Source organism: Lissotriton helveticus, chromosome 5_1 (genome assembly GCF_964261635.1).
Source record: "Lissotriton helveticus chromosome 5_1, aLisHel1.1, whole genome shotgun sequence".
NCBI classification, from domain to species: domain Eukaryota; kingdom Metazoa; phylum Chordata; class Amphibia; order Caudata; family Salamandridae; genus Lissotriton; species Lissotriton helveticus.
The window spans coordinates 944272047-944344135 of record NC_136065.1 but is presented as its reverse complement, the minus strand read 5'-3'; positions in this window follow the sequence as shown (position 1 = coordinate 944344135).

Sequence of the window (72089 nt, the reverse complement as noted above, 5' to 3'; positions counted from 1 at the left end):
TACCACTGGATCCTGCCTACTCACAAAGTGGGGGGTAGTAACCCCTGGCACATAATAGCCATGCTCCACTCTTCCTGTCTGCAAGACAGGGCTAGACTTCCACTGGTTCTCCAGCCTAGGGTCTACAACCTTAGGTGGACCAGGAGTCTCAGGGAAGGCTCTCCTCCCCTTACCTCTTCTCCTAGGGTTCCTCCTCCTCCTGCGAGGGGTCCCCTCTAAACAACATTCTCCCAACCTAGGGTTTAACCCCTCAGGTGGTACCGGGGTCAGAGGTGGGCTCTCCCAACCTCTGCACCCCCTTCCAGAGTCCTGCTCCCTCCCAACCGGGGCGGTACATCTGGAAAAAGAACTGGTCAGGACACTGATTACAGTAGTCCCACCCTTCAGGTCAGGCGGATCCTGAACCTGGCCTTCCCACCTCCGGTCTAGAACCTTTGGTGGAACCAATGCCTGGCACTCCAGGACTTCTGGGGACTCACATACTATCCCCCAATCACTCCCTTCACTGGACTCCTGTACTCTCCTTCCTGGAGCGGTACTGCCAGCCTCTAGAACCATGGAAGCTCCGCTTACAGATGCTCCAGGTCCTCTACCCACTAGGAGATCTCCCTCAAGTGAACTAACAGGCAAGTCTAGGTTCCCTTCCTGGTGTTCCCTAAAGAAACCATCCAGGCTCTGTGACAGGGCTTCGGGCGTCTGGGGACTCTCGGTCACACACTCACTCCCGCTCCACTGAGACAGGCAGTCAGCCCCTACACCCTTCTCACTAACCAAGGACCTAGCTGGGCTACTTTCACCCTCCTCCACCACACTGGGCTGGAGGACACCTGACCCACTATTGTTGGAATCACTCACTAGTGACTCAAAAGAACCTCTCGCACTGTCCCAACGCTCGGCTTCCTCTGCGAGGGTGTCTGGATCAGTCAACCCATATTCCAACAGGTGTTGGCGCAACCCTGGCAAACAACTATTGAGCACCTGCTCTCTTAGAACCAGATCAAATAGCTTGGCAAACTCAGTTCCCATGTGAACCTCTAGCCAATCACACAGTGCATCTTGACATTCATCCACAAACTCTTCCCAAGACTGGTGAGGCAGTTTTCTAAGGTTCCTGAACCTCAACCTATTCTCCTCCTCTGGGGAAACAGGTACCATACTCGGGGAACTGAGAATGGGACTGTCTACACTTATTTTTAAAAAGCTGCCACCACTGGACTCCACCCTCCCTGGGGAATCCAGACAATTACAACTGTGCGCAGGAAAGAGTCTATCCTCTAGGGCTGCTCTCTCACGGATGATGGCCCTTCTCTCCACCTCTATCCTCTCCTGCGCTAAGAGTCTCTCAATCTCTAGCTGCGCCATAGCCTGGGCATGCTCTAACATGAGCTGTTCCATTGCTACCTGATGCTCCCTTTCTTTCTCCCTATCTTCCCATTCTTCTGGGGACAGGACAAGGGATGTGGCGCTGGTACTGACACTGGGCTCAGCAAGGGACTCCCTACCTATGGGGTCCTCACTATCTGCTGACATCCATCCACTGTCATCATCATACAACTCACATTCTTCAGGGCTCTCAACAGACTCACCATCCTCATGACGTGCGGCCCGGGCCCTCTCTCTCTCACTGTACTCAAGATCCCACTGACCCTTTTGCCATTGGATCAGGCTGTCCCTAAGCTGGGACTGCGTATCCGACACACTCACCTCCATGCCTCCCTCTTCACAGAATCTGACCAGCTCTGACCTACTGTACCTAAAAAGACAACAGAGATCAAAAACAGGCTCCATTTTGGCGGACGTTCTCAAGAAGAGTTTGACACAGGGAACCTGGGGGTCTGAGCTTACACAGGAGTACACAATTAACACAATTCAGCAAGATTCCTATCTCAGAGAACTTGCACTCCACTGTCCAGTGTAACACACCACTCATTCACACACAACCCTCCCCTCGGACTGGTAAGGCAGTTTCTACCACCCCTGATTATCTCAACCTGACCACTAGCGACACAGGTACCAGACTCTGGGAGCAGGGCGGGGAACAAGGTACTGGACAAAATACAAATGACACCTTTCAGGAGAAGCAAAACTGACCTTCCCTAAAAAACAATAATCCCCAAAATGTGGTTATCTAAAATTGCAGAGTTTTGAAGTGTGGCCTGTCGCCACTGTGGTACAACGCAAACGCAAGTCCAATCCGCACCGCTAGCCACCAATGTTAGAAACGGGACCTCTGGCCGGCCAAGGCTTGCGCCAAGGTCAGTCAGGGATCACCATTTCTAAGTCAGGGCTAGGGAGTCACACACCAAGATAACCCCCGCTCACCCTCTAGGTAACGTGGCGCGAGCAGCAAGGCTAATCTCAGAGGCGATGTGTAAAGCGTTTGCGCGCGCACCCCAGCGACAACAACCAAAGGCCCACCACAAAGGAAACTCCACACAAGGTTATATCAAAAATAGCCTTTGTATTATAATAATAAAAACACATTAGATAACACACACACTTTACAATGTGCCAACAGGCACGGGCAAGATTTACAAGGGATTATGTACAGGACAGGGCCACCTGGACCACTGTCAGGGGTATGCACTTGTTAGAAATAATACTTGTAGGTATAACACTTTAGCACATCAACATATAATGACTGTAACACAGAAATAGAAAATGTAGCATACAACCAGTAACTACTGGTAAAGGGAAAATACCTCCTACGCCACCCTAGTCTCTGTAGGGAAATCACGCAGGGAGCTAGGACCTATGGAAGGAAAACCTATCACCTACTACGCCACCCTAATCTCTGTAGGGAAATCACGCAGGGAGCTAGGGCCTTATCCGCAGGACCTATGGAAGGAAAACCTATCACCTCCTACGCCACCCTAATCTCTGTAGGGAAATCACGCAGGGAGCTAGGGCCTTATCCGCAGGAAAACCTATCACCTAAGCAGGTCACTTTTAGCAAAGGGAAGGAAACCTAAAATAATCACCTAGGCAAGTAACATTTAGCACAGGCAATAAAACATCAACATTCCTCTAAGCAGGTCACTTTTAGCAAAGGGAAATAAAAGAACAAGGCATTACCTAAGCAGGTCACTTTTAGCAAAGGTAATGACACAAACAATCCTCTAAGCAGGTCACTTTTAGCAAAGGGGATAAAAACATAAAGAGTTACCTAAGCAGGTCACTTTTAGCAAAGGTAACACGAACATTCCTCTAAGCAGGTCACTTTTAGCAAAGGGGAATAAAAGAACAAAGAATTACCTAAGCAGGTCACTTTTAGCAAAGGTAATAACAAACAAGAATTGCACATGAAACATTAAAACACATTCAGAGGTGCAGGTAGAACATTTGCGCAGAAATCAAATAAGCAGGAATCATAAATTGCGCAGGGTGCACATGGCACAACATTAGAAATGTCCCTCAGGCCAACTGGCCTCGAAAGGGGCTGAAATGCCCTGAGTCTCAATGTCAGGGAAGGCTGCGCAGGCAGCACAGAACAAAGCCTAAACGTAGCAACTGTCCACTAAGTGCTGGACAGTTGTAAATCAACAAGTAGGCAAACGTTGGAGCCTCGGGGGCTCAAGAACAATGGTGGGGAGACACAGCGTGGGAGCCTCGGGGCTACAACCAACTAGCTACCTGTGTCCCCCTAGAGCCTCTGTGGCTCGCAAAGTAAAATAGGCAATGTAGAGCTTCAGCGCTCTAAATTAATCACATGCCCCCAGAACCTCCTGTGGGCTCTAACTAAATAGGGGCGAGAGCCTCGTGGGCTCGAAGACCAACTGTGCCCCCCACGAGCTCCTCTGGCTCGTAAATCCTCTATGGCTGGGGCGGGAGCCTTCCTGTGGCTCAATAAATCAATAACATGCCCCTCAGAGCCTCGGGGCTCACTCGACAGCTAGGGCCTCACTCGGCCCGCACACAGAAGGGGAGGGGCGGGCACCGACAACGTGCCCCGACGCCCTCCTCCCTTCCTCTACTCTCCCGCCTCACTCACCGGCTGGGTCGCTGGGCGGCTCGGGGCTCCTCTGCCACTCCGGGGCTCTCCTCTCGATCGGGAGCCTCGGGACGACGCGCCGGCCGCTTCCTGCTTCTTCGTCGCGCTGCAATCCGCCTGACTTCCTCTGGGGCCGCCAATGGCAGCGCGGCCCTGGGGGTCAGGAGGCGGGACTTCCGGGTCGCACTAGGCAGCGGCCCGGCAACGGCTTCAATGTCCCTGGGCTGCGGCGGTGATTCCACGGGCCAATGCGGCATGGGCAGCCGCTCTTCAAAATAAATATAACGGGGCAATGCCGGGTGGCACCGGCTCTCCACTTAAAAGATAAAGCGAGGTGGCACTCGCTACGCCGAAAATCGGCGAAATCAGGCCAAATCAAAAGCTCCAGCAGGGACTGGAGGCAGGCAGAGGGGCAGGGCAGGGCCAGGGCCAGAGCCAGCACACTGGGTCTCCAGGCAGGGAGACAAGCCAAGTGGCGGTCCTCTAGGCCCCAGCAGCAGCAACAGCCCCCTCTGGCAAGGATCCAAAAGTAGAACCATTTCTGTGGGGACACAGCCCCATTTTTATACAGAGAAATCCTTTGTTAGGAGGTGCAGGGTGGGGGAAACCAGTTGCAGCTGGCTTGGGAGTACCCTTGATGGCCCAACCACCCCTTTCATTCAGTGGGGAGGCTTGGGTCGTTACACAAACCACAGGGGGGCGGAGCCAGCATTGTGTGGGGAAAACCCTAGCCCATCAAGGACCCAGGTGCACTCCTCCCACACATCACTCATGCTGATCTCACACTCACCACCGGGCAGACCCATCCAGACTTTCTGGAGCCTGGCATGCCAGCCAGCTCCAGCCAATCACGCTCCACTATCCTTACTGCACACATACATCAATGTCCAGAAGTAGCACTTCCCTTCTAGACACATACAAGCCGCACATACCATTGCACAGCATTCACTCTCACGAGTTCATACATACTAAACTCGAGCCTGCACTCCCCACACATCAGGAACTACCAGGGCACACACATTCCCCATGCATTCCTATGGGAGGGCAGGCCAGCCATACTACACGCACGCACTTTCACTCTGGGACACAGGGAAAAAAGTGCGCCAAGACCCAAAAATCACTACACAGGGTCACAAATAAAGGCAAAAAGATTAGGGGTGAACCTGCCCTAAGGCCCAAGTCTAACAAACACCATGCCCAGGTCCACGCGGAAGAGAGCGCCCAGGAAGTACAGGGACTGGGAGGGCACCAGGGAGGACATCCGGCGGTTGATGAGAAACCCAAAAAGACCCAGGAGAAGACACACCTGGCCCACATCCGACAGAGCCGGAGAAAAAGAAGGAGAGACAATCAACTAGTCAACCAGACAGGGAAACACCTGCAGCCCCCTGGAACGAAGAATACCCATCAGAGGGGCCAAGAGCACGGCGAAAACCCTGGGCGCCGAGGAAAGGCCGAACAGGAGCACCCGGAACTGGTAGGGAAGGTCCCCCACAGCAAACCGGAGAAAACCGCCGGACTGCCGGAAGGACAGGAACGTGCAGACACGCATCCAACAGAACCAGGGATGCCAGGAAGCCTCTCAGAAGCACCAGAGGCAGGATGGACAGCAAAGCCACCAACATGAACGCACGTCCTGGAAAGAAAGAACGACCCCCTAGAGACCCAAAACAGGGCACAGAACTGGAAGCATCCATCACGGAGACCAGGAAGAGGAATGAACAACAACCCTCGCCCCATACCAGAAAAGGAACCACCACGACAGCCATCTATCACAACAGAAGGCACACACCCCCAAGCAATGCCACCCCCGTAGAGGATGACGGGGCTGGGGGGGGGTCATCCAGAAGAGCGGGGGGGGGACCCGAACCGAGAACCCATGGGCAAAGGCCGCAAGGACCAGGCATCCGGAACCGGCAACCACTGGGGCAGGCAAAAAACACAGGCGCACCCCCAGCCGGGGTCCGACCACCCAGGAACCCAGAAAAAGGCCACCGAAACAGGACCGACGTCCGAGAGGGCGCAGCCAACCAAGAACGCATCCATACACGACAACAGTAAAAGAAGAGCCGGGGCACAGAACCAGTACCACTGACTGGACCACGTAGACGGAAAAGGACGCAGCCCGACCTCAAAGAGGAAGTGCAGGAATGCTCAACCACCCCCTCCACTCGCTGACAGTGGCAGAGGGAGGGCAACATGGAGAAAAATACACAAAAGGAAAGCGTACCACCTGGAGACACAGTTACAGCATGGGAAGGCATTGAATCCCGGCCCGGAAGGGCAGACAATACCAAAGGTACAAGACTTACCTTAGAGCAATAGCTCCTCAGACCAAGAGTGGAAAAAAATCCACAGCAACCGGCACACCCAGGTAGACCCCCAACCAGGGATCAACCAGGCAACCAGAAACACCAGGAGTGAAACTCACGACAACATGCGTTGTAAGAAAGTGCACGTTCACCCATAGGTCACTCGGAGCATAAAAAACAGATGTAGCATCGCCACCAAACCCAAAGGCAGCACCATATCGACCTCAGAGGGATGAAAGGCTGAGTGGACCCGCCGGGACCCGAACCCAAGACTATGAGGTTGAGATGCAAAGTGGATGCATTAGGCCACTGAGCCACCAGACCTAGCATCTCCACAAAGCAAGAGGCACGAACCACCAGGCCACCGTGATGAAATCAAACGAAAACAGGCCACATCATGGAGGCACGGCCGCAGCCCAGCGACCATGACGAATACAGGTCGATGCAGGGGATGCAGCAGACCATGCGCACAGCGCTCCGCAAGTGCCACACAAACATCCCTTACGGACCCCACCACAGCAGCAGAAGGGGCAGGCCAAATAAGAGGGCCACCAGGCACCATGGCCGGAGAGCACTCGCCCCACCAATGAGGAGGAGCAGGGCAGCCAAAGAAGGAGCCATCGAGGCACCCGACCACATAAGCCAGGCGATAAGGGGGCGGACGCATAAAAAAGCGACCGGCCTCCCAGCAAAAACCAAGGGGAGGCAACAATCCCAAAGGACGCTTCGCGCCGCAGGGAAAGAACAGAGGGCCCCCGCCCGCTAAAGCAGGGCGAGATGGGACCCCTGTTAGAGGAGCGGCTGCCAAAGCAAGCCGTGTACCAGAGGGCGAGGGGCATGGAAAAAAATAGGCACAAACGGCCGCTAATGCAGGCCGTGAGAAGGCACAAAATACAAATGCACATTTCCCAGCACCAACCCCAAACACAGGAAATAAAGCGGCCGCTACAGCAGGCTGCCAAAAGAAACAAATGAAAAAACAGAAGGGACACTTACCCGACCCGCAGCTCCACTAGGCATGAAGGCAACTGACGAAGTCAGAAAAAAATGAACAGGATGTTCTATGACGCACTTCCCCCTTTATCCTCACCGGATTGGTGGCGCCATATTGGGGGAAGTACTGAAAAGCTCTGCTAGGTTTTAGGTTTCTGGGGAGCAGACTAGCTGCTCACTTGTAAGGAATGGGACGGGGAGACAGGACGAGGAGGTAATGAGCAGTGGGTGTGTCAGTTGCTCCCTGCCTCACGCTACCGGCATTTTCGGGTTCTGGTCTTCATAAACCCATGCCGTGGCAGGTGCGCAGCAGACGCATGCAGCGAGCACGCGCTAAGGCGCCCTCGTCTGCGCCCATCTGCGGCCTGGACGCTGCCAGATGATAAGGCATGCTGCCGTTTTTGCGAGATGTATAGTGCGGTACTCTGTGAATGACCTTTTTGAGATCAGGAAGGGGCTTAGCCCGTGTAGCTGCCTGCCCTGCCACTGCTATGAGGGCCCTTTCTGCTGTATATACTGTGGTTACAATTGCAGGCCACTGGTCGCACCCTCTCCTCCCCAGCCTAGCTACATGTCCACCGTAAAACATTTTAGCTGAAATTGCCACTCTTTAGTTAAACACTACCTGGATGTTTATGACCTGATTCAGAATGAATGCCCTTATGTCCTCTTTTTATCTGAGACTTGGTTAACTGAGGACACAGTGACAGAACCTGGTTTGGCTCTTCCCCAGGGATACAGTATTTTGATGCTTAAACAGAGGCTCTAGAGGGTGGCATAGCGGTCATCTTTAAGTCCAGCTACATGTGTACTCTGGTAAAGGAGCCTTTGGTCGGGTGTGAATGCGGACGCTTTAGGATTTCATTCCACGCCAGTGACACAATGTTTGGGTTATTAATCCACTGCCCATCAGGACCTTCTAAGGAGTTTAGAGCTGCTCTCATTGAAATCCTAAGCCTCCTAGCTATGAGAGCTGCCAACTTCAATGTAATTGGTGACTTGAATCTGCACCTTGATAGTTCTCAGGACATGTAAGTCACAAACTTTCTAGCTGATCTCGCGGCATGCCAGTAGAGCCAACGGGTCCAGAGCTTACGCACTCTGCAGGCCATTTACTAGACCCGGTCTTTTCCAACCTATCTGCCCTTACTGTCCATGCCCCATCACCGGTATGCTGGTCTGATCACTTCCTAATATCTATGACACTGGCAGAGGTCAAGTCGGTCAAGAGGGTTCCTGAAAAGTTTTCTCTCAGGCACCCATGGCACAAACTTGATATTGCTAAATTACATGAGCTCCTTTCTAACACCACGATTAAGATGCCACTCGATCCAGAGTTGGCTGACAGAGTATATTCGGGCTGGCTCTCCCACGCTTTGCATTCCCTGGTCCCTGCAAGGTGTTCTAAATGTCGAAGCACCAAATCAAGCGCATGGTACAATGATAGGTTAGCCTCCCTGCGTAAATGTTGTAAAAAGTTGGAACGTGCATGGAGAAGAGATTATGACTCTATTTTAAAGGGATGTTACCTGCTGGCCATTAGGAAATATCATAGAGCGATCCAGTCTGAGCGGGCAGCATACTATTCAAATGTGATCAAAAACAGCAGCAACCCTTCTAAAAGTATCTTTTCTATAGTGAAAGATCTTAAAACCTCGGCAGATGCTACAACACCCTCAGTATCATCTGATGCACAATGTGAGGCTCTTGCCTCCTTCTTTGTGAAGAAGGTGGAAACAATATATAGATAGTTCCCTCAACACGCAGTCTATCAGGGGCCTGTGTCTAGACCCTCATGTAGACATACTCTGGCTGCCTTTCCACACCTCTCAAGAGGAGCTTGTTGTGCTCTGTTATATGATTAAATCAGGCTCTCCTGCTGACCCTCTTAAGCTGGACCAATTTTTGAAATCTCTGTCCATGTTTCTACCGTCTAGCCATTTGATCTGTCCCTCTCTACATCTGCTGTCCCTAGATCTTGGAATCTAGCCAGAGTGGTTCCTTTGCTGAAAAAGCCTAAGCTTGATACTGCAAAATTGGAGAACTTTCGACCCATCTCTCTCCTGCCCTGGGTCTCCAAGATTTTGGAGGCCTATATTAATTTCATTCTTACAGGCTATCTGGAGAAGAACAACTTACTGGACCCCTATCAGAATGGGGATGTATGACGTTATAACGCATACTATTACTCCGCATACCATTACAACGCGACTTTTACTCCGCATACCGTTACAACGCATAGCGCCTTGGGGCGCTGGATAGTGGTAAGTATAATTTTCTATTCCAACACCAGTCCCCGTGGACACTAGGGAAGGTGTTGGATAGAAAATTAAACTTATTCCCTATCCTACAGCGCCCCCCAGCGCAATGCGTTGTAATGGTATGCGGAGTAAAAGTCGCGTTGTAATGGTAGTGCGGAGTAAAAAATGCGTTGTAACAGGTGTATACCATCAGAATGGTTTTCAGCTGGGTCACAGTATGGGGTCAGCCCTCCTAGCTGTGACTGAGCCTCTGAGGAGGGCTCTAGATGAGGGTCACACATCGGCACTGATTTTGTTAGATCTCAGTGCCGCATTTGACACCGTCTCCCACCAGATCCTGTTGCAGAGGTTGGAGGAGCTGGACATTGTGGAGTATGCCCTGGAGTGGTTTGTCTCCTTTTTAGCGGACAGGACCTTCCAGGTGTTTACCATCTGTTTGGGGACAGGTGCACAGCCCCCCTTTTGCTTCCAAGTTCCCCCTTTTGCTTCCAAGATCCATACCATCACATTTGGGGTACCACAGGGCTCAGCCAGACATTGTTCAATCTATATGTTCAACCGTTGGCAGTAGTGGCAAAAAGCAGAGGGCTCACAGCAGTGTCTTATGCAGACGACACACAGTTGGTAGTGGCACTCTCGGATGACTCTTGGCAGGACGCATGCACATTTCAGAGGGATCTTGTAGATCATCTCCGAGTGGATGACTGCCAACTGTTTACAACTCGATGCCAACAAGTCCGAGGTACTGCTGGATAGGAGAGACATCGAGCTGTGGAGTGAGCGTTAGTGGCCTGCCAAGCTGGGCTGTGCACCTGTCCCCAAACAGGTGGTAAAAAATCTGGGTGTGTGGGTAGACTCCACCCTCAGCTTTCAGACACAAACAAAGAAAGTAGCAGGAACATGCTTTGGCATTTAACGGCGGCTCAAACCGGTGCTAGGGTTTTTCAACCCATCTAGGAGGCAGGTGATTTTCCAGGCTTCCATTCTGTCTAGACTGGATTATGCCAATTCACTCTACTTGGGAGCCAACAAGGCAGAAATTACAAGACTGCAAAGGGTCCAGAACGCATCGTCTAGAACCCTGTTAGGTCTGCCCAGGACATGCCCTACTTCCAGTGCTATTCGTTGGCTACATTGGTTGCCTGTGGCTAAACGCAAAGAGTTCAAGATCCTTTGTATGTCTTTCAAAATTTTAAATCTCTCATCTCCAAACATCTTGGCCAATCTGCTTACACTCTACACCCCTCCCACCAACTCCGGTCTATACGCCAGCTTCTGGCGATTGTTCCGCGGGCGAGGAAGGCTCATGCTGGTGGACGCTGCTTTTGTGTATTGGCCGCCAAACTTGATGTGCTCCCCATTGCCCTTCGAAGCATGAAAAACTACCTGGCATTTCATAAGGCTATCAAAACACACCTATTTCCTGTACTGTAGGCTGCTTCTGTTGTCTGTTGTTCTGCAGTTTTCTGCTTCAGCGCTGGGACGCCCCTTTGCTGGGGCAGCTGTGCAATATATATAAAACCGCATAACATAACATATTCAGTTCACTTTACACACTAATTTCACTGGTCAGTGGGATGTAACTCACAATTATTCAGTTTAATGATTGTCATTATTGATGTGCCTAATTTCCATAATTTGCTTTTGCTTAATTGTCCAAAATGTCAGGAAAATTACACAAAATTATATTATGTTGCCATGAACAGTGACAGAATTACCCAGTGTGACATAATATGGGAACTTCACATAACAAATGTATCACCAGATTGCTGCAATTACGTGATCAACCTGGAATAATTTGAATTTTGCCTAGGCCTTACATCGCCTTTGTGATCATTCTGTGACCAAGGATAGCTACAGGTTCTCTATTAGCTTTATCAGTGGATTACTTTCAGTAAAGTAAATGAATTTGACTGAAGATGGGAAAATCAGATCTGCCTGTGTGGGTATATTTACCACAAGGATGACAATAAAAGATCCCACCAGAAGACAATATGATTTGCATTCCCAACATCAAAAAAGACTAAGAAAGTCAAAAGTCTTTTTTGAAACTGATCACAATGAGCTATGCACAAGAAAAAAGGCTATTTAGTATCACATAGTGCACATTCTCAACCATTCATCAGTCTTTTTACTACTCTTTATCAGGATGAAGATCCTTCCTTGGGATCCCTGATTCTTTCATGAAGAAGTTTTATTCCCTATGTCTCGCTGAGAATATAATGAATTCTCATGTAAACAAATGTCTGGTAAATCACCTGGCACAAGCTGCTCCTTATTTTACTACAAAGAGTGGATATAGTTGCGTTGTCTCATTTTCGGAAAGGTCCATCTTCCTGGGAGAAAGCTGTGATCACTCCTGTTTTTAATGGAAAGTGAGGAAAGGGCACAAATTGTAGCAGATACCACAATTTCTGTGAACGTCGCAATTTCTTAGTTGTGCAGGAGGATGCTTTTGGAGCCCTCCAAAGTTGAGTAGCCCTGTAAATGTGGAAAAGTGAGAGCATCAAATTCCCCCACCTTTTTACTGGTGTTCATTCTGAAATGGGAGTCAAAATGTTGCAGGAGTCTTACCTGTTTATGTATTTCTTTACAATACCTGGGATTCCGTCAAGCTTCTATAAAAACCTGACTCTAATTTCCTTATAATAGGTGACCTGTGATGCACCCAGTAACTTATTACTGTTGAGCTCTGGTATCACAATGCCTACTGTGTGGGAGTTCTGTAACCTTATAAAGAAACACAACCTTCAGCCGTGTTTCTCTATATCATCATGGAACTCCTTGATGACTGGCAATATGCTTATAATGTACAGCGCGGGGTACTCTATCTTATATATCCCATATAATATTAGCCAGAAGGATAGGAAATGTCACAAAGGTGCACAGGGCTGGTCTGTGGAACCAAAAACAAACCCAACAAATATTTGTAAACCATCAACATTCTCTTTGACTCCTCACACAATATCTCTCTTTCCATCCATCCATTCTCTCCTGTTCTTCTCTCTCTCTGTTCTCCTCTCTGATCACTTCCTTTCTGCCTTCTGCAATTACCTTCGGGCAGCTGGGGAAATGGACAACAGCAGTCGGAGTGGCCTTGGGATTTTGAAACAGGCCATGGGTTGCAGTCCACAAGGGGAAAACCCAGTGGAATAAAATGTCTGTCAGGCTTGTAAGGTGTAATTTGGAAACACTTCATTCAAAGTATAGTGAAACTATATTTCGAAAAGATTATACTCACTTGCAGGACTACATCATTAGCATGCGCTGAACAGCTATATCAGAACATTAGGTATACTTTAAACTCACTCTTGCTCATAAAGGACATTTCTAGCTTTTGTTTTACTGGTCCTCGTACTGTTCTAATGTTCAATATGGTGGTGGCAAATACAATTTAAAATGTGAACACTTTGTAAAATAAATTAGCGAAACACTTCTCCATTTCAACAGTTTGCGAACCTAAACAGGGCATACAGGTACATGCATCAATGTAGGATTTTGTGATTCCTTAATTGCGATTATTAAGGAATCGCAATTAAGGAATTGCAAAAGCCAATGCATGTAGGAATCGCTATAAAATTAGCAATTCCCAAACATTCCTTAATTGCGACTTGCAAATTGCGAGTCGCAATTGAGGAATGCCTTCCCATTCATTCCTATGGGCCTACAGGCTTCATGGACCTGAATACTGCCTTTGACTGGGTGCAGAGAGGAATGCTCTGGGAGAAGATGTTGGAGATGGGTATAGAACCACCAATTGTGCATTTTATAGCTGCTATGCATTGGGAGGTCACTGGGAGCTTCCGATATGTATTAGGCAGGGAGCTCACTGCTCCTATTAAAATGATTTGTGGAGTCCACCAGGGCTGTGTGCTTGCCCCATTTTTATTTTGTTTGTAGATAAATGATCTGGAACCCTCTATTATAAATGGGCACGTGGACGCACCCAGGTAGGCCGTAGGTTATTACCAGCTTTATTATATGCGGATGACTGTGTTTTAATGCCTCGAACCGGGGTGGCGCTGCGACTTTTAATTGGTTTTAACAATTGTATGAGTGACCTTGGTCTCAAGATTAATGTTGCAAAATCTGAGATTATGGTGCTGGATAAACATCCTACCATTGTAAAGAAATTTTTTATAGGCAGTGAGAAATTGATTCAAGTGCCCACTTTTTCCTACTTAGGAGTCATGTTTGACTTAAAAAGCACATGGCTGCAGTTAATGGAGACAAGAATTAGGGGTTTTAATCAAAGTTTGGAAGCTATTTTTAGATTTAGTAAAAAGTTAGGCTTACGTCCTGTAAATGCAATAATAGAGATCTATAAAGCTCGCACATGCGCTGCCGCTTTATATGGCGCAGGAGTTTGGGGCCCCTGTAATACTTTAGGTCTTCAGTGAGCGGAAAACTCATTTTTAAAAAGCCTACTGACTCTTCCACGGAGCACCCCTGCCACCATGTGCCATAGAGAACTCGGTGTGATCCCCCTATCCTTTCGAACGCAACTAGCACCTCTCTTACTGTGGCACAATATCTGGGCAAAAGAAGAAACAGTCCTGAATCGCGCCATTATTGTAGATTGCTCAGAACTAGAGTGGACAAGCAAAATCCCTTGTCTCTCCTATGTCAAAGCCCAACTTAGGAACCTGGGTTTGTCAGATTGTTTAGACAACCCAGCAAAAACTGCTAAAATTCCAAGGGCCAAATTAAAGAAAGAATACATGGCGTATCTGTACCTTGAAAGTGATATGCAGGAGATGGCTAAAAGAAGGGTTCTTGACCACTCACTTTTGCTTTGCTCAATGGGGACTGAGCCCTACCTTTTATTTTATTTTTGATCATGTCAAATTATATTACCTTATAATGTTTAGGTTTGGAAGCTCACAACTGTTGGTTTCATATCCACGAAACGCTTACACAGATGCCGGGCTGGATGTCTGCCCAGGTGATTCAAAATCGAAGCAGTGTACGTTGCACTTTATGTTCTTTTGCAATCTTTATATTACTCCAAGGCGCACTTTTTTATTACCACTTTTAAAACTTTTGAAAATAAGAAGGTGTCAGGAAGCTTTGCACTTTCTCCAGCTTTTAAAGGATGAATTTATCTGTCGGATGGTTTATAGATATATCTCCTCTTCAGTCCGACTTAGAAATGATGTTGGGAAATGACCTTATATTGCACTTTATCAATGCACTATATATATATATATATATTACCTACTGGCGGTCGCCAGTAGGTATATATAGTTAGGATTTTTTCTCTATGGGTTTTTTGAAAATTCTATGTCTAATAACTTTGGCGTTTGTGGACGGAATCGGCTGAAATTTTCAGGAAAATGGCACATTTTGTTTCTGAGCAGCCCTTGAAAATTTGGGGGGGGTTCGTCCAGTGGGGGCCGAGAAAAAAGGGGGGTCCCAAAACGTGTTTTTAACATTGAGTTTTCCATAGGGCGGTTGGCCTCACTTTTAGCCCGAACGGCTGAATGGATTTGCACGAAACTTGGCAAAATTGTAGGGACTGGTAGCCCGATGTGCCTTTTGTAGGTCTCAATATATGTGCTCCAGTGGATTTTGAGAAATTAACGTTTAAAAAAAGATATATATCTGTAACAGCGGACCGGTTAGCGCTCTGGTTCGCGGACTTTTCGCGCAACGGAGCTTTGTGAAGCGAAGCTGATTGGTTCTCCGGCGTCTGTCAACATTCCAAACAGTCCGTAGCGGCCGCCATCTTGTCTCTCGGTAGGATCGAGAGACAAGAGGAGGTCAAAACAAAGGGGGAAATAACTATAAGGGGGCATAGTAGATCCTCGCTGACCCCCTAGGTTTGATGTGGAGGTTTTAAAAGGGCCCCGCGGGGCAAAAAAAAATAATAAAAATAATAATCGAACGGCTGAATGGATTTGCACGAAACTTGGCAAAATATTAGGGACTGGTAGCCCGATGTGCCTTTGCTAGGTCTCAATATATGTGCTCCAGTGGATTTTGAGAAATTAACGTTCAAAAAAAGATATATATCTGTAACAGCGCTCCGCTTCGCGTAACGGAGGTTTGCGAAGCTGATTGGTCATTCTGTCACTGGGCTATAGTTGGGCTACATCTGGCTGATATTTGGGCTACATTTGTTTTTTTGTGTGTCTGGCGGCCATCTTTGGGCTACATTGGGCTACATTGGGCTTCATTGGGCTACATTCGGCTAATTAGCAAATAGCTCATCGCAAACTAGGAATGGTAAAGAATCGCTATTTATTCCTTAAAGTTCGCTATTTAGGAAATGCAAATAACTTTGATGATACATATGGCGGTTCATCTCTAACAAGATAAGAAGCATAGGGATAGATTTATGATGACTGGCGCATCACCAGGGATGTGTTAGTCATTCTGTGCCGCTGTTCCGTCACCTATGGTGTGCTGCATTTACAATGCGGCGCATCACGGGGCAAAAACAGCACAGATGCGTGATGTATCTGTGCCGTAAAGGTGGCGCATTGCTGGAGTTGTATCGCAAGTGTGATGAAGCTCCAGCAAGGGTCGGGGGTGCCCCTGTCGCAGGGTTTCTGTTCTCACACAGAACTGTGGACAGAGGATTGGAACCTCGGCGAATTAGGGTGTCCCAAAACTCACGTTAGTAATCAAAAACTATTTAGCAAGCTAGGTACAGTGTCACATTGGATATAACAAACTCTCAATGTTTAGACAATCCAGAATATGAACTTATAGTACCTCAGGATACGTGGAACTCATGAACAGTCGGTCGTTATATATTTCTTAGAAACCAGAACATGGAGTTAAGAAGAACACATGTGTATTTGAAATGTTTATTTACTAATGCCGTCTTCTCAGGCGTAGTACCTTAGATAATAAAAGTACACATATTATCAGTAGCAAAATTACCAGCATAGTTACTAGTACATAAAAAGTGAATGGTGATAGTATGTTAACATGCTGTAAATGAATAAGAGTTAGCAACACTTATAAGCAGCCGCGGGCCGTGGAGGGAGTTACGGTGAGGCAGGGAGGCGGGGAGGGGGAGAAGCAGGGTGGAGAATACAAGTACACATATTATCAGTAGCAAAATTACCAGCATAGTTACTAGTACATAAAAAGCGAATGGTGACAGTATGTTAACATGCTGTAAATGAATAAGAGTTAGCAACACTTATAAGCAGCCGCGGGCCGTGGAGGGAGTTACGGTGGGGCAGGGAGGCGGGGAGGGGGTGGGGCAAGGTAGAGAGGGCTCCACCCTGCTTCTCCCCCTCCCCGCCTCCCTGCCTCACCGTAACTCCCTCCACGGCCCGCGGCTGCTTATATCTCACCCTCCCTAATACACATATTATATTATTTGCTAAGAAGGTCTCTTTGTGTTGGTTTAGGGCGTGCCCATACTTTAGTGTCTTAGATTTGAAGGAATCACATCAGCATACACCAGCTCTCTCTTCATGTGAACCGCATCAACTGTTGTGTATGTGTGTTCGGCAAAGCAATATAAAACCCGCCTCATGCCCAGAATTGGCAGAAGTTGCACTTATGTTATGAGTATGAAGTCGTGGAGATCAGACCTCATAACAATTCTGTATCGTGTTGTTCTTGAAACTTTAGCACTCGCTGTACAGATATAGTTTAACAAGTAAAGCAGATAGTAGACCAATAACATATTATTCTCATGTAAACCACGATGAACTACTAGGTGGAAAGCTAAAGCAACAACTAAATGTCGTGTGCAGAAGTTGCAAAAAAGGAAAAATGGCGTTTAAACCGGTAATGAGCCCATGCTAACTTAACACGGTGTAAAGATATCCAGGACCTAGATGACACCTCCCCATGATCCGGAAACGAACTGAATAAGATAATAGAAGTGCCATCTCATGAGAGCAGATTGCAAGTTTATATGTGGACGGTCCGCAAGGTAAAGCATTAAAAACTAGGAAAATTCAATGCTAAAGAAAAATAAAACAGCCAAGTACTTTATCGAGTCTTAAGCCAATAGGCAAGGTAAATAATAAAAACTTGACAATTAAGTCAATGAATTGTCAATGAAATGCTAGTACTCAGCATATGAAACATGAAAAAGGTCTATGACATAACTGTGTATGCAAAATAAGCTGCAACAGCCTCCAACAGGAAGTCACCGTCTTCATCCGAAAACAGTTCAGCCATCCAATTTAAAAGCGGAAAAGAACATACGTGCTCTCCCAGCACCGGATCCTCTATCACCATCAGAGGACAGCTCGGTGGGTTTTCAAGAAAGCTGTGTTCCAAGAAAGACTGTGCTGCCGCCAGTAAATTCCAGGGACCAAGTAGTCCATGCATCAATGCCACAGCCATAATCCTTTCGCCAGGACAAACCAACTCGTGAGTAATGATAGGAGTCATCAGCTGATTAAAGTCGACGTCAGGAGAAACCGGTCCGCAGAGACACAAATCAATGGCCCAATCGAAATCACAGGTCAGGCAGTGAAATACAGGCTGGACACAGGTGAAGTAGGAGAACCGAAAAGATAATCCATATGCCGTGCTTAATATCGCCAACGGCATTGTGCCATAATATTCTAGCATGCGATTGCGGAACAGTGTCAGCAGCTGCAGGGTCGGAGGTTGCATAGGAGGGACATCCATATTTAAAAATGTAAAAAAGCACAAGAGCGTCCGCTGGTAATGCAAGTAAAAATGCAATCCACGAACCAGAGTGGAGAAAATGGAATGAAAGGGAGCAGGGATGACTCCAAAGATTTTCTCAAATGAAGTCACGAGACCACTGGTAACAACTTTAAAAAAGTGTGCCAGGGATTTTGTGGAGGATGCGTTAAAGATAGTCGGAAACATGTTGCTGAAATTGAAAGGCAAACCTGTGTACGGGTGTTCGCTATGTGAAGTACGAAAGTTTCACGGGCCGAACTCAAGGCCACCTCTCTCTGAGACAAAAGAGCTCTTATTCTTGTCATGCCGTTGAAACGTGTCCCAAGGTTGGTATTTGTGGCCAGATTGAAAACTCCCTATGTTCATGTGTGGGAGGAAATAGAACATTTCTGCAGCAAATAACCCGTTCACTTACTGTTACGATAAAAGGAATACTTTTAATTAACTCAGAACAATCTTCATTATTGAGCATCAAATAACTACCATTTTCCAACAACTTGAACGTGGGGATGATAGCAGGAACTGGCGTGCCTTGCAACACGCAAGCCATATTTGGTCGGTGTTTGTTGCATGAATCGTGTAACTGTATGTGCCTACACATTAGTGAATGATCTGGCGTCTCAGTGCATTCCTCTCCATTCAGATAAACTTCTTGATCATCTTTGAAACATCTGTATGTGTATGGAAGCGACCAGACCTCATGAACAAAAGCACTACCTAAAGGTTCATAAAGACCTATTGGTATATATTTCATACAATTTGAAAACTTATATAAAGCAAAAGGCAGCGTTATTAAACCGTGGATAAGGCATGTTGCCAAAAAACCCGCAATCCTCTGCTGATGATGTCACTGAGCATGTCATGAATGATGTAATATGTGACATCATCAGTAGTGGATTATGGGTAATAGTATCTCTAGTTTACTCCCCTATAGCTGTCTTTCTTTTAACATAAGTGTGTGTTTCCTTCCCTTATACTTACTGTTTTTGGTTCGCTTCCAGTTCGCGTACCAGCGAGCGAACTAGGAAGCGAACTAAGAGAAATAGAGGTTGGCACAGTTCCAAATATTGTACCAATTTTTTAATAACGGGGAGGTAGTTCTGAAAAGAACTTTTTTTTTTATTTTTCTGAACATTTTTTTAATGTTTTTGAATTTTTCGGAACAGTTTTATATTTTTTTGGGTTTTTCTTGGAGGGGGCAATGAAAACGATTCATTGTAAAGGGCTCAACAGGAGCAACAAAACAAAAAAAAGAAGTATTTATTATTTTGGGCGTTTCGGACAAACTTGCATATGATAGTCAATAGCTCTGTTGATCAGAGTGATGCTTCTTTCTCCGTAGGAAATGAATCCATCGCAAAATACGCAGGTGTGTTTTACTTCACCAAATCTCATTTGTATATTTGGCACCATCTCCCTGCCCTCTGGTCCCGTTACTTCCGGTACAACAGATCTTCTGGCCATAATAGGGAGATTATCTAGGTCGTTCCGAAACTGTGCAGCACTGTAGTTGTTAGGATGCCACCTAGTCATATGGCGATGCATTGTGTAGTTTCCGAAACTGTATTTTTTGTCGGTCCCTCTGGACAGTCTATCTTGACATATAAGGCAAGTTACGTATCTTGCATTTACTTTTTTCTGACCTTTGGGAATTTTAAAAAATTGCCAAATGAAGTTTTCTTTCCGGTGAGACGTCTTGGGCTGCTCAGGCAAAAACTGCCTCTCTTCGTGCTCGTCCTCCTGTTCCTCTTCTTCTTCTTCTTGTTGAATTACAACTTGAGCAGGTGGTCCTCTTTTCCTTGGAGGTGGTGGAGGTGGTGGGGAAGCACCAGCTGAAGCTACTAAAGAAGCCATTGCTCAGTGATCACAAAGGGTCTTTCTCTCACAATGATGAAAGTCAGAGTGAGGAAAGAAGGAGGGATTTTCATCATTTGGGAAAAACAAGAGTTCTCAACCAATCAAAAGTGTTCATTTTAGATTATATGACCTAGTCTTACATCATTAGGAAACCAAAAGTGAAATGAACCAATGAAAAGTGTTATTACCAAGTCACATGACCTGCTGTGTTTACGTTACGCGCTTTGCAGGGCCTCCCGGTTTGCTTCCAGAAACCTGCGCTTTGGCACTCGCTTCGCGTACCAGTTCGCTAACGTAGCACGTCATATGACGTATCACGCGACAACGTGGAACGTCATGCGGACGGGAGGCGTCACGATGTTGTTTTCTAACGCGGCACTTGCGGTAAAGAAACGTTTACCGGCTCGCGGTCTATTTCGCGGCATCAAGGTCAGCTAACGGGAAGCTTCCCGATTCGCGAAGCGGGAACGAAGAAAAAACAATATTTAAAAAAAAAATTATTCATAAACATATAAAATATATTTTTGGATTTAAAGAAGAATACATTTTACAGCTACAGATATTAGCTGTTAAAAAACCAATGAAATTCACAGAAAAAACCATAGGTTATAGACCATATATAGTTAGGAATTAGCATTTACAAAACCTTGAAAATTCACTGAAAAAACCATAGGTTATAGACCATATATAGTTAGGAATTAGCATTTAGAAAACCTTATTTTACTCACACAAAACCATTGAAATTCCATATATAGTTAGTTGCACTAACTATATATCGCGCACCCGCAATCCACTGCTGATGATGTCACATATTACATCATTCATGACATGGTCAGTGACATCACTGATGACATCACTGATGACATCTCAAATGACATCACTGATGACAACATCCAGTGACTGTATGTTTCTGTAAAGTTAAAATATGTCTTAGATATTGAAGAATGAGTGGATGTATAAGTGTCTGGATGAAGGATTTAGTAGGTGCGTGACTGACTGTATGAGTGAGTGATTAAATGTGTCTCACTGAATGCATGGGTTAGTGACTAAACTGTCTTAATTTGTGCATCATTATGTCTGTTGTGATGTAAACTGCTGCATGTGTTGATCATTAGCTATACGAGAGGCTATATGTGTTATTAATTGGTTGCCCAAGTATTTCTATGGGAGATTGAGTTTGTGTGGGGGTGGCTGGGAGGTGTGTGACTCTGTGCATAGATGTGTGAGCAGTTGATTCACTAGGTGTATGAGTTCAAGAGTGCATGTGGAAAAAGCTACATGGGCGGTTGACTGTGTGCATGAGTGTATTGATGAGTGAATGGATATCTCAATGCTACATGTCATAGTAAGTACATATGTAAAACACAGTACATGTGAGAGTTGGCATATATAAATAACTGTGCATGAGAGCCACTGAATGTGTGAGTGGCTGTATGGATCATTGTGAACTTGTATCAGGGATTGTATAAGAGAGTAAATATGTGTTAGTATATGTTTGAATAAGTAAGGTGTGTATAACTGTATAGTTGAGGAAATGGAGGTGAGATTGTTTCTTTGCATGACTGACTAGGTGTGTGAGTAACTCCATGGATGAGTGACAGTGTGTGAGTGTCTGTATACACTGAGTGTATCTAAGGTTATATTAGAGTCTGAAGAGGTTTATCGTATTAGCACAAGAATGATGTCAAATGAGATGTCATCAGTGATGTCATCAGTGATGTCATTTGAGATGTCATCAGTGATGTCATCAGTGATGTCACTGACCATGTCATGAATGATGTAATATGTGACATCATCAGCAGTGGATTGCGGGTGCGCGATATATAGTTAGTGCAACTAACTATATATGGAATTTCAATGGTTTTGTGTGAGTAAAATAAGGTTTTCTAAATGCTAATTCCTAACTATATATGGTCTATAACCTATGGTTTTTTCAGTGAATTTTCAAGGTTTTGTAAATGCTAATTCCTAACTATATATGGTCTATAACCTATGGTTTTTTCTGTGAATATATATATATATATATATATATATATATATATATATATATATATATATATATATATATATATATATATATATATATATATATATATATATATACTGTTGTCTTAGAAATGTTGCCATATGGCACTAGGAATGTAGATTCTTTTCTGTCTCAGTATAATTATTGTTGTGTCCAGGGCGGTGATATGAATTGTCTCTTTTTTTTCTTTTCAAGAAATATTGTTTATATTGTTTATTTTTCTAAATTAGAAATCTGTTTTTATTATGTATTCTTTTATGGCTTGGAACACAGCCGAATAAAGATTTCCGAATGAATGGGAGATTGCATGCTCAATTTGCGAGTACCAATAGGTACTCGCAAATTGCGCATGCAATTTCAAGGGTACAAAGGTGTCAAAAGGACACCCTGTTGCACCCCAAAAAATTGCTCTGTGCACACATGTTGCGCGCACACGTGCCCCAAGGGCATTTGTGTGTGTTACCTACGGCTTTGAAAAATGCACTTTAAAGCATTTTTTTTAAGTTTTTGCAAATTACCATCAGGTTCACGTTGATGGTAATTTGCACCCCCTGGTTGTGAAATTGCTATTCCTAAGTGGTTCTTGCATTGCATTTAAGGAATCGAAAATTGCGATTCCTTAAATGCAATCACAATTTGAAAAATCACAATTAATTGCAAATTCTCAAATTGCGAGTGCCTAGAACCTTGATGCATCGCAAATGCCCAGTTTGCGGGCGCAAACGGCCGATTTTTGCGAACTGCACTATTTGGCTTGCAAAAATGGTTGATGCATGTCCCGGATAATGTTTTGAATCGTTAGTTTTAAACAGGATGCTTTTGGTATTAGCTCTGTCTCTTTAATATCTGTTTAGTTACAAAAAAATAGACTTCACAAGGAAATGTCTATGTTTAACTTATCAACAAACGATTTTATCTCAAACATGAACCAGTCATATAACTATCTTTAACAAAGTGGATAAGTTTAGTTTAATTAAGAGTTCATGTACACTGCTAACATGAATTTAAATATTTGCAAAGTGCTTTATTAAAAATAATGTGCAGCAGTTATGTTTAAAAATGAAGGGCCTCAGAGGAGCCACGAAACCGGTCCTAGGAAGCTTGAGTCCGGTCCAGGGAAGGCATGGCTTGGCAGTTCGGGCTGGACTGTTCCCATGAGGCACAGGGTCAGACTGATTTGCATATGTCCATGTCTGAACTGGGGTGACAGAGTGGGCTAAAGAACGGTGATGGACCAAACCCAGATCTGTTGACTGGGTGTGAGTGTTTGATTGGTTCAGATGCTCCGTCCATCACCACCCCCTTTTGTACCGTTAGAGAAGCCACGATCGCGTCCAAAATGGCCGTGTGAGTGTAGGGCTCCCGAGACCCCCGCCACCCCGGAGACTATCCTGCTCAGTATCCTGGTCCCAGGCCGTGGGACTTGATAGCGGTTGTGACGCGGTGCTGGGCGCTGTTCTTTGCGACCTGATCGGCCGCGGAGTTTTGCTGGACGGGGCCGTGCAGGATTGCGGCCTGTGGGTTCAGAGCCCGGGTCTCGAGTTGAACTTCAGCCCCGGCCGCAATTGATCATTCAGCCCCGGCCGCAATTGATCAACACCGGGCCGAAACTGGGAGTGTTCTGGCTCGGCCCCGTGAAAAGTCGCGGCCGCGCTCCCTGCACCCCCGGGATTGTTGCGTCCTTGCTGCCCCCCCACAGGGGTTTGAAATTCGGCACAGGACGGTGGAGGGCGAGCGCCGTGCTGCAACTTTTACGGCGGCTGCCCCCTGTTGTGACTGGCACCCGGACCGCTGCTATATGTAAATAGGCCCCTCAGAGGCCACGGATATTGTTGAAATTGGCGCGTCGGCGCCTCCTCTCCTGGCACCTACCTGCTACTGCTTTTGCTAGACAAGTGCCTACCTGAGTGCCCCGGTGGGCCTTGGAGCTGCTGTGGCCTGTGTTGACCGATTGGGCTCGCCGGTGGGGCCCCCCCCACCACCCCTTACTGTGTGTGTGACACTGAAGGACACTGCTCCTGGCCTGAGCGCTCTGAGGTCGATGGTGCCAGCTTGGTCTATTTGCAGTGCTGTGGTGAGCCCCGGTGGGGTGCCGGGGTCGGGCACCTGGCGCACTTGGATGGCTGCCAGTGGCGCTGTTTACTTTCCTGGGTTTTTCTCCTGAGACCAGTCCGGTCGGTGCCAGCTCCTGCATACATCCGGCTGGTGCCGGGAGGGCCTGAACAATCTTAAGGCCGCCACATCTCAGGCCGAGCTCAGACCTAGGTGCATTACCCCGGGAATGTCGTGAGATTGATGTGGCCTGAGTGATCGCGGTCTTCGTGAGATGTGGATTTGGACAGCGGACGGCTCGCAGCATTGGTGGACCAGTTGTTAATACAGTGTGGCACGTGAGGCTATATCCAGGTTCTAGGGTTCCGTGGGTGAAACGCTGCGGAGGTCTGGACCACTTTCGGCGATCAACAAAATGGCGACGAGGCCCGAGGCGGATAAACAACAATCTAAGACGGCCAGGGGGGCTAGGTATACCCAGGCCTACAAGCTGGACCGCTACACGCAGCCCCGGGGATTGCCCACTGGGCCTGGGAAATAGCACGATGGAGGCGCGGAGGCATCGGTCGCTCCGGCGGAGCCCACGCGCAAGGCCGTGATGGCTGCTATCGACGGGGTGCAAACCTCACTCGGTAAGAAGATGGAATCTTTGGATCATAAGCTTGATGCGGTCACGATTGAGGTTAACTTAATCCGGGCGGACCTCACCAAGACTAGTGTAAAGGTAAAGTCCCTGGACATCGAAACGTCCAGTCTCACGGACGATGTGGCCTTGCTGCAACAAGAAGTTCGCGACCTCAAAACCGCCTGTGACGTCGCCGGCCGTAAGTTGGACGAATATGAAGGGAGGGCCCTTAGAAACAACGTACGTATCATTGGTGTGCCTGAAAAGGCCGAGGGACAGGCCGCTGATCTTTTTGTTGAGGACATAATTCTCAATCATTTGAAACCCCGAGGCCTTGGGAATTTTTTCACGGTCGAAAGAGTGCATAGAGTGCCGGGAGGGAGACCGCGTCCTGGGGCGCCACCCCGGCCGATGATTGCTAGGGTGCTTAACTTCAGGGACAGAGACCCTATCCTGCAGGCCTCCAGGACTGGATGTCCTGTGAAGTATGAGAAATCTTTTTTTTTTTTTCTGGACTTTAGACAGGCAGTACAAAGACAACGGCAGACTTTTATGGGTGTCAAGCGGAGTCTTCGTGACAAAGGGCTTAAGTATGCCATGATGTATCCTGCCAAGTTAGGAGTCGAGCACATGGGTAAGGCGTTCTTCTTTGACAAGCCAGAGGTTGCTGCGGACTGGTTGGAGACTATCTTCCCTTGTGACGAGCGACTGAGCGGAGATGAAGACGATGGCGCTCAAGATCAAGAAAATAGGACTAATATTGATGCAGGTGGGGTTGTTTCAGGTTGGTGGGACTGTGCTGGGGGTGTAGAAATGAGTTGATTGTTGAAACTGCTTAGATAGGTCTGGTGATATTGTTGGGGCATAGGCGGGGAATAGGTGGTCGTACTCCTCCTCAGAGTTACTTTTCGATAGTTCAGTAGTTAGATAATGGGGTGACAGACACACTGCGCGTTGGGGGCGGAGGAACACCGTGAGCAGGGGTGCAGGGTGGGGACTGATGCATGGGGTCTGACTGGGGGGGTATAATTGGGGATTTTTTTGTATTGTTTGTTGTGTTTTTTCAAGGCATCGAATTGGAAACTGCTCAGTGGTTGGGGGGTGATCGCCCCATCGGTGTTTTTGATGATGGGGGATAGGGAACTGAAGGTATTGAGTTGGAATGTCAATGGGTTGGCTGATAAATTAAGCGTAGTGTGGTTCTTCAATATCTTAAACGGTATGCACCTGATGTGGTTTTGTTGCAGGAAACCCACTTGGTCGGTAATACATGTAAAGCGATGCACAGAATGGGTTACAGGTTGGTGGCGCATGCCGGTTTTACTACTGGCTCGAGGGGAGTAGGTATCCTGACTCGTAAAGCGCTCCCATTGGTGGTCGACTCTGTTTTTGAGGATGATAGGGGCAGGTATGTGGGTGTGACGGGTCGATGGGAGGGGCAGGTTTTGTCATTGTTGTCTGTGTATGTTCCTCCTGGTATGCAAGCTTTAACCTTTGTCAATTTGGGGAAGACTCTGCTTGATCTCCCGAGTGGATTGTTAGTTTTGGGGGTGATTTTAACGCGGTTGTCTCCGGAGTTCTTGATAGGTACCCCCCGAGGGATGTGGGACATGCTCATTGTTGGTTACCCAACTTCCTCGAGACCATGGGGCTGGTTGATGGCTGGAGACTGCTCCATCCGGATCAGAAGCAGTAACCCTTTCACTCGGGTGCTCATGGTAGCATGTCAAGGTTAGATTATTGTCTTGTCCTGGCCGTTTACGTGCCTTACGTGTTGGAAGCTACGCACCTCGCTAGGGGGGTATCCAATCACTCCTCGCTTTGGTTCTGTTTCGGTGTGGCCTTTCGCTCTGAGGGTAGAGTGGCCCCCATAAAACTATGGCACTTACGTAATGCCAACATTAGAGGAGACATGATTAAGGCGTTGAACCACTATTTCCTTGAAATCGAGGGGTCAGTGCCTTCATCGGTTATGCTTTGGGAGGCTTTCAAGACTGTGCTTCGGGGTCAGGCTCTTTCGCTGATAGCAGGGGCTAAGAAAGATAGGAATAAAGAGATTGTTGAGGTGGAGGCTGAGATTGTGGGCCTAGAGGGGGAGCTGGAACGGGTGGTGACTTGTGCTAAGCAGCATGTCCTTTGTCTGAAACAGCACGAATACAGGACGCTGGTTACGAACAGCGCTAAAGCCCAGAGTAGAGAACAGCAGGGTCGGCTGTATGATATCGGTGATAAAGCTGGGAAGCTTATTGCTTGGCTGGACAACAAGGATAGGGCGGATCGGGTTGTCCCGGAGCTTGTGACAGAGGATGGGCACCATTTCACTGATCCCCAAGCTATAGTGGATAGCTTTGCTCAATATTTTTGCACTGTGTACGCGTCGGGTTCGGATCTCCCGGTGGAGGACTCCTAGTTGATGTTGCGCGACGCACTGTGTACGCGTCGGGTTCGGATCTCCCGATGGAGGACTCCTAGTTGATGTTGCGCGACTTGCAGCTTCCGTGCTTGTCTAGGGAGGACCAGGATTTTATGGATAGTGACCTCACGGTGGATGAGGTAGCTCGGGCTCTTTAAACTCCTTTAAACTCCGGTAAGGCGTTGGGGCCTAATGGGATCCCGATCGAGCTCTACAAACTTCGGCCCGATAGGGTCGCTCCCCACCTGCGACACATGTTCATCGAGGCCCGGGGGGGATGCTGCCTTATGATCATAGGGTAGCTTCTATTTAACCCTGGGCGAAGCACTACGCTACGCTCGCATAGTTTGCAAAGTTTGCACAACTTCGCACTACGCGTGCTGCACATAGCACGGTGCGAACACGCGTAGCGTAGTGCAGCGGTCATTTTTTGCTTGCTCGTGGTCCTCAACATCATGTTCACGACCGCGAGCAAGAAAAATGACATCCCGGCGAGATTCTCAATGCGGGGAGGTCAGATTTCTCATTGCAAGTGGTCGTGCATGCTCGCGACCGCTCGCGATGAGAAACTACCAGTCCGTGTTGAGAAAGCTGCCGCTCGAGTAAAAATCTACTCGAACAGCAGAAAACTACAGCTCGCACTGTGCAAGATGCTGTTTTCAATGATTGCACAGTGCCAGATGCTTGTCCGCACTGTACAATCATTGAAAACGCATCTTGCACACTTCGCGTAACTTTGCGTAGCACTACTTCGCGAACTACGCCCACCCTTACTTCTATTGTGGTAATTCATAAGGAGGGTAAACCAAAATCCTGTTGTGCTTCCTATAGGCCTATTTTGTTATTAAATGCGGAACCCAAGATCCTATCTAATAGATTGATTACTGTAATCAGTGGATTGATACACCCCGATCAATCAGGTTTTATCCCCCATAGGAATACGGCCCTCAATCTGCGTCGGTTGCATGGGGTGCTCGCCAGGGCTCACACCCTGATGGAACCCACTGGAATAGCATCACTCGATGCAACAATGGCCTTTGATACAATAGAGTGGCCTTACCTGTGGGCTGTCCTGGCTAAATTTGGCTTTGGCCCTGAATTCATCCGCTGGGTCCGCTTGTTATATACTGAACCCCTTGCCCAAGTAGTCGTGAATAACCGGGTCTCATTGCCATTTGGCCTTGGACGAGGCACCCGGCAGGGTTGCCCCCTCTCTCCCCTTCTATTTTTACTGGCTATGGAGCCGTTGGCCGCCTGGATCCGCTGGGAATCCTCGGTTCGGGGTCTCCGGTGGTCACCACAATGGGAGGATAGGATCTCGTTGTATGCAGACAATATATTACTTTATTTGGCCTCTCCTGGGAGATCCCTTGACGCGGTCTGCGACGTGATGTCCTCCTTCGGCAGGAACTCGGGGCACTCTATAAATTGGAGTAAATCGCTGTTATTTGTTCTTAGTGGTGATGCCCCACTCCTCCCACGCAACTGCCCGATCCAATTAGCTACGGATGGATTTAAGTACTTGGGGATATTTATTTCCTTGGACCCCGCACTCCGCTATGCTAGGAACCTGCTCCCCCCCTTGGTTCGACTGCGAAGCAATGTGGCGGGTTGGAAGAGACTTCCTCTTTCCCTGCTTGGGCAGGCGACTCTCTTTAAAATATGTCTTAGCCCCGCTTTCTTTATGCCCTACAAAATAGGTTAGACGTTGTGCCAGTGAGTTACTTTCAAGAGGTTGAGGGACTACAACGTAGTCTTTTGTGGGATGGTAGACCCCGGATAGCGTTGGCTAAACTGACACTTCCCTGGTATGACGGCGGAATTGCACTCCCTGACATCAGGAGATACTATTGGGCCTCACAGTTAGCCGCCATTAACCTTTGCACTTATGGCTCCCCTACTGATCCTGGATATGCAATGGATAGAAGGCTTCTTCCTGGGGGCTCCTATAGTCGTGCACTGTACGCTAAGTCGGCTGGGAGTGGTTTGAGAGGGCCAACTAAGCATGCGGTACGGATTTGGCGTGATGCTACCAGTTCTTTGGGATGGAGGGACCGCTTGACGCAGGCTACCCCGCTTTTTGACTCCGAAAGGTTGGGCAAGCCCTGGAACACTAAGGGCTTTGACAAGTGGGAATTGATTGGGATCTCTACTATCGGTGCTGTATTGGTTAAGGGGAGGATTAAGACGTTTGAGGAATTGCAGACTGAATATAGTTTGGGAAAACGGAGTACTTTTGTTATGCGCAGGTTAAGCATGCTTTGATGGCGGTACTGCCGGCGCAGGCGGACCTCACTGAGGCATCTCCTCTCGAGGACAGAATTTTGGATGGTCACCTGCCTGATAAGACCATTTCCCTAATTTATAAAAAACTGATTAGCCATAGGGCAGATCTCCTGGTTAAACTAAGGGACAAATGGTAGAACGATGGTATTGAATTAGATGATGGGGACTGGCAATCTGTCATCTCCTCACCGAAGGTGGTCGCAATCCCGGTGCGCCTGTGCCTGGTCCAATTGAAAATATTGCATAGGATTTATGTCACAGGGCCCCGTCTGGTTCGGATGGGGCTATCGGAGACTGATCTGTGTAGACGAAATTGCGGCTCTGTGGTTACTTTCCTTCATATTATTTGGGAGTGTCGTTTTGTGACAGCGTATTGGAGTGGTATACATGAAGTCATGCGAAAGGTCTTGGGAGTAGCTGTGTTGCCAGAAGCACAGAGATGCCTCCTGAATATTTGGGAACGTATGGATTTGAATGTGGCGCCGACCAAGTGGGTCACTTTAGGTAATATGATAGCGAAGCGGAATATAGCTCAGAGGTGGGGGGCAGAAAGTGTGCCGACGGTTGAAGAATGGATGGAGAACATGGACTGGTGTATGTTCTGAGAAAAAACTGTTTATGTAGCGAGGGGTCGCCCCCGTAAGTGGACACCTGTGTGGGGGCGGTGGAATTGTTATAGGGGGGACATTTGTGTGCCACCTGCAGCCGCGCCCATTGATATTCCTGCCTCACCGTGATTGTTTATGAATATATAATGTGTTTCCCGCTTTTCCCCACCTTTTCCTTTTGTCGTATTGTGTGTTATATGGGAGTCTGTCTCCCCTGTGTATTGTTATTATTTGCAGATTGTTTTGGATGCCTTGTGTTAATAAAAAGAATTATAAAAAAAAATGAAAGGCCTCATGTACAATATCTTGATGCATGGCAGCATAGCAAGCCTTCCTGCTGTGCTGCCGTGCATCAAAAGAAAAGGGCAGGAATGTGCTGTATCCACAAGATATGGTGCATTCCTTCCTTTTCCACTGCGCGGGGTGCACAATGGGCTGCCATGTGCCAGCGCAAGCACCCTTGCACCAAGGCTGTCTGCGTTGCAGGGGTTATTCTTTTTGTGTGGGAAGGGACACCTTCCTGCACAAAAACAATCATGAGATGTGTTTTCCTCTTTCTATGCATGCTGCAGATTGCTGCACGCATAGAAAGAGGAAAAAATGAGGAGAAATAAAAGTATTTCTCCATGTTATGCCTCCCTACACCTCCCTTGGGTGGCTTTATATGGCTTTGCCAATATGGGACACACACTGTGATGCTTGCACGTCAAAAAGAGTGATGCGCTGACAGCGCAATGGGCTTATAAATAAGCCCTGAGGTGTGTTAAATGCAAAAATTATAGTAGGCAACCCTACTGAAAACCTATAGGCCTTTCACATAGAAATGAAGCATGGACTCTTAACTTTATATAACCGAAGATGCCATAATTTAACATGAAGACATACTATTACTGAAATGCTTGTTTTTCACAATAAACAAGCGTATTGCAAGATGTTTGTTCTTCTCTTTGCTGTGGATGTTGCCATTTCAGAAGCTACTGTATAGTAGTTAATGAATAGACATTTGTTGCATTAGCCCACTGATAGTAAGGTTCTGTCAGAGAGCGTACCTTAATTCCTTTGAATCCGTGGGAGCAGGTGACCAGAAGGTTCTTGCTAGGTGAGAATTTCCCAACTCCCCAACTCCCCTACACCCCTGTACCCAGAGAACTCTGAGCCCAGGAATGAAAGGGAAAGGGGAAGTGGAAAACAAACAGAGAGACTGCCACACAAATAATCTTCTTTTACTCTTCGTTCAGGAAGATCATCTCCTGTAAAAGTAAGCAAAACATTACTACAGTTCCCACTACTCTCTGGCACTATCTCCCTACTCTCTATTTATAATCTACTTTCAAGTACCTGAATGTGTGCGGACTTTTGCCCCTCTCTATAAATGAGTCTGGAAGGTGGTAGTCCAGATAGGTAGGATTAACTCCAGTTAAGAATTGAGTTCAGGCAGTTCTTGGAGTATCAACCACTGCTGCAAATTCACGGTGGTATAATACTGTATAATTAATATGCATATCAGAATATACACTACTATACTTGAAGTCATCTAGGCTCAGGAAGGATGAAGAACATTTGCTGCTTGTTCATACACCACAATTGAGTCTCTAGCTCTCGAAGGTTATAGTAACTCTCAAACGCAGTTGATTGTCTGCCATAGGCTGTTAGCCAAATCACAGTTCATCTGCCTCAGACGAATTACGAATTCAAATGCAAGTTCAGAGTGTCTTGGAAAACACTCGCACTGAAGATTCACAGGAGAATACTGGATACAGAACTGGAACAGCGTAGAACAGAATTTTTACCTCCCTCTAGCAGACTACGACACAAAAGGGAGTAGAGTCCTACCAGGTCCGTGAGGCAAGATACTGCGCAGCTGCTTGAAGAGGAATATCAGGAACGGGATAGGGAATGCGCTAACAGACTACTAAGGGCTTTAACGCTAGGTAAAGCTGAGGGACTAAGACTTTCTCAAAACATGAATTGGACTGACTGGAATAACTCGAAAAAGACGCGCTCAAACGGAAGCGTCTTATCCTCAGGAATATGACCGTTGAAGTGCGCCGAGAGAAAGGCTCGAGCGCACAAAATGGCCGCCAAAGAAAGACTAGAGCGTTAACGCAACTAGTCAGTGGCACAATCAGGAAATGTATCTTTGCATCTAGATTGAGCTACTCGCTGCCTCCAATGACAGACAGAAAGCGTGTGATTGGAACCTGTCTTGATCTTATAACGAAGTCTTGGAGCAGAACTTTCCACAACCCGCTGGGACCTGACAGTACCCCCCACCAAACCCCCCTCTCTAGGCTTTTGAGGATGTGTCTTGTGAAATTCAGCTACCAACCGCGGGGCATGAACATTCTTGCTAGGTTCCCATGATCGGTCTTCAGGACCGAAACCCTTCCAATCTACAAGGTAGAACAAAGTGTTTCTTCTCAATTTAGAGTCCAAAATTCTCTTAACCTCAAATTCCTCTGCAGATTGGACTTGAACTGGAGCAGGGGGATGGGTACATCGAAAATTTGGGGGATTGCGTTTAATCAAGGAAACATGGAAGGTAGGATGAATCTTCATAGCCTTGGGAAGAGCCAACCTAACACTGACGGGATTTACCATGTTCACAACTGGATAGGGACCCACAAATCGAGGCTGAAACTTTCTGTTCCCCATCAACTGCATATGGCGAGTGGAAACCCAAACCAAATCCCCTGCCTCAAATTCTGGACTCTCCCTTCGCTTCTTGTCTGCCTGCTTTTTATAGTTCTGTTTTGCCTTAGCAAGATTCACAGATGCTGACTGAAAGGCCTTATGTAAATCTTGGATTACCTCTTCTGCTGCAGGGACCTCTACTTCTACTCTACCCACTAACATATTTGGATGTCTACCTGAATTAAGGAAGAATGGGGAGTAGCCGGTGGCAGAATGGACTGAATTATTGTAAGCAAACTCCGCAGTACTCAATAGAGAGGGCCATTCTCCCTCTTGATCCATCAAATACAAACGAAGATACTGTTCCAAATCCTGGTTCACCCTCTCCGTCTGTCCGTCCGTTTCTGGATGGAAGCTGGTGGACAGACGAGAATCCACCCCCAAACCTTTCAAAAAAGATCTCCAAAATCGAGAAACAAACTGTGAACCTCGATCGGAGATCACAATCTTAGGGATTCCATGCAGTCGCACAATATGTTGAACCAACAAGTCTGCCAATTGAGAAGCTGTAGGGAGGCCTTTTAGGGGAACAAAGTGACTCATTTTCGTGAACTGGTCAACCACCACCCAGATTACAGAATAACCTTGACTAGAGGGTAACTCTACAATAAAATCCATAGAAATGGTATGCCAAGGAGAAGGTGCTACGGGCAAAGGCCTAAGTAACCCTTGAGGTGGCTGTCTAGAACTCTTCCCCTTTATACACTGTTCACAAGTGGCGATGTGCTGCCTAACCTGTGCTTCCATGCCTGGCCAAAAATAAATCCTCTTCACCAGTTCCAGCGTTTTGACTTCTCCTTTATGACCTGCCAATGGATGATCATGGAACTGTTGGATTATTACTGACTGTAATTCTTTAACTGGAACAAACAGTTTCCCTTGAAAGTATGGTTTCCCATCCTTAAGTTCTCTTTCAGGACCTTCGGAAATCCAATTTGTGAATTCTTTCCCTTGGAAGGCTTCACGCACCCGCTTTTCCAGCTCATCCTCCACAATAACAGCTACAATCTTATTCTGTGGAATGATATAGCCTTCCTCTTTCTTGTCTGTAGCATCTCCCAGGCTTAGACGAGAAAGGGCATCAGCATTTCCATTAGCCGATCCAGGTTTGTATGTCAAAACAAAGTCATAATCCGCGAAGAAAAGGGACCATCTCAACTGACGAGGGGAGAGGGTTCTAACAGACTTTAAGAACTGCAAATTGCGATGATCTGTGAACACTGTGATGACATGTTGAGCTCCAAGCAGATAATGCCTCCAAATCTTAAAAGCCTCTTTGACTGCCAGAAGTTCTTTGTCAGAAATGGGGTAATTTATTTCAGCAGTCGAAAGAATGATAGGCCACAGGATGTAATTGTCCCGTTTGTTTCTGTCGCTGAGATAAAATGCCTCCAATTGCAAAATTGGAAGCATCCGCTTCCACGAAAAAAGGTTCCTTCAAATTGGGGTGTTGCAAAATGGGTGCAGATACAAAGGCTTCCTTTAACAGTTGAAAGGCCTCTTCAGGTTCTTTTCCCCAGACAAAACGCTCATCTTTCTTTAGAAGTCGAGTAATTGGGCTGACCTTCTCAGAGAAATTCTGAATAAACCGCCGATAAAAATTGGCGAATCCCAAAAAACTCTGTATTTCCTTGATGGAGCGGGGAGCAGGCCAGGACCTTATAGCTTCCAGTTTTGAATTATCCATGTTGACACCTTCGGAAGAAAGGATGAAACCCAAAAATTCCACCTTGGCGGAATGAAAGACACATTTCTCCAATTTCACATACAGCTGGTTCTTCAGCAGGCGTTCTAAGATGACACGAACATGTTGAACATGTTCTTCCAAATTGTTTGAAAAAATGAGAATGTCATCAATATAGACAACGGCAAAGCAATCCAAAAACTCTCTTAAAAGGTCATTTACAAAATGCTGGAAGGCTGCAGGAGCGTTGCATAACCCAAAAGGCATGACTTGATACTCAAACAGACCCAATCGTGTGCGAAACGCCGTCTTCCATTCCTCACCCTCCGCCATTCGCACCAAATGGTACACTCCCCTCAAATCCAATTTTGTGTAGATTCTTGCACTCTTAACTTGATCTAGGAGCTCCGAAATGAGAGGCAAAGGATAACGGTTCTTTTTGGTGACCAGATTTAAAGCACGATAGTCTATGCAAGTTCTCAGGGTCCCATCTTTCTTAGGAATGAAAAAGAGGGGGGAAGAAACTGGCGACTGAGAGGGTCGGATGAAACCACTCTCTAAATTCTGTTCAATATACTCTTTAAGATGTTGGTTCTCGGGTTCCGATAGTGCATAGATGCGACTACACGGTAAGGTAGCTCCAGGCTCCAACTCGATACGACAATCATATTCCCGATGAGGAGGTAATCTTTTGGCTTCTTTTTCGTTGAAGACCTCCTTCAAATCGAGATAAACTTCAGGAATCTCTGGAGCTTCCACAACGCAAACCATGGGCATTTGATTTGCCAAATTGGAAGACATTGTAGTCGGCGAAGCCTCTGCCGGTGCATGAAAACAATGTTCTGTACAAAATTCGGAAGTCATCTCAACGGTACGTTTGGCCCAATCGATCCTTTGGTTATGCTCGGTGAGCCAGGGCAGCACTAAAATCATCTGGAACTGAGGAGCGTCAATGAGGTTAAAACTGATAAAACTCCGATGTTCCTCTGGACCAACTACAGTAATAACCTCGGTATCAAAAACTATTGGGCCTGAAGATAACTCTGTTCCATCCACTGCTCGCACCGGTTCTGGCTTTAGTTTCCTTTCAAACTGGATTCCCACCAATTTAGCAAATTGTAGATCACAAAAGTTTCCAGTGGCACCGGAATCCAACATTACAGACACCTTTTCCTTCCGACCTTTACCAAAACATACTGTACATGACAAGATCAAATGTGGGGCCACAGCCTGCCATTCATTTGCTAGTAGCTGAGTCTTGGGAGTTGTCTCAGGGGCTGCTCCCACCAGTGCAACTCCGTCTACTGGTGGAGCTTGTCTTTTACCCATGAATTGGTCTTTGGTTTCTTCGGGCATTCTTTGACAAAGTGACCTGACTGACCACAATACATGCATAATTTTCCTAGGCGTCGCTTTTCTCTCTCTTCCTGAGACAAAGGGCCACAAACCGCACCAATCTGCATGGGTTCCTCACTTGTATGAACTTCACTATTCTTAATGGGCTCTGAACGAACTCGAACAAAACGTGGTGGAAAGGGTTTGACATCTCTTCGTTTCTCACTCCGACGTTCCGCTTGCCTTTGATCAATTTGAAGGACTAAGTCGATTAATTCAGAGACATCTGTGGGTCTTCTAGGAATTTGGGACAACCCATCCTTTAACTCATCCCTTAGGCCTCTATAGAAAATTGCCGCTCTTTTTGCTGCAGGCCAATTAGTTTCCACAATTAACGTATTGTATTGTGCCAGATACGCAACTAGTTCTCTGTTTCCCTGTTTCAGATCCAATAACTCGTTATCAGTAGTCTGAGATATTGTACGACGATCAAAGATTCGAAGAAACTCTGCCTTGAAATCTTCAAATTTATACAACACCGGATCGTTAGAGGAGACCAGAGGCATTGACCACGCTGCAGCGTCACCACTAAGATAGGACAGCACAAACGCCACTTTAGACTGATCCTCTTTAAATAAAATGGGCTTACAGAGGAAATGCAGGGAACACTGGGTCAAAAAGATTTGAGCCTTATGCGGATCTCCTTGAAATCTTTCGGGAGGGGCCAAAGGAATGGTAGGGGACATTGCATGGACAACTTGCGTAGTTAACGCAGATGATGACGAAGAGGTAGGAGCAAAGGTTGGAGCCTTAAGCCCTCCAAAATTAGGACTGGGACTCACAGAAAGTTCTCCTACCCGCTGCCTAAGGTAACTAGCCTCCTGATTGGACTTCCTAACCTCTTCCCTGGTTTAACTAAGCTGCTTTTGCAAATCCTCAAGAATGGTTGCCAAAGCCTTCACATCTAAACCTTCTGCCATTCTGCCCAGACGGAGAGAAATGTTTTAGGCACTTCAATCTGTCAGAGAGCGTACCTTAATTCCTTTGAATCCGTGGGAGCAGGTGACCAGAAGGTTCTTGCTAGGTGAGAATTTCCCAACTCCCCTACACCCCTGTACCCAGAGAACTCTGAGCCCAGGAATGAAAGGGAAAGGGGAAGTGAAAAACAAACAGAGAGACTGCCACACAAATAATCTTCTTTTACTCTTCGTTCAGGAAGATCATCTCCTGTAAAAGTAAGCAAAACATTACTACAGTTCCCACTACTCTCTGGCACTATCTCCCTACTCTCTATTTATAATCTACTTTCAAGTACCTGAATGTGTGCGGACTTTTGCCCCTCTCTATAAATGAGTCTGGAAGGTGGTAGTCCAGATAGGTAGGATTAACTCCAGTTAAGAGTTGAGTTCAGGCAGTTCTTGGAGTATCAACCACTGCTGCAAATTCACGGTGGTACAATACTGTATAATTAATATGCATATCAGAATATACACTACTATACTTGAAGTCATCTAGGCTCAGGAAGGATGAAGAACATTTGCTGCTTGTTCATACACCACAATTGAGTCTCTAGCTCTCGAAGGTTATAGTAACTCTCAAACGCAGTTGATTGTCTGCCATAGGCTGTTAGCCAAATCACAGTTCATCTGCCTCAGACGAATTACGAATTCAAATGCAAGTTCAGAGTGTCTTGGAAAACACTCACACTGAAGATTCACAGGAGAATACTGGATACAGAACTGGAACAGCGTAGAACAGAATTCTTACCTCCCTCTAGCAGACTACGACACAAAAGGGAGTAGAGTCCTACCAGGTCCGTGAGGCAAGATACTGCGCAGCTGCTTGAAGAGGAATATCAGGAACGGGATAGGGAATGCGCTAACAGACTACTAAGGGCTTTAACGCTAGGTAAAGCTGAGGGACTAAGACTTTCTCAAAACATGAATTGGACTGACTGGAATAACTCGAAAAAGAAGCGCTCAAACGGAAGCGTCTTATCCTCAGGAATATGACCGTTGAAGTGCACCGAGAGAAAGGCTCGAGCGCACAAAATGGCCGCCAAAGAAAGACTAGAGCGTTAACGCAACTAGTCAGTGGCACAATCAGGAAATGTATCTTTGCATCTAGATTGAGCTACTCGCTGCCTCCAATGACAGACAGAAAGCGTGTGATTGGAACCTGTCTTGATCTTATAACGAAGTCTTGGAGCAGAACTTTCCACAACCCGCTGGGACCTGACAGGTTCTCACCACAAACGATGTAGCAGAGAGGTAGGATGATTCATGGGAAGACATTTTGGAAAACAAGAAAGGATGTGCCGCACCATTCAAGGACACATGGTTAAAAGACAATTGTACCCTGGTGAGAAGATGGGGAGTAGACCTGTTCCCAGGAGCGTACTGAAATCTTATTGGTCAAAATGAAGAAGAGAGAATATTAATGTTGCAAGATAGAAAGCATATTTATATTAGTTCTTGTTCTTACACTAGCTTTGATTCCAATAGAGAGCAGTTGAGCAGTTGATATACGTCCCCTGTCCCAGACTCTCTGAGAGGAGACTCTATTGAGTTTTCTAGGACATCCCTTAATGAGAAGTCTTAGTTCATTTCTTGATCTTCTGTTATTTGAGCTGAGATTACTTACCAGCATATTGTGCTAAAGCTTCATGCTTAGGATTGATTCTCTCAGGACCCTTCATGGGATTCTTTTTTTTTTTAGTCCTCTACTCACCATATAGCGACTGCAAACAAATGCGAGAAACCATCCTTCCAACCGAGGCGCCCCAGGCTTCTGCAATTGCATTGGCTGTAGGCCAAGCCAGGCCAGCTTCTTTGGATAAACCTTGGTGTAATCATTGGACTTAAGGGCTTCGGATCAGTCTCATTTCTCTACCCCATACTAAAAATTGTGACCAGATATTACATCCATTATCATTCGAATAGCCCAAGTCCAAGTGTGTCATACCCAATGTAGCCCTCAGCCAGATCTCACACAGTGGGGGCCGTGGATCCTTCCATAGCTTGCAGATCTCCCTCCTAGCAATGAGAATCAAGTACATAAGCAAGCCTTTTTGTATAGCAGACAAAGAATTCATCAAGTTGTTATCGATACCAAATATCACTATTGACAAATTCAAGTTGATCTCAAATTTTAAAATAGCTCCAAGGGTGCATCCCACGTTCTGCCAAAACTAATTTAACTTTTCACATTCATAGAATATGTGCACATCATCGGCCGGGGAAAAATCACATCTTGGACATTTTGGGGAGAAGAGAGGGGCGAATTTGGCTATTTTCATTGGGGTATAATATAATCAATTAAGAACGTAAAAATGATTCTTCTTTAATGAAGCAGGTTTAACTGATTTATACAGATTCTGGAGAGAGGATTCAGAAGAGATCTATAGCAACAGCATCCAGGTCTGACGTATTCCAGACTTCATGCTGTAAAGGGAGATCTATATCGTCAGCCTCTAGGAGCTTCCTATACCAAAACCCGACCTCCTTCTTTATGGGATTTGTATTCTGACACCGAAACTCAATTTCCCAGTTTCCACCAATAGAGACTTTCTCTGCTATAGACCAGGAGGTCAATTGTAGATATTTAAATCTTGAGAAAGAATTCCCTATTTTTTATCTTAATACCTCCCAGGGGTATATACCATCTGTAGATATAAGGTCGGACCAGATCGAAATACCTGCATTCTTAATAGGCAACGCAAGGCTATCCTTCAAACAGGCAGGTAACCCGGGGGAATCCCAAATAGGGGCAAAATCTGAATAATAACTGATACCCCATTGTTTCCTGACCCTATACCATAGGTTTAATGCTGATTTTAAAATTTTCAGCCGAACCCTTTTGAAGAACCTCGGGGCACAAAACTTGTATAGAAAGCCCTCTCCTTCACCCTCAAAAAAAGCCATCTCGGTTAACAACTTCCTCCAATTAGATTCCCTCGTCGTGCCAAGTAATGTCCGAATGTTTTTGAACTGAAAAGCAAAAGAGTACCAATGAATATCGGGCAGTGCAAGACCTCCTTTAAGAAGCTTACGCCTTAATTTTTTCCATGAGAGCCTTGCATTTTTATTAGACCAGATAAAACTGCCTATTTTGCCTTGGATTATACTTAGTTCTTTGCCTGGAAAATCAAGGGGGATAGCACTAAAAAGGTAGGTCAATTTTGGCAGAATACCATTTTAACCAAATTCACCGTGCCGTATATTGTTTGGGGCAGACTTTTCCATCTTAGAAAGAGGCGCTCAATCTCTTTAGACACCTTCTTTAAATTAATCTGAGGTATATCCTCTACTTTTTTAACTATGGCTATCCCAAGATACCTAAATTCTTTGCTTACTTTACCACTCCAATAGTCGACGTGCCAACACATTATCTCTGTCTTGGAAGGATTGGCAAGATATTCAGATTATAAGCCACATTCCTCCAATAGTGCTTCCACTCTGGGGAGAACTTCAGCTGTGTTATTGGTATACAGGAGAAGGTCATCCGCGTATAGGGCTAATTTACTGTTATATTGATTGACAGTAAAAGGGGTAATTGATTTGTTGAGTCTTATAGCTTGGGCCAGGGGCTCTATATATAGATCAAAAAGCAAGGGCGAGATGGGACAACCCTGCCTCGTTCCTCTCGTTTTATTGAAACTAGATGTTAACATCCCATTTAAGAGGATCGTTGCTGAGGCCCCCTGGTAGCAGTTGATCAGTGTCTGTATGAAAGTTGGGCCAAATCCCATTATCTTTAAGGTTTCTCAAAGAAAGGCCCAACTGACACGGTCAAAAGCCTTAGCCACGTCAAATGCTGCCACAGCCAGGGGCTTAGACTTAGCAACTGCCAAATCAATACTCCCAATTAGCTGTAGGGTCTGTTCCTGAATAAACCTCCCTGGGATAAAACCCTTCTGGTCTGTATGGATCATCTGTGGAACTAGCTTGACCAATCTCCCTGCCAAAATGCTCATAAAGATCTTAAAATCAGCATAAAGCAGGGAGATTGGCCTGTAGGAATCAGCTTTAAGGGGATCCTTTCCTAGCTTTAAAATAAGGATGATCGTTGCCTCCTTCCAGGAATTTGAAACTCTACCCTCAGGGCTATCAACATAATTAAATAACTCACACAACCTTGGAGCTAATTCATCCTGGAGGATTTTATAGACCTCACCTGGAAAAGCATCAGTCCCTGCAGCCTTATTGTTCTTATTCTTTTTAATATATATTTTCCCTTCACTCTCTGTGATGGGAGGGTCAAGGGAGGCACGACTTCCCTCTGTTAAATCTGGAAACTCTTTAAGCCTCAGCCTGTTTTGGATATTCTCTGGGCAGGGGATAGTTTCTTCAATATAAAGGTCAGAGAACAGGGATAAAAGACACCTTTGCATGTCCGCCTGTTTATAAGAGGTCACCCGACTCTCATTAATAATTAATTTACTTATATTATTCTTAGCACGATCTGTCCGCGCCTTCAAGGCTAGAAGAGCCACCGCCCTTTCGCCGTATTCAAAGTGTTGCATATTGTGTGATTGCCACTGAGCTTTTACTTTTAGTTCCAATTTTCCCCTATATTCTTGACGGAGGCGGTCAAGGTTTTCATTCAGTTGAGCTAATTTACTAGTGGAAATCTGAGGACTACATAGCCTCTCATTTTCCAGCTTACCTATCTCCCTTTCTAAATTTTTAAATTCCAGTGACTCTTCCCTATTTTTTTAGCAAGTCATACTATGAATCTGACCTCGTAGATTTGCTTTATAAGCATCCCAAACAAAGTCTGGGGATGTTGAGCCGCTATTTAAGGTGAAATAATCTATAGTTGAAATTTGAAGTCCCCCGATTATTCCCACATTTGAAAGCATTGCCCTTTTCAAAGTCCATCTGGATCGAAGACTTTGCCTACCCCCTACATAAGTAAAAGAAATTGGAGCATGGTCAGAAATAATATAGGGTAAAACAGAGATGTCACCAGCTTTCTCTAAGTCCAGCCTATCTATTAAAATATAGTCGATCCGCAAGGAGTGACCATATTTTTTACTAAAGAAAGTAAAACCAGTTTTATCTCCCATCTTAGCCCTCCAAAGGTCTGCTAACCCAAGATCGTGAATCATGTTGACCATTGCTCTACGGATACGTGGGGCTCTGACATGATGACTATGGTTAGTTCTGTCCCTTAAGGAGGAGGTTAAAGTCTCCTCCGATTACTATAGGAGTGTTGGTTTCTATTAATTTAGCCATCATAATATAGAGATGTATTGGATCGTCGACATTTGGGCCGTAGAATGAAACTATAGTTAGCTCGGTCCCTCCTATTTCAGTCTGCGCTATAATCCATCTCCCAGACTGGTCCGAGGCAACTGATTTAATGATGCCTTTTGCAGGAGCTACGCGCGGATCCAAGATGGACGCCACCCTTCTTTATCCTGACACAAATCCTGATTTGGACGACGGGTACTTCTTGTTGATGCCCTGCTGATATCGAAAGCTTTTTCCAGAATTCGATTTGGCCGCCGGGAACTGGACTTGCTGCACTCCACAATCTGAGGCCTGCGGCAGAGGCCATCCAGGGGCTTGAGTTCCCGAGGTGCCCAGGTGGCAATCGAACAACAACGGCTGGAGTGATGCCTCCGCTGCCCCTGTGGTACTTTCGGTTTCGATTTCGGTCTTTGTTGGTGCCGACTCATTGCTGGTAGACACTGCTGCCCTGCTCTAGTCGCAGACTCTCCTTCGGCTGTGGTTCCTCGACCTCTCGCTTCCTTTAGCTTGCCATAGGGGGACTTATTCTGCCTAGCTCTTGGAAGACCCTTTGGAGCTCGTCGACCATCATGACAGGAAGGACGGACACTGAGAGGCGCGCCACCAGAGGCCCGAACCGGGGGGGAGCCGCTCAGACCCAGACTATAGAACGCTTTACTCGCCCGAAGGGATCCCCGGGTGGGTCGAGCAAATCCCCCGGAGAGGCTGGTGACGGTACCCCTGCGATTGAGGAGCCGACTTTGGCAGATGTCATGGGTGCCATTGCCAATATCCAGACTGCGATGGGGCAGCAATATGAAACTCTGGCTACTAAGTTGGATACGGTTGCGATTGAGGTCAACCTTATCAGGACGGACCTGGGGAAAACCAACGAACGGGTCAAATCTTTGGATGTGAAGACGGCGAGCCTAATCACTGATGTCTCAGATCTTCAGACCGAGGTCCGCGATCTTCGCATGGCCAGGGACACTTTTGCCCGTCGGCTGGATGATTTCGAGAGCCGGGCCAGACGGAATAATATCCGCATCGTGGGCATTCCGGAGACTTCCAGGGAAGTACCGACGGATCTTCTGGTTGACGACCTTATCCAGAACTATTTGTCACCAAAGGGCCTTAGTGGTCTTTTTGCGGGGGAGCGTGCTCATCGGATTCCTGGCGGGCAGCCCAAGCTTGGGGCCGCTCCGAGGCCTATCATAGCCAGGATCTTTAATTACCGGGACAGAGACGCTATCCTACAGGCCTCCCGGGTCAATGGTCCCACTAAGTTTGAAAATGTTTCGATCAGCTTCTATCCGGACTAAACCCAGGCAGTGCAGCTGCAACGTATGGCCTTTACGGGAGTGAAACGACGCCTTCGAGACATGGAACTGAAATATGCCATGCTTTTTCGGGCTCGCCTGCGGATTGAGCACAACGAACGTACTTTTTTCTTTGATCGCCCTGACGCAGCCAGTGACTGGCTGGACACTTTGCCGACACAGCATACCAGCTCGGAGTGTACGAGGGGTGCCGAAGGCGGCCTGAAGGCTTTGGAGTAGTGAGTCGGTGCCGATGAGCCGTTATTGGACGCTTTGCAGTGGCTCTGTGATAACGATGTTTATACGTTGCGGATACCCGGGGGTGGTGGGACTCGGGAATCTTCCTCCTCAGGGGACTTTTTTCTCTCTTCTTGTAGGTTAGTTTAATGGGGCGACAGGCACACTGCAAGTTGGGGTGGCTTTTTGGTCTAACGCAGGGGTGCAGGGAGGGGGGTTGTGTGTTGAGGGTTCTTTGGGGGGTGGTGGGGGGGTCTTTTCTTGTTTGTTTCTTTCGAGGCTCTGATTTGGTCGCTCTTTTATCCTTGGTGCTTGCTCTGTGGCGGGGGGATGATTGGTTTTTGTCTGGGATGGGGGTAGGGGGCTGAGGGTGCTGAGCTGGAACGTTAATGGTCTCGGGGATCGCAATAAACGGGGGATAGTTTTGCAGTACTTGAAGCGGCACTCCCCGGATATTGTTCTACTACAAGAAACGCATTTGGTGGGAAATATGTGCCGTGCACGGAATCGAAGAGGCTACCGTTTGGTGGCCCACTCTGGATTCACCACTGGGTCGAGGGGGGCGGGGAATTATTATTATTTTTTTTAAATAATGCCTTTTGCCCTTGATCTAATCAGGATCGCCACCCCCTTCTTGTGTGTGACCTGCTCAGAGGAACAGAAAGACTCAATCCACCAGTATTTGCTGAAGATAGACCTACACTCCAAATGACTCAGATGTATTTCTTGGAGAATGCACACCTGAGCAGAGGACTGTTCAACGTACTTCATAACCAGCCGTTCCCTACGTGGACATCTGAGCCCGTTAATATTCCAAGAAATACATTTAGTTATACTACTCATTAAAATTGCCTATTTCTACAGAGTAACAGTATGACATTCTAGAGAGGGCTTCACTTTAAAACAAATTTGAGATTGAGGATATTTTTTTTTTATTTTCTCCCACTGCAACCCCACCAGTGCTCCCCTCCCCTCCCTCCACCCAGACCATCCCCTGTGACCCCCCTTCCTACCCTGGGAAATCCCCTATTACTCCGGGCGAATGCCCTATGGGCGAGGTCCCCTAGATGTTATCAAACAATTGTACATATAATAAGCCAGACCCCACTAAATATATCAGCAAGATGATTCAATAATAGTTACTGCCTTAGGATTCGCCTTCCCATGCTATACCCCACTCTTGATTTTTTCAATGAGGATATCTACCTCCTCGATCTGTCGCATATTATACATGTGGTTATTCCACATAATTCGAAGTGAGGCTGGGAATCTTAATTGTACCTTGGCGCCCAATAAGTTAAAAATTGTCATTCTTTTACTCAGACCTAATAGAGAAGGAGAAAAGGCTAGAGAAGGATTTGCATTTAACCACGCCTACCTTCAAAGAGGGATAAGATTTTCTCCTTTAGAGAGTACGTTAGAAAGTTCACTAAGATCTTCCTTGGCTTTGAATTTGCCAGATTCCTCTTATATGGATCTCGGTGGACACACTGAATGTCCAGAGCTATACTGAGTTCCGGGGAATCATTAGGCCTTGTATCCTTTAGGAGAGAGATCACAACATTTTTAATATCTCCTCCTTCCATGTCCTCAGGAACATTTAGTATTTTTAAGTTGTTTTTTCTAGCATGGTTCTCAAGATGCTCAATGTCGTCTTTCAGATCTCTATTTTGGAGAGCTAGTTTGCCCATTTTTGCAGAGGAACTATGCAGTGCTTCCTTTATATTGGGGATTTCGAGTTCCAAAGCATCAGTTCTTTGTGAAATTTCTTCGACTTTTTGGGTTAACACCTCACATGAGGATTAAATCGCAGCCTGGTTGGTTTCAGAGATGGTAAATCTTCTCCCTATATCATCCTTTAGCACCATCAAGATGTCTGCTAGCCATCCAGCTCCCGCAGCATTCAGGGATTACTTTTTATTCAGATCTGATATACCCAGAAATCCAGATTTATCAGAGGCTGAAGATAGTGTTACCTCCGCTGCAACGCCCTTTGCCATTGCTTATGGAGTATCCAATCCTAAATCTTGGTTTCCTTGAGTTTCTAGGGCCGAATACCTATTAGAGATATCAATGGAAGGATGGACAACCACTGGTTGTTCAATCAATGGACACAGTTCATTCATTGCTCCAGAAGGCGACAACAACGGAGTAGAGGACAAAATGGTTTCCTGCGGCGGGGCGGGCTCTGCAAATGAGCTGCCTGTACAATCGAAGTTGACATATTGGTTTTTCCCTTTTGGCCTTTATCTGAAGGAGTAGTTAAGACTTTATAAAATGTCTTCAGAGAGGGAGTTACTCTTACTTTAGATGACAGGACTTACTTGGCCCTGCCCTACCCTTTTCCTCCGCCTGGTGTAATATTCTCCATGGTGGCTTCCTTCTCGCGCCTCCTTGCAGTAGCCCTTACCTCTGCAACAGGGGGTAAGGCTTGAGATTGAACAACAGATTCAAGACCAGTATCACATTTTGCAGCTCTGTTGCGTAGGGTGTAGCGGCACACAGTTGGTTTTGAGCTCTGTTGAACTCTGGCACTACAGGGGGCACTATACAAGATATTACTCCCCCTATTCTCCATACAACACCAATGTCCCACCTGCCAAGTAGACCAGGCAGCTTTTTCTGAGCACTGCTGGGCAACGCTATCCCCACACTCCTCACCCCACGTCTCGGGGGCAGTCTCAATAAGCCATAAAAAACCTGAAAGGCCCAACAAACTCCCCCGCTGGATTGCCGCAGAAGACTTACCCCCACCTCTGACTAGCTCAGGGTCAAAGGAAAAGCAGTCACCTATTACTCCTGACTCGCCTCGGCTTCTGATCAGACCACTGCCTGCAGTCTTAACATTTTCGCAGGTGCTGACTCTGCCACCGTGAGCCCGGAACCACTAGCAGAGAATTTGCTTTGAGGTGAGGGAAACATGGCGTCCGGAAGCTAAACGGCCACGGGCGAGCTCCTCTGATGTATGCTATGGACGCTATGCTGGACCCCTTCAATTGAATGCAGTAAGCGTTTTCTGACCAGCCAGATGGTGATTTTCCCGATATACGGATGATTTTACCCCCCACTGTTGGGCCGTCGCTTTTTAATGATTGTCCCACGGACGCTGCAAACCTTGTGAGCTTATCCCCCTGCTCCCCCTCAGTCTCCTGAGCGCCTCGGAGGGAAAGTACTTACGGTTTCCAATTTCTCCTCCTTGTCTTCCCGCTTGGTCTCCGTTTGTGGTGCTTTTGCGTGCCTGGGGGTGGCATTTTGTCTGGTCCGGATGGTGTTCGGGGCCGTCCCTGTCTGCTGCCGGGGCTCTCGCCGCCGCGGGTTGCCGGTGTTGTGTGGGAGTGGAGGCGGCAGCGAATTCCCCCTTCATGGGACTCTGAACTGACACCTTTAATCCTTCTTGCATTGAACTTTACTTAGTTTAGAATAGAGAAGTTTCGTTATGAAACATTGTTTGTTGCATTTAATTGCATTGATGTTTTATGATAGTTTGATAAATTAACTTACCTAATTATGAAATACTGATTGATTGATTGATATGTTTAACCTTTAGTGATGAAACTTGGAAAATAATTCTTGAATAAAAATGAATAACTAAAAGATTTGGGGAAAAAAACCCTTTAACTCACACTTAACTCTCCTTATTGAATGAACTAAAATGAATGATACTCAATAACAATTTATATTGACTTCAGCTCTTCAACTCTATCGACATCAAAGATCCATGAACCTATACGCGTGGCTCATGGTGACAAGTAAGTGGCAGTGTAACCCCATGCTCCAGCAAAACAAACTCACAATAACATAGATCACACATATAGGTAAGAATGCAGGCAGGACAATTTACTTTTAAGGACAACCAAAGACACAGAGCTCAACAGATAAACTGCACCCAAATTTTTTTTAAAAGGTTAAATTAAAGATTTTGTTATCCGCAATAAAACTTTGGTCTCAGGTGAGACAAATTTTAGAAATCACGTATTATATTTAGATTACACCTATATGGGACTCACCGTGGACACCACAGTGCCTACAAGACACCCTTGCAGCCCCTTTGAAGAGTTGCGGTATCACCATATGGGGCAACTTTTACTGGATACAGAATTAATTACCTGGCCTCATCTAATGGCGATTTGTGGAAATCGGGTCTCAAAGTTTAAATATTATTAACTGTCGAGCTGGGCACAATCATCTGGAAAAGAACTAAAAGGGAACTCTAATTTGGCACTAAGAATAGTCTCTCGGCAAACAAAAACAAAGGAAGTGGCGAAGTGGTACTGGTTACTTGTCCAAAATGGGGAAGAGGAGCAGACCTCATTCATGGAGACATGGAAGAAGAAGCTGCCAAATGAAGATCTTGAAAATATTGGGCAAGTATCAAAGTCTTCACTATGGTCTTGTGTAAATGCTGCCCCTTTAAAAAAGAATCCCCTTTTTACAGTTCACAAAGCCTACTGGACCCCCAGAAAATGGGAAATCGAGAAATTAAGAAGTGCCCTAAATGTGGAGAAGACAGAGTAAACGAGGTCCAAATGTTTTGTGGACCTCATGTTTTGAAGTTGCCCGGTAATACATGATTACTGGAACAATGTGGGTAAGACCATATCAAATATTATGGGGGAGGAGATTAACTTAACAACTTTGTTGGTAATTTTGGGGATACCACCTAGGAAGATGGTAGGACGGGCATTAAATAAAAATTACAAAGCTCTGTTTTTTTCTTTAATATTATTAGCCCGAAGGGAGCTTTGTATTAAATTAATTCTGCCATGTCCGCCCACGGAAGAAGAATGGATTCATTCCATTCAGAGGATACCCTATTTAGACCAATCGAGTAATTCCACTAAAAAATCTAAATATTGGAAATTTGGGACAACTGGGTGGAGACTGCTGCAGGTCGTATTTAGTATATTATGGAATAAGTTTTCCTACACCATTTTGTCTCTAAGATTTTGATGAGTGGAGGATAATAATGTTGTGATGCTGTCATATATATTTTTCGTACATTTTTTGCTTTTTGGGTCCGATGATTAAAAATATGCCCTGGACAAAATCCCAGGATGGGATGTTTCTTTCCCTCTGCAGAGAGAGAAAACAGTGGTCTTTTAAGATCTCAAGATTAAGGTTCAAGACTATTTCAAGTAGTAGAAGGAGTGGCTCTGGAGATACGTTGTATCCTCTCTCTCCCTAGGGAGTGTGACCAGGTCGGTGATAGACTGCCTTTGGAAACTTGAAAGGGTCAGAGTAATCTCTTCTTGATTTCGGGGCATGGATTTGTTAAATGAGGACTAAAATTTAGAACAAAAAAAAAAACAATACCACCGCAATTCTGCTCCAATTTAGAAAATTGTTGAAGTAGGACCACTTTAAAGGACACTACATCACAGTGCATTAACCTTCCATTGCTCAGCTACTTCTTCTATTACTCACTGACTTAAGGCTTACCTTTCACCGTGTCCAGTGCTCCTCTCCTTATTAACTAGGTTCACGCTATAGATATACTGGGCCAGATTTATCATACTTTCACTCAACGCAATAACACACCTTGCTGAGCTGTGCTGCGTGAATGGAAGAGGGCAGCAAGGCATGCTGTCCACTCCTTGTGCTGGTGTATAATGTACTGCATTTCACCAATACACCAGGGTGCCTGGATTGTTGGCAGGGTTGTTTTTGTCCATTAGGGGGCACCTTCCGCCACAAAAACAATCCTCAGACTCATTCTCCTCTTTCATTCTGAGGCACACATAAAAAGAGGAAACAATGAGCAGAAATAAAGATATTTCTCCTTGCTGCACCAGCCCTGGGAAGGCATAGCATTTTAAGGCATTCCCAGGTTTACCTGTCTTGGTAAATTTGGGAAGGTTCCAAAATTCAAGGGTGGGTGTGTTGGAACACCCTATGCTCCATCCATGGAATGCCTTCGCAAGGCAGAGTGACGCAAGGCAGCAACTTGAACTCTCAGATCACTGCCCTGCTGCTGGAGGATTGCCTTCCTGCTTGAACCTAGGACTACCAGAGTGACTCCATAGGCTGAGCTACAGGGACACAAAAAGCTCCTACAGCTTGAACACTACACCTCAACCTTGCCTAAATTTGGCACTACCCTCTGAGTGATGTCCGTGCAGTCATGGACACTTGGAAGTGGTGCTAAATGTGCCCAAACAGCTTAAATCCAAATGTGGGACTTGGAAATCTTTCTGTCAAAAACTGCCCAGAGAACCAGTAGGAGACCGCTACCTACTTGCTCGCCGATCTGCTCAAGGTGCATTGCCAGTCGGCTTAACTTTGCAGTAGCTGTTGCTATGTTTTTCTCCCCAGCAGCAAATCGTGTTCAGAAGCTCCTGGCAGAAGGGGTTTCAAGTCTTGTGAAACCCTCAATAGCTAAAGCCTGCAGTTTCACAACACTGGAGATTGATGACTTTCAAAAAAGAGTTCTCCACAAGTTCATCCAGCGGCTACCCAACGATGACGCTTCATCCTTGGATACCGTAGGCTGCCTTGCTAAACTCTCCATTCTCAGACATTTTTCTTAAAAAGTTCTTCTAAGTCTGAAGGTAAGCTGAGACAGAGTCCAATCCACCTTGTGTATTGGAATGGCGCTTTATCGTGATTGGCCGTAGCTTTTGCTTTGCCCCAGTTTTGTGTGACTAGATGTGCTTTGATCTTTTAGGTGCTAGTTTTTATTAACAATTCATAAATATGGTTCTATTCTGCTTATTGGATATTTGTAATTTTGGTGTCAAATAATGTAATACATTTCACTCACTTTTTCAAAATTGATGTCAGATATTTTTTTTTGTGTTTGCCCTTTATCACTGTTTAAGTGCTGCACAAATACTTAACACATAGGGCCAGATTCTGGTGTGGGTTTGGAAAGCATTCCCACCTAGGGCCCGATTACGATGCGGTTAGGTAGGCCTCCTAACGGCATTTGCTCCTTCAAAATCAGATGGGGAACGTGTCTTCCCGGACGTGAGTCAGATTACGATGCGGTTAGGAACATAATCTCCCATAGAAGTCAATGAGAGTCCAACCAAATCGTATCTGGAAGCATCCAGATGCATCATACTTGGTCATTGGGACTCTCCCCATCCGAGTCGATCGGAAACCATTCCCAAACCGATTCGATCGGGAAGATTCCCTAACCTCATCAGAATTGGGCCCATAGCCATTAAGCATAACTGCTTTTGATACCAGAGGGTTAAGCACATGTTAATTTAGTTACTTTTGTGGTTCACCCTGACAGGGATTGTGGTTATTGCTTTAGGAAAGCTGGTGCAGAATATTGAGGTAAAAATATTGAATTTCACAAATATCGTGGTAAAAATATCGTCAGTCAGGAATATCGACAGTAAATCATCGCAGTCAAGAATAAATAATATCGATTTTAAAAAGTGTTTAACATCATTTGTAAAAATATAGTTGCTAACAATATTGATTTTTTTAATTAATGTTATGTATTTTAGTATATATTTTATATGTGTGTGATGTTTGAATTTTTTTTATATGTGTTAACATTTTAGTAGTTAATACATTTTTTTATTTGAATATTGTGTTTTTAGTTCCGTGGTGCGTTATGGGTTTATAAGGGAATACTGTGGGAAGTAATTTAATTATATACAATTTATTGATCATTTATATCAGTTATTTTTTTTATTTGGATTTTGCGTTTTAGGGGGTCATTAGGATAGCAGATGGACTGGAGTCCGTCCGCCATCCTGGTGGGAACCGCGACCATCCACCATGCATGCGGCAGTCCCGCACACTCAATCAGGATGCAACCGCCACCATGGCTAGCAGCAGCACCAGCCGCGATATTAAAATGCCATGTTGTGCATTTTACAGCACTACATGGAAGGCACCAGACGGTGCCTGCCACATAGTGCTGTGAACTGTAGGGTGTACCATGTGTACCCCCAAAGTGCACCCTCAACTCCCCCAACACAAGGGGTCTCGCAACGGGCCCCTATCACCAATCCCCACCAGCTTATCCATGGCGGCATCGCCACCATAGAAAGGCCTGCAGTAGCCAGCATCCTGATTTGGTAGACTGTGCCTGCTAGGCACCGCCACCATTTTAGGCTCTGTTGTCCGTCCGCCTGGCAATCTGTGAGATTGCTTTTGGCGGTCCCGTGGCGGACGGTCTTTGCATCCATGGTCCGACTGTGATTCCCTCCGCCATCATAATGTGACAGAGGGAATATCGCGGTACAATTGCGGAAGGACCGCCACCGCATGGCTGGCGGTGACGGGCCTTCTGCAATCGTAATTGGCCCCTTTGTTCCGTAGCTGGTTGTGGGGTTATAGGTGAATAGGGTGGGAAGTAATTTAATTATATAAAATGAATTGAATTATTTTTATTTACTAATATTTGTTTAAGTGTGATGGTATAGTGTTAAAAGTGTAAATTAACCTATTAATAATTGTTTAATAACTAGTTAATACATTTAAATTAATTAATTAGTAATTAATTACGGTAGTTGTGTAATTAGTTTTAGGTGTGTTTTGTGGTGTTTATAGGAATAAATGGTGGAAAGGGTTTGATTGATGAATTCTTAATTAGTTGTTAATTAGTTTAAATAGTTAATTAGTAATTAATTAAGGTAATTGTGTAATTAATTTTAGGTGTGTGTTGTGCAAAGTATAGTGTTAAAGTATGTGTACTCAATGAATGTTTATTATCTTTATTTTATTAATATTATATTAATTCTTTATTAATTATGTTAATTATGGAAATACATTTCAATAAAGATGTTGATGTCTTTTTTTATTGGCGTGGTGTTATAGTGTAGGAAATAAAATAAATACATTCATGTTGTAAATCATTTGTTTGTGAATATTTGTTCCTTTTAAATAAATATTGTTTATAAATGTATTTATTATTATTTTGTATATCATATTTGTAGGTTTTTGTTATATGTAATTAGCATTATAATATGTGTTATTTTTATATGTTTAATATATTTAATTGTATATTTTTAATATATTGCTTACTTATTTTTGATATTATTTTCATTTTTTTAATTGTTTAAATGTTATTAGTAGTTTTTGTTTTTCTGCTATCCAATACTTTCCCTACTGTTGCCCACACTGGAGCAGGAATAGTAATTTGTATCGCTCCGCTATCCAAAATGCTCCCTACTGTTGCACTCAATGGAGTGGGAATAGTAATGTTTACCCTTCCGCTTTCCAGCACTTTCCCTACTGTTGCACTAACTGGAGTGGAAATAGTAATTTTTACCCCTCTGCTATCCAATACTTACCCTACCTTTGCACTCACTGGAGTGGAAATAGTAATTTTTACCCCTCCGCTATCCAGCACTTTCCCTACTGTTGTACTCTTTGAAGTGGGAATAGTCATTTTTACCCTTCTGCTATCCAGCACTTTTCCTACTGTTGCACTCACTGGTGTGGGAATAGTCAATTTTACTCCTCCGCTATCCAACATTTTCCCTACTGTTGCAATCACTGGAGTTGGAATAGTAAATATAATTCTTCCACTATCCAACATTTACCCTACTTTTGCACTCAGTGGAGCCGAAATAGTAATTTTTCTCCTCCGCTAACCAATACTTTCCCTACCTTTGCACTCACTGGAGTGGGAATAGTAATTTGTACCCTTTCACTAGCCAATATTTTTCTTACCTGTGCACTCACTGGAGTGGGAATAGTAATTTTTACCCCTCCGCTATCCAGCACTTTCCCTACTTTTGCCCTCTTTGAAGTGGGAATAGTCATTTTTACCCTTCCGCTCTCCACCACTTTCCCTACTGTTGCACTCACTGGAGTGGGGATAGCCATTTTTACCCCTCCACTGTCCAAAATATTCCCTACTGTTGCACTCATTGGAGGGGGAATAGTCATTTTTACCCTTCCGCTATTCAGCACTTTCCCTACTGTTGCAGGCACTGGAGTGTGAAAAGTAATTTTTACCCCTCCTCTATCCAGCACTTTCCCTACTGTTGCACTAACTGGAGTGGGAATAGTAATTTATACCCCTCTGCTATCCAATACTTTCCCTACCTTTGCACTCACTGGAGTGGGAATAGAAATGTTTACACCTTCGCTATCCAGCACTTTCCCTAGTGTTGCACTCTTTGAAGTGGGAATAGTAATTTTTACCATTCCGCTCTCCAGAACTTTCCCTACTGATGCACTCCCTGGAGTGGGAATAGTTATTTTTAGCCCTCCACTATCCAACATGTTCCCTAATGTTGCAACCACTGGAGTTGGAATAATAAATATAATTATTCTACAATACAACATTTACCCTACTTTTGTACTCAATGGAGTCGGAATAGTAATTTTTCTCCTCTGCTAACCAATACTTTCCCTACTGTTGCACTCACTGGAATGGGAATAGTAATGTTTACCCCTTCGCTATCCAGCACTTTCCCTACTGTTGCACTCACTGGAGTGGTAATAGTAATGTCTACCCCATCGTTATCCAATACTTTCTTTACTATTGCACTCACTGGAGTGGGAATTGTCATTTTTACACCGCCACTATCCAACATTTTCCCTACTGTTGCAATCACTGGATTTGGAATCATAAATATAATTCTTCTACTATCCAACATTTACCCTACTGTTGCACTCACTGGAATGGGAATAGTAATTTTTACCCCTTTGCTATCCAGCACTTTCCCTACTGTTGCACTCACTGGAGTGGGAATAGTAATTTCTACCCCTCTGCTATCCAACACTTTCCCTACTGTTGCACTCTTTGGAGTAGGAATAGTAATTTTTACCCCTCCGCTATCGAACACTACCCTACTGTTACAGTTATTGCTGTTGGAATAGTAAATTTAATTGTTTCGCTATCCAACATTTTCCCTACTGTTGTATTTATTGTGTTGCGAAATGTACATTTCAATTTTGTTTTAATAGTTTAATGTTATAATTAATTATAGTATTTTTTTAGTTTTAAATTATTGATATCTGTATATATTTTATTTAAGTTTAAAAATTAAATAAAGATATTAGTTAATACATTATTTGAAAGTAAATATATGTATATTTTTAGGTTATTGTTTGTGTGTTTATATTTCTTTAAATTAAGTTTAATGTTTATATTTAGTTACATGTATGTTACATTTTATTTATTTTGTTAAAGATAATGTTAATATTTTATATTTTTAATATATATTATTTTATTGTATTTATATTTTTAAATCAATATTTTTTACATCTATATTTTTAACTTCGATATATTTGTACTTACCTGTTTAAGTATACAGAGTCGATATTTTTACTATCTATATTTTTTTAAATATTTTTACCATCAATGTTTTTACCATCGATAATCTATCAGTGAACTAGGAAGGCTCAAGGTTTTTGTCAAGGCTTTCTTTCAAACATGAGTTGTTATATTAGTAGATTGTTCCCTGTGTTGTGCTGTCAATGTTGAGAGTGTCATCGAATGTGTGAACTAGTGAAGCTGAGGGATATTATTGCTTCACTTCTGGCCCATTGTCATAGTTTAATTTCTGCTTATTATTGCCATATGATGGAGTGTTGTATGATTTAGGGAAGGTTTTTTATAAATGGACTGAGTGTAGTTTTGCTAAAGTGTAGCAGGTCACCATGCCCCAATCGCAACCCATTGCTTCTTATCATACATTTCTCAGAATACACTATGTGAGTTAGCTCTATCGATCCCTCGCACCACCTCACTCTCACGTGGCGATCTCCCTGGTAATGTGGGGGAATTAAATCATAGTGTCGCCCCTAGTGCAAAAGTAGGGGGGTTCATTAATTACTACAAGCAGATTTATTAAAAAAAGTTGTGCAAAGCAGGCAGCAAGAAAAAATGAGGCACAGCATTGCATTATGGGGAGAAAACATCACCAAAATCTACTAAGATATGGCGCTGCTGTTCTCCTACCCCAGTGCTGGCACACAAACTGACTGCCTAGTGCCTTGCACAAACATTTGCACCACAGTTAGAACCCCTCTCTCCATTAACAAACTATTTCTTTGAGACCATCTATCAGTAAGATGCTTTCATACCTACAGGACACCAAACATGTCCATAATATCCAGAGAAACCTTCAATTTGACATGAATAATGACTTTCTGGTCAGCTTTGACGGTGAATCTCTGTATACTTCTATTCCTCAGGACAAGACAGTCAGGACGTTTGAGACTCTTTTACATGAAAATCTATATGATAAGAGAACTCCCATTTCCTTCATAATGGATTGTGTGACTCTGGTTATGAAGGAGACCTTTTGTTCTCTTTCAAAATCTGCTGTATTTACAAATTCCCTGTACTTCCATGGGAAGCACATTCACTTCCAGTATGGCGAATCGCTATATGCATCACCTTGAATGTTTACACATTTTATCTCATCACAATCCTTTCCAGAAAATTCTGAGATTGTGGAAACACTAGATTGACGATGTACTTGTAATCTGGGAAGGCAGTTCAGAACTCACTCTTGCCTTTGAACTTTGAGTTAATACTAGGAATTACCATATTAGATTCACCTGTGAATGTAGTAAATAACGTTTACCATTTTTTGATCTTCTACTGTACCCCAAAGTTGGTAGGGTACATTCTGAGTTATACAGAAAACCTATGGTACAAATTTCACATTTGCTCTATGACAGTTTTTACACTAAGTCATTATGGGATAATCTTCCAGTAGGATAATATTTCAGGGTTAAAATTAGCTGTTCTGAAACAGAGAAATGTAATCAACACTGATGATCTAAAGAAACAGCTCATTATCAGAAATTACTCCCTACTTTTGGTGAGACTAGCCAAGAAAAGAGTGCACAATAACAACAGAGAAGTCCTCTTAGAGACACACCAATGCCTATTAAAAACAGACCAGCCGATCTGTGTGAATACCTATAGCAGTTTGACTAACACTAATGAGAAGAGTATCATGAAGAATGGCATATACTGAACATTGGAGCTATGGGGATGGATAAACCCAGATTTGCATTTAGATATAGCAAGAATCTTAGAGATACTCTAGTAAATACTGAACCCTGTAACATCACACTGGATAGTCAGACAGCCCTATGGGCTCCTGTAAGAGTGAGAGGACATTTCCCTTGTGGTTCCTGGACCATATGTTGTTTCATGACAACCACTATAATGATCAATCTCAGATTAGAAACTGCAAAGGCATTGGTGTAAGACACCTGCTGAAATATTCCTGTGGTTTGAACTATATTGGATTGACAACTCTGAAGGTCAGGATGAGATAAATTAGACATTGCAGCACTATATTGAATATGATCACTGTGAAGACAACATGTTTTAACCATCATTGACCATCCATATGTCTTAAGGCAACCAGATGATTTTGAATTTTTTTTTTCAGATGGAACAGAGATGCGTCCACAGACTGCACAGTCATATAGCTGGTCTCAACAATGATATCCTAGTCTATCTTGAGCATGAACACTTCTATTGTGTTAATCGATATTATTCAGTTTTCATTTGTCTGTAACCCCATTACATAGATAAAAGCACTGGGTTTTACCAAACCACCAGTTTATTTATTTATATTTATCTTTCTCCTTGAGCTATATTCACACATATATTGCTTTCATCAAATCATTTTATTGTGTTTATTTCCATTTTGTTTATTACACTGAGGCTGCATTAGCAAGACTGTAAATGCATTGACCAGAAGTACAGTTTTGAGACTACTCATACAAACTCTCCTTTTGATGCAGCGTCCCATGTCAGCGACTGACTATGCAACGTGCTGACACACACTTACCAATAGCACTAAGCTTTAGACTACAAATACCATGAGCACCGCTCATTTATCATTACAGTGCGCTAGCGTCAACAAACAGTAGCTTCAAATACACGGAGCTAGCAGTCATGCTGTTTCCTTGCCCTGATGACTTCAAGAGAACAGTGGACAGCCATAGGTAAACTTTCCCCACTTAAAAACCACATTAAAAGCTCTTATTTACATATCGGAATTTTCCCATATTTTACTAGCCAGCTTTTTCAAATTTTGAAGCTCAAGTGCGACCAAACTTGAAATTAATAACCCTACTGTCACTCCACTCAGACGACTGCCTAGCTCACAACTTAAACAGACCAATAGTAACTACATTATCCTTTTTTGTTCACTTTTGTCCTTTAATTGTGTGCCTCTGTCTTTGTACTTTTCAGCCCTGTTCGTGTTTGTCAGCTAAGGCTCGACTTGAGGCTTCGCACTTAACTTTTTGCGGATGAGCATATCCCACAATTTGTTGCACTCTCTTTTTCTAAAGGAGTTGTTATAGTTATAACATTTCTGTCTCATACCAAAAATAATATGCTGCACAGCTTGGAAGGATTACACACAGTGAGCGACCCAGAATACCCTTGAGGGCTTGGGAGATAATGATAGAAGGGTAAAAGTGCCTTCAAGGGAATTTGTTTACATCAACTTAAGTTATTCAAACCAAACTTGGAGGGATAAATAAATAAACCCTGTGTGGATTCAATCTTTCTATGAATACTACAACTCACATAACATTAAACAAATCAAAACGACATCAAAACACAAGGACTGACAAGGTGTATAGACAAAAGGTTTTTATCAAAAAATAATTGAATCAATATATACAGTAAAACAAAGGTCTGAAGGTCTATAGATAATAAAAAAATATATAACACAACAGAACCTAAGAACACCTATCCAATACAGTACAATAAATGATACAAAAGGAAGAGGTGAAGGTCGACGTTTCGGTCTCTTTAGAAAATACTTTTTGAGACCATCTTCAGGACTGGAGTCAATAAAAACTGTATAATGACCAACCGTAACCTTAATTTAGGTCAGGGACAGTTGAATAAATTCAAGAGGACGAACATCAAAGCGATTAAGGATCTCAAAGTCTTAAGTAGACTAACGGGGCTGAGCAGACTAGGATGTCCTGCATTTATATGTTTCTTAATCCAAAACAAAATTGGGATCAATTCTGCACGTTTTACGATGAATTAATCTTCCTGTGGCACGTGTCAGATCTAGCACAGTGTGATTTTGGGCTAGAGAAACAACCGTCTCGAAGTGAGCGCAGGTCTCCGTTTTAATACGTGCCTTAGCGTTTCTCAGTTCAAGAGTAAAACTCACTTCAAGCTTGATAGTGATCGAGGCACGTTATTTCATTAACGCGGATCCACATCAACGTCCTCTATGGGTCAGCGAAGTCACTTTTTTATTGACTCCAGTCCTGAAGATGGTCTCAAAAAGTATTTCCTAAAGAGACCGAAACGTCGACCTTCACCTCTTCCTTTTGTATCATTTATTGTACTGTATTGGATAGGTGTTCTTAGGTTCTGTTGTGTTATATATTTTTTTATTATCTATAGACCTTCAGACCTTTGTTTTACTGTATATATTGATTCAATTATTTTTTGATAAAAACCTTTTGTCTATACACCTTGTCAGTCCTTGTGTTTTGATGTAGTTTTGATTTGTTTAATGTTATGTGAGTTGTAGTATTCATAGAAAGATTGAATCCACACAGGGTTTATTTATTTATCCCTCCAAGTTTGGTTTGAATAACTTAAGTTGATGTAAACAAATTCCCTTGAAGGCACTCGCACAGCTTGGAAAGCAGTGGCGATAAATCAGTAGCCACCCCACATTATCCTTACCTCACGCCTTCTACATGCACTGCTTATACCCTTCTATATAATATCACTTGTAGCCTGTTCAGCCATAGCAATCCCAACAGCAAATATCACAGATATAATAAAAATAATTATGACAACACTCTGAGTCGATACCTGTGTGTTCCAAGCTGTATGTCTTAAATTATTTTTGATACGAGGCATAAATAATAAATAAAAGTTATAACAATAACTTAAAAATTTCAAAGGTTTGTGAAGTTTAGGTTTTTTATTTTGTGAAAAGGAATTACATTTTACTAACTTTAACTAAGCTTTAACTTTTGTTTTTCATTGGATTTGTATTTTTTTATGTTTAAAATATTTATTAATAACATAAGTCTACTTAAAGACATATTTGCTTTTAAAATTAGTCATACACAATCATATACGAATGTAACCATTTAATGTATGTAGATATATGGATATATATGATGAAGTATGCATTGTTATTTGTATACTTTTTGTGTAAAGGAGAAGCAAAACCTAGAGGCAGCACAATGTTAATGTAATTGTTTCACTTCAGTTTTTAAGCAGCTGGCCCAACCAAATTGGTCAGCAATAGGAGATTAACTCCCTCCCAACCCTGGTTTTCTGAGAAACTCGGGCAACTGAAACAGTTTTGTCGATGACAAGAGTGTAGTTGGAGGCAACATTACAACCCCAGAGAAAAAATCTTATATAAACTAAACTCTTGAAATATAAAGCTCTGATTTTCTCAGAAATATCGGTGGATTTTTCGTAAAAAGTACTATCAGGAAAAAATTCATCTAAGGAACTCTTTACCATGGTTAGAAAACTGGCTAAACTTGATGACATTGACCAATAGTAGTCAATCATTATGCAATAATATTGTGTCTGCCTTTCAGATAAAGGTACTTGACATATATAATATCTTTACTAATAATCTGGTGCAAACCTCCTCGACATCCTTGGGTGTGGGCGCTCCAGCGTCTGGGGTCATGCCTCCCCAGATCACAGGAGCGACACCTTCTGATCTTGCCTCAATGTCTTTTTCTTCTTTTACCAGACTTACAGTTGCTCAAGTTCAGGATCTAATCTTAGACACTGGGTCCAGTTCACCCATGGACCCTTGTCCATCAACGATCCTGCAATCTGATGGCAAGACAATAGCCAGCCACCTAACTAATATCTTCAAGGGAAATGTTCAGTCAAGGATATTTTCCTAAAGTCTGGAAATTAGATTCCATCTTAACTTTGCCATAAAAAAAAATGCATCTTAATCCACTGGATCCAAGCAACTATAGGCCAATATCCTGTCTTCCATTTCCATCCAAGATTGTGGAGAAGGCAATTAAGAAAGAACTCACTTTCTTTCTGAAATGTAATACATTGTTGCATCACAGACTGAGTCTGCTTTGATAACAGCATTGGAAGAATTTAGACCTATCTTGGATGGGGGTTATCCGATGGCACTGATTTTGTTAGACTTCTCAGCTGCATTCAATGTGGTCGATCACAAGGTATTGATCGATTGTATTGATTCTCTGGGAATTAGAGGCTCAGCTCTCATACTGTTTAAATCTATTTTATCTGAGAGAGAGAGCAGTTTGTATCTATCGACAGTTACTCTTCCAGTCCACTCTCTCTTCCTTGTGGGGTACCCTAGGGCTCTTCATCGAGCCCTACGTTTTTTAACTTATATGTTACACCCCTAGCCAATCTCATCAATTCCTTTGGGTTTTTGGTGATAAGCTATGCAGATGACACCCAGATTGCTGTCTCCATGGCTGGAAACCAGCACGAATCAGCTGCCAAATTTAGCAGCTGCATGCAACAGATTAGTTACTGAGTGACCAATAATTGTTTAAAGTTAAACTCCAGCAAAATTGAAGTATTGCTTCTTGGGGACAATACCTCCTTTTTTGTCTCCAGACTGGTGGCTGTTAGACATGGGGAACTTAACTTTTGCTGGCCCCAAAGTAAACAATTGGGGATAGTATTTGATGATAATTTGTCATTTGATAAGCAGACAAATAAAGTGACCTCGTCATCCGTATTTACCTCAAAGATGCTGCGAAAGGTGTTCCTTTTATTGCATTAGAACTAAGGAAATTAGTGGTCACTGCCCTCATCCTCTCAAAGTTGGATATTTGCTACTCCCTGTACATTAACTCACAGAAGTGTCTACTGAATAAGTTACAGATTCTGCAGAATGCAACAGAACAGCTGTTGTTAGGAATTCCTAAGCATCTTCCTGCATCTCAGGCCCTAGTCCAACTGCACTGGCTACCTGTGCACAAGCGCAAAGATTTTAAGGCATTGTGCATTGCTTTTAAAGCCCTATATGGCATAAGACCCAAATATTTTAAAAATAACTTTGTCCGGTATGTTCCAACCAGTGCTCTGCGATCTTCATCAGCTCGCAATTTGGTTGTCCCCAAACTTAGAGAGCCCATTGGGGGCCCAGAAGGTTTGTCCATGGCACCACTAAGTTGAAGATGTGTACTTCCCTGTCTTCTTTAAGATTTTAAAGAAAAATCTCAAAACCTGTTTTTTTAATCTTTAGATCAGTTCTTTCTCCCTTCTACTGAACTGGCTAGCACCAAAATGGCCGTGGGCAAACAAGTGCTTTATAAAACTTAGTTTAATTTAATTTCATTGCCATAGTTGCTGCTGCAATGTAGTAGTATCAGGCTATGTTTATAGCCCATTTATTTTTACTTTCAACCAGTAACCAGGAATGGTTTCTTTGAAAATATTTTTGGTTTGAAGTATAAAGATAGTTACTAAACAAACACAAAGGATGATGTGACAGCCTTACTATATGATGTGTATATTAATGTTCTGTTTTCATTTAGTTTCTGGTACTGTGGTAACTACTAGATACTATTACGATAGTACTGCAGGACTGTGTCAGCGAACATTAATTTTGATTGGCTTAAAACAGTGTCAATTACAGGATACAGGAAATTTACACCCATTTGTACTTATTTTCACTCTGAATCTCTAAGGGCAAGGTGTTGTTGTTTTCCTTCTGGAAATGTGTGTTATTTATACCCTGCTTTGCTGCTTGCTTTTACTGCAGAATGGCTGAACAACAACATCCAGTCCAGCATTGGGAGAAAGAAGACCAAGAGGAGCAACTCCTGCTGCAGGAAGAAGAAGAGGAAGAGAGTAGAGGAAAAGAAGCTAAAGGAATCAGTGGTGGGGCAATGTTTTTACTTATCAGCTGGAGAGAAGAAAGTAAGTACTCTGCTGGTCACCTGCAACCTGTGCCAAAAGATGATATTGTGTGGCAAACTGCAACAATACTTCTTCAGCACATCAGGGATGTGGAAGCACCTGGTGTTCATGCACTTCAAAAGACTGGTACAGGTGGAAATGAGGCGGGAGCAGGAGTTACAAGAGGTTGCTGGAGCAACATTCCCAGCAGCCATAACTTCTGATGCCTGAACCCCTTCTACCTCTGCAGCGTCGGCTGGACATCCACCACCACCCACTCCATCTCCTCTCCCCTTTCCACCTGCTCCTGGAACCATGGTGCCTGTCCATCTGTTGAGGCAGGATCACAATACTGTGGACCCTTATGGTAATAAAGCCACCTATTCCCTCCTGTGCCACACAGTCATAGTTACTGACAAGGAGGACTTAAACATTCTCCAGGAGCTTGTTATTCCTCACCAGTGCCCTCACTAAAATCCCTAGTTTTGATCTTCCCTCTTGTTCCTTCGCGTCCTGTATCCTCTCCAACTTGTTTTTGTTTTGTTGGTCATGTTCGGGAAAAACAAAAATTACAGACAAATTGCAAAAAGAAAAAAGAAGAAAAAAATGTACTTTAAAGAACTACCTAAATATTTCCTACAATAAAGAGTTAATAATAACCATATTTTTTTACAGGTAACAGAAAAATATTATTGAATTTAATCTACTGATAAAATGCAAATATAAGGTAAGTCAAACATGTGGATTTGAGTTGAGTGGTGTGGCGTACAGTAGAGAAGAGTGTCATACAGACAACCATTGTTAAATCGAGTGTGTTTCACTGATGGGTCATTGAGTGAAGTTCTATTTAGTAAAGTATGTTTGGGTATACTATTACAAAGTGTAAACTGTAAACACTTTTTGAGTGTAAAGTGACATATAGTGGACTGTCATGTAGAACAGTGGCGTGTCGTACAGTGTGTTACAGTGGAGGGGCTTGGAGTGCCATAGAGTGTAGTGGTGTGTTGTACACTATAGTGGCATCTCATTAGGCCTGGGCAGAGCTCGTGGATGTACACTCTATGGAATTCTACGTAGTTGCCAAAAAACTCTGCTAAATTCTGTGGAGATCCATGAGTGGGCGGAGCATTGCTCAGCCACTCCTAATGAAGTTCCCTTGGCTGCTGAGGGTCGTTGTGGGTCAAGAACCCCTATTGTTGCCCACAGCGGGATTGCTGAGATATCATCAGATTCCCCACACCCTTTCAGAGGCACTCTGGAAAGGGGCCTCCTGGTACACTACTGGTAGGGGGATGAAATCCCCTTTGGTGCTGAGAGTCATTGGGGGCCTAGAAACCCTATTGTTGTGACAAGTAAGTCCCCCACAGTGGGACTGATACACTGTTGGTTGGGGGATGTAGTCCCCTTGGTTGCTGAAAGTTGCCTGGCTGCTCACGAGTGCCCGTCAAGTCTTGTCATGCTCCCCACACACATAAAATAATGTGACGGGCACACCAATGAGAAAAAAATCAACTCTGTTGTGGAGTGTGTAGTTTATTGGTAACTCAGCATTCTCTGTGGAATGTGGAGTTACAGAATTCTGCAAACACCATGTCATTCTGTAGAGTAAATTGGCATGTCGAATACTGTGAGAAGTACAGTTCAGCTGCCTACAGTGGAGGGGTATGCCTAGTTTTTGTTTCATAAAACGTATAATATTTGTGCTTAATAATTTGTAAAATACTATTTCATTAGCTTAGAACTATCCAAATTATATTAAACATGATTTGTATATTCCAATACACTAAAACTGTGTAAATGTTTCAACTATAAGGAAGGGTACCTTAGAACTAAAAAAAATCTGAACCCAGCTTACAACTAATACACACCTGCAATGCCTGGCAATAGTAAGTTTATACCATAGCACTACAGTTATATCTGAATGTATGCCACAAATAGATGTTTATGTTAATCCATGGTTGTTTTCTTTTTATGTGTTTCTCAGACATAAATAACATTTTTGTGACAGAAATGTGTCATAATTTCGACCCTCTGTAGTTCAAGATGTTCATATTGTAGTAGTCATCATGAAACACTGGGTGTTGCAAAGTCATCCTGTGCCCTGGGCACCCCTCCATTTTTTGCTCACTGATTCAGGTGGAAACTGACTCTGACTGACCATGGGCTCTGCCTAACCAGGCCAGGGCCAGTGCTATGCTGAAAGAGACACTTAGAATACAATGAAAACAGCTATATACACTAGGGTAGACTATGGGTTAGGGTACCTCTATGATTGGCATGACCTCTCCTATAAGGCTCTAGTACATAATAGGGCAGGGGTACTGAAACTACATTAAAGTACCTAGTATATATTAGGCATGGCAGTTTAGAGGCCAGCAGCCCCTTCTGCACTTACATGTGTGCACTGCTGAATCCTGGGGTCAGTTTAAAAGCAGCCCTGTATTGCTGGACTGCTTTTAAAATGCTAATTTTGCCCAAACTCGACTTTGGTGTTTAGGGCAGTTACACATCTATAAACTACAATGTTTGGGCATATTAGGTACCCCCAGGATCACCCCTAGGTGTCCCAGGCATGCGGGGTTAGGTATTCACAAGGAAGACCCTTTTATAATGAGTTTTATATACCCTGGTTTGTGAAATTGCACATTTCATGCCTCACATTGTGATAAAGTGCTTCACAAAATCTACTTTTGTGCTGGGAGCACTATGGAGTGAGGATCTGCTGCTTGAAACTTAAGAGAAAAGAAGGGTCCATGCTGAGGAGTTTGATTGGTACCAACCAGGCCCTGCACTCTGATGAGTGCACCTGCTGCACAACCTGAACTACAGCCCTGTAAACTTAACTTGCTTCAAAAGGAATAAAGGGTGGACTCCCTGCAAGCTACAGAATAACAGAGCTCACCTGGAACATCACCACCAAGAATTCTCAGCCTGGAGTACTACCAGTGGATTTTTAAGGGTTTTGCCCAAGTGAATTGTGGGAACTGAAGTCCCAAACTTGCAAGGACATTATGGAGCTTCCAGACCTTTGGAGTAAGTTTTGGACACTTTGGGAACCTTTCAGGAACATCAGGAAGAAGTTCCAGACATTTGGAGCACATTTGGAAAAAAGCTCCATAAGAGGACTGACTCATCCTGGCCAGCCAAGCCGGCGACCCTCAACCGCGAGCCAGCCTGCCTGCCGTCCTGATTCAAGCTCATGAGGTCCAAATTCCAGAGTTTGACCGGGAGTACACTAAAACCCAAGCCTGCAAACCCTCACCAAAGCCAGCCTGGCGAAGAGCATCGAGGGACCCCTGAAGAAAAAGCTCCGTAAAAGTTTCTAAGTCCGAATGTAGAAAAGGTGACCAGGACCAAACGCGAGAGCCAAGTCGCCCAACTTCAATTGCGAGCCCACCTGGATCCCTGGTTTGCCCCACTGGAAAGATCCGGAGGTTGGACTTCCACAAGTTTGACCAGTAGCTTGTCGGACAAGCCGACAAACCATCACTGAATCCTGACTTGGCTGAGAGCTTTGAGGGATCTCGGGAAAAAAAACTCCAGAAAAGATTCTAAGTCAGAAAGTAAAACCTTTGACCGAGACCTACCGCGAGGGGTAGCCGCACAGGTCTCCATCACAGTTGGCCTGAAACTTTGACTTTGACCCGGTCTAGCTTTACCAGATGTCCCAATAAGCACTATAGGTTTCTATGTGCTTTATAGTGCTAAATCTTTAAAAATGTAAATCTCCAGTTCCCGACATTGGATTTATTTCATTTTGGCGTCATTTTAAACCTACAAATATTTACTATTTTTATAAATTGGTGTTGGGTTTTTATTGTAGGTTGTGTCGTAATTATTTACTGAATTGGTGTTTTTAAATGCTTTACATACCTGTCTTTGAAGTGAAGCCTGCCTGCTCTCAGCCAAGTTGCTAAGGGTTGAGCATAGGAATCATTTTCTAAGCCCTGTACTGAGCCATATATTAGTGGCCTTATTGCCAGTGGCAGATATACATTTACCACTTAATAACCCACATTCCAACAGATCAATTGGATTGTGAAAAAACCTATACATGCTGTTCATGTCAAACTGTTCACATATCAGTATCAGTAATGTGATAAATGCGAAACCATAGAGCACACAAACATTTAGGGTAGATTTTTTCAAATGTCATCAACCATGCCACATTACATATCTACTGAATTATATAAGTACAACTCTAAAATACCATTCTAGCTTTATAATGATGGTAACTTTATGACGTAAAATATAGGAGAGGATGTAAAATCAAAAGGAAACTGACTGGTAAATTTGTGTTATCATCACATTTCATTCTGTCCAACTTGTGTTGTTCTTTAAGTCGATTGTATAGTGTCCTGATGCTGCATTCTCCCCATGATGAAACATAATAGCACTGGTAGTAAAAGTGTGCCCTGAAATAGAAGCAGTAAAGATAGAAATATACATATTGATTTTTCTGTTAGTGAGAGTACATCTTTGAATCATCAAAATGAGATATTTTGTTACCATTGTTGAATAAAGGGTTGAGACAAGTTCTGATTTACAGTTTGGATAAAAGTCTGGTTGCACAGACTTATATACTACATTTAGAATTGGAATTGATTTACAGACAGGTGTTGTGACATATAAAATGCTTTCAAATTCTGACACAGTGGAGCTTGAATGTAGGCAATAGAAGGATTTATTCCCCCAAGAGTAGCTTTCACCAAAGTGCTCAGAACATGGGCGAGTCTCATTAGCTGTTATTTGTAGAACAGCCATACAGAATTCCTATGCATCTTGCTGTTAATTCATAGAAAACTGAATAGCTCATATACATATATCTATCATATCTCTAATGCCCTCATAGAGTGGCACATGTGGTTGGGTAACAGAATTTGTTGATGAAGGTTTGTCAGGGTCTTACAGCAAAGTTGATTTGCATGTTGTTTTATTAGTTCTTTGACTGGCAATACGTAAAGTAGATAAATAATTGGTATAGCAATTCATTCCGTTATAATTTTTAAACTGATGTCCTCTAATTTCAGTGTGTTTCTTGTTTGGTTGTTCCAATTCTTGTTCGAGAATTGTAGTTTGATTCCATTTTTTTTTTTAAAGACAGATTAGTTTTTGTAAAAATGGCATATTCACCATATTTATCAAGATGAGGAGTGTATGTCTTTCGCAAATGATTTTATTCACTCATACAGCTACTGTCGGCATTTTCAGACCTGGCATCCTTGATGTGGTTTAATCCCTACATTTTTGCCTTCAGACCTCCCATTATTCTGACTTCATTTTTGCTCACCTTAGTATTCTGAGAGCTTTGACACTACTAACCAGTGCTAAAGTGCTTGTGCTCTCTCCTGAAAAACATATCAGATTGGCTTATTCCCAAGTGGCATATTTAAGATACATGTAAGTCCTTAGTAAAGTGATAGTAAAAGTGCCCAGGGCCTCTAAATTAAATGCTACCTGTGAGCCTGCAGCACTGATTGTGCCACCCACTTAAGTAGCACTTTAAACATGTCCCAGGCATGCCCTTGTAGCCTGAGTGTGTGCAGTTCTGAACAGCAATGTCGACCTGGTGAAATAAACCTTTCGCCAAGCCCAAACCTTCCTTTTTGATGCATAAACGTCACCCCTAAAGTAGAACATGGACATCCCACAGGGCAGGGTGCAGTGTACTTGAAAATTTGGACATGCACGTTTAAGTTTTACATATCCTGGTAGTGAAAAACTCTGGAATACATTTTTCAGGACTGCAGGCCTACCTCTCCCATTGGATCATATTGGAGTTACCTTATTACATTTTATAAGTGTAAATTCCAAATTAGGAACAGGTAACCAGCTCATGTTTGATATTGTAATGAAAAACCCCAACTTATGGTAAAGTCAGTTTAGAAAGTTGGAATTGTCTTGCCTTAGTCATTTAGTGCCTGCAGCCTGTGTCAGGGCTACCTGACTCAGTGTAGTTGACAATTAGCCTTTGTGTATTCCTCCTAGACAACCACAGACAATCAGGAGCTAAGGTGTGTTTGGATGGGCCATCACTGGCCGGATGGGTGGGAGAAGCTTTGCTTTCTAGACTAAATACTTAACTTTGTTTTTCACGCGTGTAGCGCAGGAGCGCTTTGCTTTGCAGGCCAGATACATTGCTTTGTTTGCACGCGTGTAGCGCAGGAGCGCTTACTTTCCATTGTGTTCTTTGCTTTTTCCTTTGGTCGCACGCATCGGCGCAGGAGCGCTTTACTTTCCATTGTGTTCTTTGCTTTTTCCTTTGGTTGCACGCATCCGCGCAGGAGCGCTTGTTTTCATTTGGGCTCACCAGCGCAGGAGTGCTTGCTTCCATTTGGGCTCACCAGCGCAGGAGCGCTTGCTTCCATTTGGGCTCACCATCGCAGGAATGCCTTATATCAAGTGTTTTGTACCACGCAGGAGCGCATTCTTTGGGGTAAATAAACACCACGCTGGAGCGCTTGCTGTAGAGGTTTCCTAACATCACGCTGACATTGGGTTGCAGACTGCTTGGAACCTCCTATTCTACCCTAAACACTTGTTGACATCCAGAGTCCTGCAGCGTTGTACATCAGGTAGTTATCCTTTGGTATGTGTGTAGAGGCGTAGTTGGACTGAAGGGTGTGGGGTCTCTCCTAACTGGGTGTCCCTTTGTCTCCCTGCTAGCTGGCATCATTGGTCCTGCCCCAGCCCAGAGAAGTTCCCTGCAACCACAAATGAACCATCCTAACATCTCTGGCTCCCTTCCCTGGTTCCATCTCCTCCCTGCTGGGTATTCCGTATTCCACGGGGTCAGTTGGGTACAGGGGCGGTAGCTCTTGTCGTCTCTGCGAGAAAACTTCACAAGACAAGGTAAGCCTTGTGGGGTACCTAATAAGGAGGGACCAATGTTCCAAGGAGTAGTCAAGGAGAAAATGTTCCAGTTAGCGGATCTGGAGCATGTGTTTCAAGGGGGCAGAGTACAGTTTAGACAAAAGTAATCAATGGTGCCAAAGACCAGTTTTTTGTTGGAGCACCAGGTAATTATGTAGCGAGGAGGGGGCAGGGCCCAGTATGCAATTGCAAATGTAGGCAATGTTGGAGCTGGAGGTAGTGCCAAAAGTGGGAGCATGAGATACAGTAATCCGCAACCCTACTCTAGAAGAACCGAAGGGCATCCTCACTCAGAAAATGTTGGATCTCTGTGACTCCTGCCCAGGATCACGCTGGCCATCACAACAGTAGGTGATCAATGGTGATGGAGCCATTGTGCCACAGGGGTGCCTTTCAGTGTAGAAAGCTGATTTCCTTAAAGAGGGCAAGAGTCAACTTCCAAGTTGTGTGCATGGCCAACATGGCGTTCCAAGAATAGAGGTAGCAGAACGAGAGTCCAGAGAGAGCATCATGAAGGTTCTGCTCAAAATGAACCCACAGACGAAGTTCGCTGTGCAAAAGGAGATGGTACACCATCTGGGACAACTGATGGGCTTGATAGTAGGAACAAAAATGGGTAAGTTGGAGCCAGAGGACATGGCAGCATAGAGTTTAGCTGAGGCAAGCCTTGGAGGCAGAGAGTCCCAAACATAATTCAAACCACGGAGTCAAGCTGCTGGAGGAGGCCCGCTGGAATGTGGAATGGGAGCATGCCAAACAGGTAATTTATCTGAGAGACCGTCACCATCTTGATCATCTAGACTCTGCCATACCTGGACAGGCAGAGGGCTGACTAGTAAGTGAAGTCATGCTTCACTGAATCATGGAGCGGATGAAGTTTATCCTGGTGTGAAAATCCCAGTGATTGGAAACCTTCAAGTAGAGGAGGCCATGCGGGAGCCACGTTCCCAGCAGTGAGGCCAGAGAAATATCAGTGGTGTGGGGGGTGTGGGGGCATGGCCTCTCTCTTGGCCCAGTTGATCTTATAGCTGGAAAAGTGTGCAAATGAGTCTAAAAGACCAATAAGGGCCATGATCGATGCCTCTGGGTTAGTCAGGTTCAGGAGAATGATTCTGCATACAGCAGTAGCTTAAGCTCTCCTGTACTTGTCTGAATCCCAAAAAACTCTGGCCGAGGATCGAACAGCCACAGCTAAGGGTTCTAGTGCTAGGAGGAGGAGAGGGGAGAGGGCCAGCCCTGCTTGGTGCCAAGATAATAGAGACCATATCCGAGAGAAGGTTGCTGCAGTTGCTCAGGGCAACAGGTACTGGCAACAGGCCATCTGGATAAACTTAGGACCAATACCAAAGTAAGCTATGGTGCAAAAAAGGTTGGGCCATTCAAACCAGTCAAAGGCTTTCTCCGCATGAAGTGAGAGCAACAATCACTCATCCTGAGCCAACTGGGTAGACAAGATGACATGCACCAAGGTTTGTAGGTGAATATGGGGGGAATGGTAAGGCACAAAACCCACCTTAATATCATGTATCAGGGACATATTTACTGGTCACAGTCTTGTGGCCAAGGCCTTAGCCAAGATATTCACATCGTAATTCAAGGGCAAGATGAGGCAGTAGGAAGCACAGCGGACATGGTGCTTCCCCAGCTTGGGGATGAGGGAGATTTGTGCTCTGTAAAATTCGGAAGAAGTGAGCCAGTAGTCATAACCTCTTGGAACATTACAGTAAGAAGGGAATTCTAAGAGAGCACGGACATTCTTTTCCAATAAAGTCTATTAGGCAACAGTTTCAGAGCACGCAAAGCCAGCCTAGTTCATCTACCTGTCCCAGAGAAATCTCTTCCCTGCTTCCCATAGCAGTTGGGACTCAACCATGGGCTGAGAGAGGTAGGCATAGTATTAGGCTGCAGCATAAAAGATGTGACACACATCATGTAAGGAGTGGTCGTCCTTGAGGTTGCGGAGCACAGCCCTGTCATTATCCCAGCACAGATCCATGCGCCCTGACTTTTACAGGACTGAATCCAAGATCAGGTTCCAATCACTGCCAATGATGATTTCATGAGGACCAAATTCCACAAGGAGCCAATAGAGGCAAAGTGTCCAAGGATGGTTTCCCCCCATGTTTGCATAGATGGAGTCCACAATAAGAATCTGATACACAAGTCTGATTTTTGCAAAGACATAGCGACCCTGGGCATCCGACCAGGATTTGAGAATGCACACTGCGACCATCTTAAGGAACAGAAGTGCAAATCTGTTTTTCCACGGGAGTGATGTACCAAAGCCATGCGTAGGCAGACACTCATCAGAGCCCGTAGAAAAGAGAGCATTGGTCACCCAGTCACTGCTAAGCTTAACCGATTTTTTCACCATATGGTGGGTTTCCTGTAGAAGAGCAATGTCTAGGTGTTTAGAGCCTAGGAAGGTGAGAGTCTTTTTACGTTTAATGAAGTGGGTCAAGCCATTCACATTGAGCAACTAAACAGAGATTAGCCACAAGATGAGGAGGCACATTGAGACAATTGAGGAGAGGGCAACCATCACAAAGACCAAGAAAAGGCTATCCTAACTTTTACTTTCAGTAAGGGTGAGAGGTCACAACAAGGTACCCCCTGGTCCATGAAGATGTAAGGAGAAGATGTAAACAGGCCAGGGGACAGAAAGAGAGCTCAACACAACAGAATCAGATGCTGGCGAAGCAGCATCAAGGTTTAAGAGTTCCTTATTCCTATCATGATGGTGATCTGGTCGGTGGCTCTGTCCGGGCCCTGAAGTCTGGGGCTCCTCTTTCTTTCATGGTACTGGTGGGGGAAGTATCCATGGATGTGAGCCATT